A 60,948-nucleotide genomic window follows, 5' to 3' on the forward strand; every position below is an offset into this window, starting at 1 on the left:
AAGTTCCCACTGAGAGTCCAAGACAGTCGAGATTGTTGAATTCAGAGTCCACAGTGCGCAGAAATTATCGATAGAAAAAAGCGATTGTAACAAAAAGTGGTCAGGGCATGAACAAGCAATAGGGAAGAAAATACTAAGTTCCCACTGAGAGTCCAACCCGGATTGTTGAATTCAGAGTCCACAGTGCGAAGACATGATCGATAGAAAAAAGCGATTGTAACAAAAAGTGGTTAGGGCATGAACAAGCAATGGGGAGAAAAATAGAAAGTTCCCACTGAGAGTCCAACGCGGATTGTTGAATTCAGAGTCCACAGTGCGAAGACATGATCGATAGAAAAAAGCGATTGTAACAAAAAGTCATCAGGGCATGAACAACCAATATGGATGAAAATACAAAGTTCCCACTGATTGTAGCGAAAAGCGGCAATAAGGACCAAAATAGAAAATTTCCACTGAGGGTCTAACAGGAACTGTTGGATTCAGAGCCCACAGTGCGAAGAAATGATCGACAGGAAAAAAAAGCGATTGTAGTGAAAAGCGGCAATAGGGACCAAAATAGAAAATTTCCACTGAGAGTCCAACCCGGATTGTTGGATTCAGAGTCCACAGTGCGAAGAAATGATCGACATAAAAAAAGCGATTGTAGCGAAAAGCAGCAATAGGGACCAAAATAGAAAGTTTCCAATGAGAGTCCAACCCGGATTGTTGGATTCAGAGTCCACAGTGCGAAAAAATGGTCGACAGAAAAAAAGCGATTGTAGCGAAAAGCAACAATAGGGACCAAAATAGAAAGTTCCCACTGAGAGTCCAAGACAGTCCAGATTGTTGAATTTAGAGTCCACAGTGCGAAGAAATTATCGATAGAAAAAAGCGATTGTAACAAAAAGTGGTCAGGGCATGAACAAGCAATAGGGATGAAAATACAAAGTTCCCACTGAGAGTCCAACCCGGATTGTTGAATTCAGAGTCCACAGTGCGAAGACATGATCGATAGAAAAAAGCGATTGTAACAAAAAGTGGTCAGGGCATGAACAAGCAATGGGGAGAAAAATAGAAAGTTCCCACTGAGAGTCCAACGCGGATTGTTGTATTCATAGTCCACAGTGCGAAGAAATGATCGATAGAAAAAAGAGATTGTAACAAAAAGTGGTCAGGGCATGAACAACCAATAGGGATGAAAATACAAAGTTCCCACTGATTGTAGCGAAAAGCGGCAATAAGGACCAAAATAGAAAATTTCCACTGAGGGTCTAACCGGAACTGTTGGATTCAGAGTCCACAGTGCGAAGAAATGATCGACAGAAAAAAAAGCGATTGTAGTGAAAAGCAGCAATAGGGACCAAAATACAAAGTTTCCACTGAGAGTCCAGCCCGGATTGTTGGATTCAGAGTCCACAGTGCGAAGAAAAGATCGACAGAAAAAAAGCGATGTTGCGAAAAGCAGCAATAGGGACCAAAATAGAAAGTTTCAAATGAGAGTCCAACCCGGATTGTTGGTTTCAGAGTCCACAGTGCGAAGAAATGATCGACAGAAAAAAAGCGATTGTAGCGAAAAGCAGCAATAGGGACCAAAATAGAAAGTTTCCAGTGAGAGTCCAACCCGGATTGTTGGATTCAGAGTCCACAGTGCGAAGAAATGATCGACAGAAAAAAAGCGATTGTAGCGAAAAGCATCAATAGGGACCAAAATATAAAGTTCCCACTGAGAGTCCAAGACAGTCCAGATTGTTGAAGTCAGAGTCCACAGTGCGAAGACATGATCGATAGAAAAAAGCGATTGTAACAAAAGTGGTCAAGGCATGAACAACCAATAGTGATGAAAATACAAAGTTCCCATTGAGAGTCCAACCCGGATTATTGGATTCAGAGTCCACAGTGCGAAGAAATGATCGACAGAAAAAAGCGATTGTAACAAAAGTGGTCAGGGCATGAACAACCAATAGGGATGAAAATAGAAAGTTTCCACTGAGAGTCCAAGACAGTCCAGATTGTGAATTCAGAGTCCACAGTACGAAGAAATTATCCATAGAAAAAAGCGATTGTAACAAAAAGTGGTCAGGGCATGAACAAGCAATGGGGAGAAAAATAGAAAGTTCCCACTGAGAGTCCAACGCGGATTGTTGAATTCAGAGTCCACAGTGCGAAGACATGATCGATAGAAAAAAGCGATTGTAACAAAAAGTGGTCAGGGCATCAACAAGCAATGCGGAGAAAAATAGAAAGTTACCACTGAGAGTCCAACCCGGATTGTTGGATTCAGAGTCCACAGTCCGAAGAAATGATCGATAGAAAAAAGCGATTGTAACAAAAAGTGGTCAGGGCATGAACAAGCAATAGGGATGAAAATACAAAGTTCCCACTGAGAGTCCAAGACAGTCCAGATTGTTGAATTCAGAGTCCACAGTCCGAAGAAATGATCGATAGAAAAAAGCAATTGTAACAAAAAGTGGTCAGGGCATGAACAAGCAATAGGGATGAAAATACAAAGTTCCCACTGAGAGTCCAACCCGGATTGTTGAATTCAGAGTCCACAGTGCGAAGACATGATCAATAGAAAAAAGCGATTGTAACAAAAAGTGGTCAGGGCATGAACAAGCAATGGGGAGAAAAATAGAAAGTTCCCACTGAGAGTCCAACGCGGATTGTTGGATTCAGAGTCCACAGTGCGAAGAAATGATCGATAGAAAAAAGCGATTGTAACAAAAGTGGTCAAGGCATGAACAACCAATAGGGATGAAAATAGATAGTTCCCACTGAGAGTCCAAGACAGTCCAGATTGTTGGATTCAGAGTCCACAGAGCGAAGAAATGATCGACAGAAAAAAGCGATTGTAACAAAAAGTGGTCAGGGCATGAACAACCAATAGGGATGAAAATAGAAAGTTCCCACTGAGAGTCCAAGACAGTCCAGATTGTTGAATTCAGAGTCCACAGTGCGAAGAAATTATCGATAGAAAAAAGCGATTGTAACAAAAAGTGGTCAGGGCATGAACAACCAATAGGGATGAAAATAAAAAGTTCCAACTGATTGTAGCGAAAAGCGGCAATAAGGACCAAAATAGAAAGTTTCCACTGAGGGTCTAACCGGAACTGTTGGATTCAGAGTCCACAGTGCGAAGAAATGATCGACAGAAAAAAAAGCGATTGTAGTGAAAAGCGGCAATAGGGACCAAAATAGAAAATTTCCACTGAGAGTCCAACCCGGATTGTTGGATTCAGAGTCCACAGTGCGAAGAAATGATCGACAGAAAAAAAGCGATTGTAGCGAAAAACAGCAATAGGGAACAAAATAGAAAGTTTCCAATGAGAGTCCAACCCGGATTGTTGGTTTCAGAGTCCACAGTGGAAGAAATGATCGACAGAAAAAAAGCGATTGTAGCGATAAGCAGCAATAGGGACCAAAATAGAAAGTTTCCAATGAGAGTCCAACCCGGATTGTTGGATTCAGAGTCCACAGTGCGAAGAAATGGTCGACAGAAAAAAAGCGATTGTAGCGAAAAGCAACAATAGGGACCAAAATAGAAAGTTCCCACTGAGAGTCCAAGACAGTCCAGATTGTTGAATTCAGAGTCCACAGTACAAAGAAATTATCGATAGAAAAAAGCGATTGTAACAAAAAGTGGTCAGGGCATGAACAAGCAATAGGGATGAAAATACAAAGTTCCCACTGAGAGTCCAACCCGGATTGTTGAATTCAGAGTCCACAGTGCGAAGACATGATCGATAGAAAAAAGCGATTGTAACAAAAAGTGGTCAGGGCATGAACAAGCAATGGGGAGAAAAATAGAAAGTTCCCACTGAGAGTCCAACGCGCATTGTTGGATTCAGAGTCCACAGTGCGAAGAAATGATCGATAGAAAAAAGCGATTGTAACAAAAGTGGTCAAGGCATGAACAACCAATAGGGATGAAAATAGAAAGTTCCCACTGAGAGTCCAAGACAGTCCAGATTGTTGAATTCAGAGTCCACAGTGCGAAGAAATTATCGATAGAAAAAAGCGATTGTAACAAAAAGTGGTCAGGGCATGAACAACCAATAGGGATTAAAATACAAAGTTCCCATTGAGAGTCCAACCCGGATTGTTGGATTCAGAGTCCACAGTGCGAAGAAATGATCGACAGAAAAAAGCGATTGCAACAAAAAGTGGTCAGGGCATGAACAACCAATAGGGATGAAAATAGAAAGTTTCCACTGAGAGCCCAGGACAGTCCAGATTGTTGAATTCAGAGTCCACAGTGCGAAGAAATTATCGATAGAAAAAAGCGATTGTAACAAAAAGTGGTCAGGGCATGAACGACCAATATGGATGAAAATACAAAGTTCCCACTGAGAGTCCAACCCGGATTGTTGGATTCAGAGTCCACAGTGCGAAGAAATGATCGACAGAAAAAAGCGATTGTAACAAAAGTGGTCAGGGCATGAACAAGCAATAGGGATGAAAATAGAAAGTTCCCACTGAGGGTCCAAGACAGTCCAGATTGTTGGATTCAGAGTCCACAGTGCGAAGAAATGATCGACAGAAAAAAGCGATTGTAACAAAAAGTGGTCAGGGCATGAACAACCAATAGGGATGAAAATAGAAAGTTCCCACTGAGAGTCCAACCCAGATTGTTGGATTCAGAGTCCACAGTGCGAAGAAATGATCGACAGAAAAAAGCGATTGTAACAAAAGTGGTCAGGGCATGAACAACCAATAGGGATGAAAATAGAAAGTTCCCACTGAGAGTCCAAGAGAGTCCAGATTGTTGAATTCAGAGTCCACAGTGCGAAGAAATTATCGATAGAAAAAGCGATTGTAACAAAAAGTGGTCAGGGCATGAACAACCAATAGGGATGAAAATAGAAAGTTCCCACTGAGGGTCCAAGACAGTGCAGATTGTTGGATTCAGAGTCCACAGTGCGAAGAAATGATCGACAGAAAAAAGCGATTGTAACAAAAAGTGGTCAGGGCATGAACAACCAATAGGGATGAAAATACAAAGTTCCCACTGAGACTCCAACCCGGATTGTTGAATTCAGAGTCCACAGTGCGAAGAAATTATCGATAGAAAAAAGCGATTGTAACAAAAAGTGGTCAGGGCATGAACGACCAATAGGGATGAAAATACAAAGTTCCCACTGAGAGTCCCACCCGGATTGTTGAATTCAGAGTCCACAGTGCGAAGACATGATCGATAGAAAAAAGCGATTGTAACAAAAGGTGGTCAGGGCATGAACAAGCAATAGGGATGAAAATAGAAAGTTCCCACTGAGAGTCCAAGACAATCCAGATTGTTGAATACAGAGTCCACACTGCGAAGAAATTATCGATAGAAAAAAGCGATTGTAACAAAAAGTCATCAGGGCATGAACAACCAATAGGGATGAAAATACAAAGTTCCCACTGATTGTAGCGAAAAGCGGCAATAAGGACCAAAATAGAAAATTTCCACTGAGGCTCTAACCGGAACTGTTGGATTCAGAGCCCACAGTGCGAAGAAATGATCGACAGAAAAAAAAAAGCGATTGTAGTGAAAAGCGGCAATAGGGACCAAAATAGAAAATTTCCACTGAGAGTCCAACCCGGATTGTTGGATTCAGAGTCCACAGTGCGAAGAAATGATCGACATAAAAAAAGCGATTGTAGCGAAAAGCAGCAATAGGGACCAAAATAGAAAGTTTCCAATGAGAGTCCAACCCGGATTGTTGGATTCAGAGTCCACAGTGCGAAAAAATGGTCGACAGAAAAAAAGCGATTGTAGCGAAAAGCAACAATAGGGACCAAAATAGAAAGTTCCCACTGAGAGTCCAAGACAGTCCAGATTGTTGAATTCAGAGTCCACAGTGCGAAGAAATGATCGACAGAAAAAAAGCGATTGTAGCGAAAAGCAGAAATAGGGACCAAAATAGAAAGTTTCCAATGAGAGTCCAACCCGGATTGTTGGTTTCAGAGTCCACAGTGCGAAGAAATGATCGACAGAAAAAAAGCGATTGTAGCGAAAAGCAGCAATAGGGACCAAAATAGAAAGTTTCCAATGAGAGTCCAACCCGGATTGTTGGTTTCAGACTCCACAGTGCGAAGAAATGATCGACAGAAAAAAAGCGATTGTAACGAAAAGCAGCAATAGGGACCAAAATAGGAAGTTTCCAATGAGAGTCCAACGCGGATTGTTGGATTCAGAGTCCACAGTGCGAAGAAATGATCGATAGAAAAAAGCGATTGTAACAAAAGTGTCAGGGCATGAACAAGCAATAGGGATGAAAATAGAAAGTTCCCACTGAGGGTCCAAGACAGTCGAGATTGTTGAATTCAGAGTCCACAGTGCGAAGAAATTATCGATAGAAAAAAGCGATTGTAACAAAAAGTGGTCAGGGCATGAACAACCAATAGGGATTAAAATACAAAGTTGCCATTGCGAGTCCAACCCGGATTGTTGGTTTCAGAGTCCACAGTGCGAAGAAATGATCGACAGAAAAAAAGCGATTGTAGCGAAAAGCAGCAATAGGGACCACAATAGAAAGTTTCCAATGAGAGTCCAACCCGGATTGTTGGTTTCAGACTCCACAGTGCGAAGAAATGATCGACAGAAAAAAAGCGATTGTAACGAAAAGCAGCAATAGGGACCAAAATAGGAAGTTTCCAATGAGAGTCCAACGCGGATTGTTGGATTCAGAGTCCACAGTGCGAAGAAATGATCGATAGAAAAAAGCGATTGTAACAAAAGTGGTCAAGGCATGAACAACCAATAGGGATGAAAATAGAAAGTTCCCACTGAGAGTCCAAGACAGTCCAGATTGTTGAATTCAGAGTCCACAGTGCGAAGAAATTATCGATAGAAAAAAGCGATTGTAACAAAAAGTGGTCAGGGCATGAACGACCAATAGGGATGAAAATACAAAGTTCCCACTGAGAGTCCAACCCGGATTGTTGGATTCAGAGTCCACAGTGCGAAGAAATGATCGACAGAAAAAAGCGATTGTAACAAAAGTGTCAGGGCATGAACAAGCAATAGGGATGAAAATAGAAAGTTCCCACTGAGGGTCCAAGACAGTCGAGATTGTTGAATTCAGAGTCCACAGTGCGAAGAAATTATCGATAGAAAAAAGCGATTGTAACAAAAAGTGGTCAGGGCATGAACAACCAATAGGGATTAAAATACAAAGTTGCCATTGCGAGTCCAACCCGGATTGTTGGATTCAGAGTCCACAGTGCGAAGAAATGATCGACAGAAAAAAGCGATTGCAACAAAAAGTGGTCAGGGCATGAACAACCAATAGGGATGAAAATAGAAAGTTCCCACTGAGAGTCCAAGACAGTCCAGACTGTTGAATTCAGAGTCCACAGTGCGAAGAAATTATCGACAGAAAAAAAGCGATTGTAGCGAAAAGCAGCAATAGGGACCAAAATAGAAAGTTCCCACTGAGAGTCCAACCCGGATTGTTGGATTCAGAGTCCACAGTGCGAAGAAATGATCGACAGAAAAAAGCGATTGTAACAAAAGTGGTCAGGGCATGAACAACCAATAGGGATGAAAATACAAAGTTCCCACTGAGAGTCCAACCCGGATTGTTGAATTCAGAGTCCACAGTGCGAAGACATGATCAATAGAAAAAAGCGATTGTAACAAAAAGTGGTCAGGGCATGAACAAGCAATGGGGAGAAAAATAGAAAGTTCCCACTGAGAGTCCAACGCGGATTGTTGGATTCAGAGTCCACAGTGCGAAGAAATGATCGATAGAAAAAAGCGATTGTAACAAAAGTGGTCAAGGCATGAACAACCAATAGGGATGAAAATAGATAGTTCCCACTGAGAGTCCAAGACAGTCCAGATTGTTGGATTCAGAGTCCACAGAGCGAAGAAATGATCGACAGAAAAAAGCGATTGTAACAAAAAGTGGTCAGGGCATGAACAACCAATAGGGATGAAAATAGAAAGTTCCCACTGAGAGTCCAAGACAGTCCAGATTGTTGAATTCAGAGTCCACAGTGCGAAGAAATTATCGATAGAAAAAAGCGTTTGTAACAAAAAGTGGTCAGGGCATGAACAACCAATAGGGATGAAAATACAAAGTTCCAACTGATTGTAGCGAAAAGCGGCAATAAGGACCAAAATAGAAAGTTTCCACTGAGGGTCTAACCGGAACTGTTGGATTCAGAGTCCACAGTGCGAAGAAATGATCGACAGAAAAAAAAGCGATTGTAGTGAAAAGCGGCAATAGGGGCCAAAATAGAAAATTTCCACTGAGAGTCCAACCCGGATTGTTGGATTCAGAGTCCACAGTGCGAAGAAATGATCGACAGAAAAAAAGCGATTGTAGCGAAAAGCAGCAATAGGGAACAAAATAGAAAGTTTCCAATGAGAGTCCAACCCGGATTGTTGGTTTCAGAGTCCACAGTGGAAGAAATGATCGACAGAAAAAAAGCGATTGTAGCGATAAGCAGCAATAGGGACCAAAATAGAAAGTTTCCAATGAGAGTCCAACCCGGATTGTTGGATTCAGAGTCCACAGTGCGAAGAAATGGTCGACAGAAAAAAAGCGATTGTAGCGAAAAGCAACAATAGGGATCAAAATAGAAAGTTCCCACTGAGAGTCCAAGACAGTCCAGATTGTTGAATTCAGAGTCCACAGTACGAAGAAATTATCGATAGAAAAAAGCGATTGTAACAAAAAGTGGTCAGGGCATGAACAAGCAATAGGGATGAAAATACAAAGTTCCCACTGAGAGTCCAACCCGGATTGTTGAATTCAGAGTCCACAGTGCGAAGACGTGATCGATAGAAAAAAGCGATTGTAACAAAAAGTGGTCAGGGCATGAACAAGCAATGGGGAGAAAAATAGAAAGTTCCCACTGAGAGTCCAACGCGGATTGTTGGATTCAGAGTCCACAGTGCGAAGAAATGATCGATAGAAAAAAGCGATTGTAACAAAAGTGGTCAAGGCATGAACAACCAATAGGGATGAAAATAGAAAGTTCCCACTGAGAGTCCAAGACAGTCCAGATTGTTGAATTCAGAGTCCACAGTGCGAAGAAATTATCGATAGAAAAAAGCGATTGTAACAAAAAGTGGTCAGGGCATGAACAACCAATAGGGATTAAAATACAAAGTTCCCATTGAGAGTCCAACCCGGATTGTTGGGTTCAGAGTCCACAGTGCGAAGAAATGATCGACAGAAAAAAGCGATTGCAAAAAAAAGTGGTCAGGGCATGAACAACCAATAGGGATGAAAATAGAAAGTTTCCACTGAGAGCCCAAGACAGTCCAGATTGTTGAATTCAGAGTCCACAGTGCGAAGAAATTATCGATAGAAAAAAGCGATTGTAACAAAAAGTGGTCAGGGCATGAACGACCAATATGGATGAAAATACAAAGTTCCCACTGAGAGTCCAACCCGGATTGTTGGATTCAGAGTCCACAGTGCGAAGAAATGATCGACAGAAAAAAGCGATTGTAACAAAAGTGGTCAGGGCATGAACAAGCAATAGGGATGAAAATAGAAAGTTCCCACTGAGGGTCCAAGACAGTCCAGATTGTTGAATTCAGAGTCCACAGTGCGAAGAAATTATGGATAGAAAAAGCGATTGTAACAAAAAGTGGTCAGGGCATGAACAACCAATAGGGATGAAAATAGAAAGTTCCCACTGAGGGTCCAAGACAGTGCAGATTGTTGGATTCAGAGTCCACAGTGCGAAGAAATGATCGACAGAAAAAAGCGATTGTAACAAAAAGTGGTCAGGGCATGAACAACCAATAGGGATGAAAATACAAAGTTCCCACTGAGACTCCATCCCGGATTGTTGAATTCAGAGTCCACAGTGCGAAGAAATTATCGATAGAAAAAAGCGATTGTAACAAAAAGTGGTCAGGGCATGAACGACCAATAGGGATGAAAATACAAAGTTCCCACTGAGAGTCCAACCCGGATCGTTGAATTCAGAGTCCACAGTGCGAAGACATGATCGATAGAAAAAAGCGATTGTAACAAAAGGTGGTCAGGGCATGAACAAGCAATAGGGATGAAAATAGAAAGTTCCCACTGAGAGTCCAAGACAGTCCAGATTGTTGAATACAGAGTCCACACTGCGAAGAAATTATCGATAGAAAAAAGCGATTGTAACAAAAAGTCATCAGGGCATGAACAACCAATAGGGATGAAAATACAAAGTTCCCACTGATTGAAGCGAAAAGCGGCAATAAGGACCAAAATAGAAAATTTCCACTGAGGGTCTAACCGGAACTGTTGGATTCAGAGCCCACAGTGCGAAGAAATGATCGACAGAAAAAAAAAAGCGATTGTAGTGAAAAGCGGCAATAGGGACCAAAATAGAAAATTTCCACTGAGAGTCCAACCCGGATTGTTGGATTCAGAGTCCACAGTGCGAAGAAATGATCGACATAAAAAAAGCGATTGTAGCGAAAAGCAGCAATAGGGACCAAAATAGAAAGTTTCCAATGAGACTCCAACCCGGATTGTTGAATTCAGAGTCCACAGTGCGAAGAAATTATCGATAGAAAAAAGCGATTGTAACAAAAAGTGGTCAGGGCATGAACGACCAATAGGGATGAAAATACAAAGTTCCCACTGAGAGTCCAACCCGGATCGTTGAATTCAGAGTCCACAGTGCGAAGACATGATCGATAGAAAAAAGCGATTGTAACAAAAGGTGGTCAGGGCATGAACAAGCAATAGGGATGAAAATAGAAAGTTCCCACTGAGAGTCCAAGACAGTCCAGATTGTTGAATACAGAGTCCACACTGCGAAGAAATTATCGATAGAAAAAAGCGATTGTAACAAAAAGTCATCAGGGCATGAACAACCAATAGGGATGAAAATACAAAGTTCCCACTGATTGCAGCGAAAAGCGGCAATAAGGACCAAAATAGAAAATTTCCACTGAGGGTCTAACCGGAACTGTTGGATTCAGAGCCCACAGTGCGAAGAAATGATCGACAGAAAAAAAGCGATTGTAGCGATAAGCAGCAATAGGGACCAAAATAGAAAGTTTCCAATGAGAGTCCAACCCGGATTGTTGGATTCAGAGTCCACAGTGCGAAGAAATGATCGACATAAAAAAAGCGATTGTAGCGAAAAGCAGCAATAGGGACCAAAATAGAAAGTTTCCAATGAGAGTCCAACCCGGATTGTTGGATTCAGAGTCCACAGTGCGAAAAAATGGTCGACAGAAAAAAAGCGATTGTAGCGAAAAGCAACAATAGGGACCAAAATAGAAAGTTCCCACTGAGAGTCCAAGACAGTCCAGATTGTTGAATTCAGAGTCCACAGTGCGAAGAAATGATCGACAGAAAAAAAGCGATTGTAGCGAAAAGCAGCAATAGGGACCAAAATAGAAAGTTTCCAATGAGAGTCCAACCCGGATTGTTGGTTTCAGAGTCCACAGTGCGAAGAAATGATCGATAGAAAAAAGCGATTGTAACAAAAGTGGTCAAGGCATGAACAACCAATAGGGATGAAAATAGAAAGTTCCCACTGAGGGTCCAAGACAGTCGAGATTGTTGAATTCAGAGTCCACAGTGCGAAGAAATTATCGATAGAAAAAAGCGATTGTAACAAAAAGTGGTCAGGGCATGAACAACCAATAGGGATTAAAATACAAAGTTCCCATTGAGAGTCCAACCCGGATTGTTGGATTCAGAGTCCACAGTGCGAAGAAATGATCGACAGAAAAAAGCGATTGCAACAAAAAGTGGTCAGGGCATGAACAACCAATAGGGATGAAAATAGAAAGTTCCCACTGAGAGTCCAAGACAGTCCAGACTGTTGAATTCAGAGTCCACAGTGCGAAGAAATTATCGACAGAAAAAAAGCGATTGTAGCGAAAAGCAGCAATAGGGACCAAAATAGAAAGTTCCCACTGAGAGTCCAACCCGGATTGTTGGATTCAGAGTCCACAGTGCGAAGAAATGATCGACAGAAAAAAGCGATTGTAACAAAAGTGGTCAGGGCATGAACAACCAATAGGGATGAAAATAGAAAGTTCCCACTGAGGGTCCAAGACAGTGCAGATTGTTGGATTCAGAGTCCACAGTGCGAAGAAATGATCGACAGAAAAAAGCGATTGTAACAAAAAGTGGTCAGGGCATGAACAACCAATAGGGATGAAAATAGAAAGTTCCCACTGATTGTAGCGAAAAGCGGCAATAAGGACCAAAATAGAAAGTTTCCACTGAGGGTCTAACCGGAACTGTTGGATTCAGAGTCCACAGTGCGAAGAAATGATCGACAGAAAAAAAAGCGATTGTAGTGAAAAGCGGCAATAGGGACCAAAATAGAAAATTTCCACTGAGAGTCCAACCCGGATTGTTGGATTCAGAGTCCACAGTGCGAAGAAATGATCGACAGAAAAAAAGCGACTGTAGCGAAAAGCAGCAATAGGGACCAAAATAGAAAGTTTCCAATGAGAGTCCAACCCGGATTGTTGGTTTCAGAGTCCACAGTGCGAAGAAATGATCGACAGAAAAAAAGCGATTGTAGCGAAAAGCAGCAATAGGGACCAAAATAGAAAGTTTCCAATGAGAGTCCAACCCGGATTGTTGGTTTCAGACTCCACAGTGCGAAGAAATGATCGACAGAAAAAAAGCGATTGTAACGAAAAGCAGCAATAGGGACCAAAATAGGAAGTTTCCAATGAGAGTCCAACGCGGATTGTTGGATTCAGAGTCCACAGTGCGAAGAAATGATCGACAGAAAAAAAGCGATAGTAGCGAAAAGCAGCAATAGGGACCAACCAACCACCATCGGACTACCCTCTTCCGCTGCCTCGAAGTTTCCACTGAGGGTCTACAAGTTTTGAGCCTATGTGTGTTTTGTGGGTTTTGCTGTTCGACTGTTTGCGTGTTGCGTGTTTGCGCGTTCTGTGACATCTCAGTGTTTGTGTACTTGCTTTCTGTCGGAATCACCACCACCACCGCCGCCACCACTAATCAACAGCATCATGACCCGAATTGTTGGATTCACCACAGTGCGAAGAAACGATCGATAGAAAAACATGCGATTGTAGCGAAACGTGGCAACCCAAGCAGCACAATGTACTGAAAGTCGAGTGCAATAGGGGTGGACGGGTAGGTGGAAGACCTTGAACGAACTGGTGAAACTAAAGAACATTGATAAGACACATACCGTCCACCCCTATTGCACTCGACTTTCGGTACATTGTGCTGCTTGGGAAGGGTATGAACAGGCAATAGGAACCAAAATAGAAAGTTCTCACTGTCCAACCCGGATTGTTCTATTCAGCGTCCACAGTGCGAAGAAATGATCGATATAGAGAGGGAAAAAATGGATTGTAACCAAAAGTGGTCAGGGTATGAACAGGCAATAGGGACCAAAATACAAAGTCCCTCTCATGTTCTCTCTAATTTTTTCCTTTCCTTTATTTCTTTTGTTTATTCTCAGTTCCTTTCTTCATCTTTCTATTTGTTTATTTTTCAGTTTTTCTTTTTCTTCCTTTTTCTTTATTTGTCAGTGTCTTTTTCGGAATAGCAAGCTTGCAATAGCCTGGCTGACATTTCCGTTTTCTTTTTTTTCACCCTATTAAACATATCTTCCCCCCCCCCCCCTTATCAAGAGTCCAACTCGGTTTGTTCGATTCAGTCTACACACAGATATGATCGATAGAAGGAAAACAAAGCAATTGTAACTAAAAGTGGTCAGGGTAAAGCGAGAGTCCATGTCGGATTGTTGGATTCAGGGTCCTGAGTGTGAAGAAATTGTCGAGAAAAAAATGACGGTTACCAGAAGTACTTATAGAGTATCATCTAGCATTATAGGAATAACTACAGACAGACCACGCCACGATTCTTTCGTAGCGAGGACTCTAATGCTAAGTCATTAAAGATAGAATGTCCAGCGCTGTGCTCCGCTATCGTGGTGCCCTTGCCCGTCGTTTATCGTGCTGAAATTCGCGCCATCTTTTTGTGATGTGTGGCAATCAAGGCGCTCACGTGTTACTCTTAACGCTACGCTTCTGCAACTGCAGAAGTAGCATCGATGTCACGAGTGGCTGGCCGTTGATTTCTCACTTGACGTCAACACCGAAATGTCATCGAACATGTCGTGCTTACGGCTCGTGAAGTTTGCCGCTTTTATTGCTGTTGGATTGTTGGTATCCTTAATTGTGTTGATTCGTGTCGGTGTAAGCTCGCTTTTCGAAGAGAGGAAAAAGCGAAAAGAGCGCAAAAGTCCTCCATCGTGTATGACAGATCTGGATCTTGAAGTCATGCATGACTTCGTCACTTTGGACGTAAGTGGCCTCTTACTTATATTTAGAATTGCGGATTGCACAGTGCATTATGCCTGTCTTTTACTTGAGCCTCATGTAAACCGAGAAAGGATTTCAGTATTGACGTTCACGCGAAAGTTCACCTAAAATAAACTTCCGGTGGCTAGGTGGTATGGCTAGTGGCTATGAGATGATTTTCCACGCTGAGACTGGGAGGTGACCCGGATTGGAATCCTGGCACAGGCTGTGTTGTCCGGAGTCCTTTTTTTTTTCTCTCGTTTTTCTTCAGACAAATGCCGGCACAGCTCCCTGTGTGAAGCTGGCCAGGGACGCATGGTCCCCCGGGGCAACACACCGCCGCACCAGCAGGCAAAGGTGGTGATGGTGATATGATTATGATGATGGAACTGACCACTAGGCGAATCTCTTGGCAACAACACGTCACCGACCAATCAACCGTCACGCTAGGAAGTGAAGCGAGTAACACAACATGGAATATCGCATGTATCGCATTTATTTATAAAACCGCTTCAGAAAGCAAAAATTACGGTAAAGGGCAAAGGAAATGCATGGTACACCTCCTCCTCCTCTTACTGTCCTTCTGCTTCTTCGTTTGCTTCTTCTTCTTTACACTCAGTAGTCGCCTCTCCAGCTTGCTGCTCGACACCTAGCGGTCCCCAGCAGAAGCACTCCATGAATGATGTAACAGCAGACGACAGGTATATTTCGCGCTGACCCGTAACTGCCGCAACTTGTGTGCAATGGAGTTTCCCGGCTTACAGAACTCAAACAGCAACAGCACTGCTCAGCTCCGCAGTGCCAAACTACTTCGGAGAAGAATATTCAATGTTGAGAAGGGGAAGAGGAAAAAGATACTCTCACAGGAGCGGCGTGAACGAAAACAACTAAGACAGCAGGAAACCACACGCGAGTTACGGTATTTGTACAATTTTTGAAGCGTGTCCCGTGGAAGAAGGCAGGAAGTAGGGCGATTTATTCATCGGCAATCATTCATCATAGGTAGTTGATTAAGAGTTGGAGAGGCATAACGTGGGACAATAGCATATAGCAATGGAATATAGCATGGTGCTCAGTTGGCCCTTAAGGTATGGACAATAAATAAACTTTTGTAGCGTGGTGGATGCGGCACCAAAAGCAACAGTGTAGGGGAGTTCACGTGTGAAATCTCAATGCACAAAAAACAAAGAGCGTCACAGAGTGTCAAAGAGGTCCGTCGAGACGAGGAATTGCACAAGGGCGCGTATGGCAGGTATGAGCTGATTTCCGGGCCAGCACCCAAGAACCTTTTCGGTGGAGTATGGCCGATTATCCATGCGGGCCAGAGATGACACAGGGGTACAACGGTACAAGGGTACAAGTGTTCAACCAAGTATTTCCCTGTAGGTGACCTTTGATTGGGCATGTGAAATAAAAAGCTTTTACCAAAATCGCTGTACGCGCAAAGCTCTAATTGTGTCTCGAAATTTTTTTATTATTATTCAATGCGTATCATAGTTGTCTCTCTGAGTCGCAATGTTGTTGCTCCTAGTGGTGATGTTGGCACAGGCCACTTGGACGTTCACGCTTGGACGGGCCTGCTTAAGTTCCCTTTGCGTTCTGATGGTTTATCACTCCACGAAGAAGAGTATTCATAAAATAGTACATTTCGCAATATAACACTGCAACTGCTCATTCTGTCCTTTTGTACGATTCCGTAACTCTGCTGGAGTAAACGGAATTCTTCTTCGGCACCTCACGGAGCATTGCAGAATAACGGTAAACATCATTGGCAGTCGCCTGCACTGATATCAAAATATACAAACACTAAGTTTAGCGCACCTTATCGCAGCTTCCATGATAACAGCGCACGGTAATTGTTATGCCTCTGCTTTCTTATCGTTATAGGCCATAGTGCACTTTGGGACTCGTTGGAAAACTGGACTCATTCACTAAAGACACAGTGGGAGGCAAAAGCATTGTTATTTTCCTTATTGTTATTATTCTCCGACGACGCTATGAATCCAGTACTAAACGCAGTACTATATAAAGAGGTAACCAACCGTGCCAGTCATGATATGTACTTCATCGGATGCCTGCCTTTCTACGGGAATCCATCCGTCGTTCTGTAGACACTGGACTTCTTTGTACCGGTCCTCGGTCGGTGGCACAGATCACGTGACCGGAACCCTGCCGTATCTTACAGTCGGAGACAAGTTCTCGAAAAGAGAGTGAAGAGAGTGCTCGTTCTATCCAGCAAGACAAAGTGTCTTGCCGGGGCGCTCTAGAGCAATCGCAGGACCACATGTCGAAGCTACCCATAGTTTCTGTGTTTTTCGTTCGCAGTTTGTGATGCTTGCAATTATTCGACATTCTACTTTACTACCAGTGCAATCTAGAGCCGGACTCGGACAAGGTCACCTTCCTTAGGTACTATAGCCGTAGGCATTGACTCAATGGGCCAGGCATTTCAGATGGGAAACTGTACGGTGTCTGCCGAAATATAGACGACTTTTGCCGTCTTTCACTTTGCACTCGTTTAGAACCATCAAGGGCGAGTTACATGGCAGTTGTTATTTCCAGGACGTCACACTGCACTACGTGTCCGCTGGAGATCCGAAAAGCCAGTTGATGATATTCTTGCATGGGTTCCCTGACTTCTGGTTCACCTGGCAGAAACAAATTCCGGAATTCAAGAAGGATTACTGGTAACGCTTCCGAACGCATGGAAATGCATGCAAAGCTTTTTTTATGTACAACCACCATGAACTGTGGCCGATAAGTCCAACCTCTCCGTATTATTTTTAGTCCGTCCAACTCCAACTCCAAGTTCATTATTAATATCATTACAGGGTTGTAGCCCCAGACATGAGGGGCTGTGGAGAGTCATCAAAACCTGAATCTGTCGCAGCGTACAAGCTGCCATTGCTGGTGCACGACATTAGATGTCTCATTGAAAAACTAGGTATGAATCACTAAAGAAATGTCTATTATCTCTGTAGAACACAACGGGAAGCCACACGTAGCTCTACACTCTAAAAGTAACCTCACCGCATAGCACGCTGTGCTATGCGGTCAACCATTGTCACGGGTTATCGCTTCTGATTCGAAGAGAGAGGGGGGCGTACGCCTTTTTTGTGACACTTATCATATTCCCAAATTGACACAAAAAGGCGTACGCCTCCCCTTCTCTTCGAATCAGCAGCGATAAGTTATGGTTTTCCTCAGACGCTTTCAGACATATATCGGCACAGTTCCCTAAGAAGTCGGCCCAGGATGCACATTCCCCCAGGGCATCCGTCGTGACGTTGCCCACCTCTGTGAGGCCCACAACAGCGAGCCCTTTCACGAGCACCAACACCACCACCTATGTTTTTAGAGTGTAGGCTTGGCCTTGGGTATTCGGCAGGTGTTGGCGTACCACTTCCACGTCCCTCATGGTGTGCCTTCAGCTCAAGATCGCGGGTTCGATCCCGGCCGAGGGCGGTAGCAACGTGAGCGAGGTAAACATTGTTTCCAGCACCGTGTGTCGGAGATTTCCGGCGCACGTCAGAACAACCTCAGGTGGTCCAAATTATCCGCAGTCCTACTCCACGGCACGTGCAACATGTCGCCACACTGGGCAGACAAACGTTACGTGTAACATCACAGCACCATTATTATTAGAAGCGCTTTGACATTACACCCATCTCGGAACATGTCGCAGGAGACGAGCGCAAATATTCGCAATTCACCGCCGACCTCATTCGGGTATCCATGAGTGTGTCATGCCTCTCAGGCGCGAAATTCCAACCCGTAGCTCATACCCAACGGCGTTGTGCCCACCATGGACCCAGAGACAACCAGCTGTAACTGTGGAAATACCACACTCTAAGAAAAAACGGTAGAACTTCCTACCCAAGCTGGTAGAACGACAGTACTTCTACCATTTCGGACCAATCCACGTGCGCCTTCTCCCTTTTTCTTGCTCCGATCTCTCACGTTTGCTCTAAGAAAAAAGGGTAGAACTTCCTAACCAAACAGGTGGAACGACAGTTTCTGCTCTGTAGTTTGTTTCTACTCTGCAGTTATACCCAAAAGGTAAAATTGGTTTTAGTAGAAATGTGGTTGCAATACAGCTCTACAGCGATGGGTAGAAAAATCTACCTTTTTTTCCAGGAGTGCAGGCTTAACATCCAAGAAGACTACTTGGTCCTCAAATCGTGAGACAACTTACCCTATAATCTATAGAAAACTACAGTGAAGTCAAACAGATCTTTACGGTCGCGCCAACCACCCCGAATGGGTGAACCTGCGCTTTCTATAGCCTACATTCCCGAGCTGCGGTATTCAACACTCCGTTCGTTTGTCCCACCCAATATCGGCACCGCAGCAGAATTATATGGAATTCTGTATTTATTTATTTATACCCTCAGGGCCAAGCACTGCATAGGGGAGTGGTTATATGAGATTAGCAAATACACAGTTGAAAATGGGTTGGATTAATACATATCGCTGAAGACGGAAGATGGTTCCAGTCCAAACTTGTTCGGGGTACAAAAGAGTTAGATAATAAATCTGTCTTGCAGAGCGGTATTCCCACCTTATGTTGATGATCAATACGCGATGAGATAAACGAGGGTGCAGTGAGCAAATGTTCTTTTAGTATTGGATTGTCACCTTGTTCGATGCTTTTTTTTGTGGAAGAGTTCTTCGCATATGCGAGAACCTGAGGCGAGTCGAGGGTCCGGATCAGGCACAGCTTCCTGTAAACGATTAAATTGCTGAACTACCTTCTTGTAAGTCAATGATGGTTTTTCAGCTGCCGGACATCTGTTTCCGAGTCCACGCGGCACTAGTACGCTCCTGGTTGGTCCTAGCCAGTACAGGACCAGCGGCCGAGCAGGGGAGTCAACTCGATCCAGAATGTGCAGTACTCCTTTCATGGCAAAGATAGAGGAATACACCTCAATGCACAGAAAGCTCCAGCCACCTTCTGACTTAGGCCATCGCAAGATGTCCCGTGGCAACCGGTGTTTTCTTCCCTTCCAGAAAAAAAACGAAATACAAGAGAGTTGATTTTAGCTGTGATTCTGGCTGGGGGATACATGATGCGGGCAGTGTACCACAACTTGCTACAGAACACCGACTTGATCAAGAACACCCGTTCCTGGAAAGAGAAATTGAACTGCTGGGCCACTTCAATTTGTCCAGCAAGTTTTTCCAATATCACGATCCAGTTTCGTTCACTTGCTCCGGCTTGTGTGAAAAGCACGCCCAGGGTGTTTATTTCTGGGGTGTATGATATGTCTGGAGGAAGTGGCTCTCTGAAACCCGCCACCGTAAGCGCCTTTGACTTTTGTAAATTCAGCTGGGCTCCTGAGAGTTTCCCATAGTGCCGAAAGATCTCGAACGTGTGTGTTACACTGTTGCTGTCCCTTAGAAATAAAACGATGTCATCCGCATAGACTGATATTTTAACTTCTCCAGTCCCAGGAAGAGGAAACCCATTGATGCGTGCTGATAGCGCAACATTACGGACAAATGGCTCGAGACTGATTATAAAAAGCATGGGGGACAGCGGACATCCTTGCCTGACCCCTCTTGTGACTCTAAAAGGGGCTGATACTTCTCCATTGACGACGATTTCTGAAGATATATCGCTGTACAGGGTTTTCACCCACTCAGTGAACTTGGGAGGAAAACCAAAACACTGCAGCAAAACCAAAACACTGCAGCACCCACAGAAGGTAGTCATGCTCCACTCTCTCAAAAGCCTTCTTTTGGTCCAGGGACAGCAAAACACCTGCTTGGCCCCGCGAGTTCATATAGATATCAAGATGTTTCTACCTTGCACTCCACATGTCTGGTAAGGGCTTATGACAAACGGAAGACCTCCTGGCAAGCACTGTGCTCAGAATTTTGCTGTCCACGTTCAGGAGCGTAATTGGCCTCCACGCGCCAGGGTCTGATGGATCACTGTTTCGTTCTTTTGGTAACAAAATCACTCGGCCACGTTTGAAAGAAGCTGGCATGGCACCAGGTGTTAGAATTTCATTCAACAGGGCTACCAGATCCTTTCCTATAACCGGCCAGAAAGACTTGCAGAACTCTGTGGGAAACCCATCTTGCCCTTGAGCCGATCCTGTTTTCATGACTTGGATGGTTTCGTATACTTCATAGGCGGTGACTGGTACTGTAAGCAGGGTGTGGTACTCTGTCGGCACTTGAGGAAGATATGCACAAAAACCCTCTGCACTAGGCGGGGGCCATTGTCCTTGCCGTTCAGTCCTGAACAGATCTTCAAAAAAAACCGTGAACCGAGCTAGGATCTCTTCCTAGTCTAATATATCCGAGGGTGCGGTTGGCGTTGTTAGTGACATATTCAATGTGGGATTTCCAAGAAAGGTCAGTCGTTAGTAACACTCCTAAATATTTGTTAAGTGGTTACGGACTGGATATGGTTAATGCTGTAGCAATGGCTGACATCTTGCTGCCACCTAGACACGTGCATATGTTTTTTTATTTTATTTATGGAGGTTAAGCTCCATGCCCCATTGAGTACACCAGGCAAATATTTGTGCTAGATCAGACTGTAGGTTATTTTTGTCAGAATTGTTAGTGATTTCGCTGTAGATGACGCAGATGCGAATAGACGGACGGATGAGGGGACACAGTTAGGCAGGTCATTGGTGTATATTAAAAAAAGAAGTGGTCCAAGAAGAGAGCCTTATAGAGCCATATATATATTATAGAGCCATATGTCCATAAGTATGTCGCCACTATGTCATAGACTCCATCTCCTCAATGATTCTAAAAGTGTCCTGACCGCACTTTGTACAGCGAAGGAAACCAGCAGCCTTTCACTTGTGGTAGAGGATATATCATCGCCCCGCGCACGAAAGCTCTTGGCAAAGGGCACGACATCCGGCTACAGTGGATACCATACCACTTGGGCATTTGCGGCAATGAAGTAGCTGGCCGTCTGGCACTGCACACTCACCAGTTCGCGCCCACACAGAAAGTCTATTTCACCAGACCCGACGCGAAACGTGTTCTTGGTCTTCTGCGAACCCGACTGATAAAACGTGACTGCTTGAACGTGAGGGAACCGACGTCACTGCTCCACAGGGTAGGTGCCCACCTCACATATCGAATACCGTCAAGGACGCCCAGACCACTGGAATCCTTACTGCACAGATTCCGGCTGAACATTCCCCACGGCCGAGCGTTTCTACACCATATAGGGATAGCTCCCTCGCCAGACGGCATTCAATGTGGAGTGCCAGAGAACACTGAACACATACTGCGTAGCTGCGAGCGATTCGCAGCAAGTCGTGAAGTTCTGGACAGACGCGACAACAAGACCTCAAGAAAGTACTCGGTGACTGGCCAGCAGCATATCGACATGTTTTCCACTCTGTGATCTCCTTCCTAGGGAGTTTTGTGGAAGAAACATCGTTTCAGAGTCCTTGATAACGAGACCTCGCCACACTATACGCGTGCTGGAGTAGCCTGCACGATGTAGAGTTTTTTATTATTATTATTATTATTATTATTATTATTATTTATGCTTGTTACGCTACATCGCCTTGCGGCATAGAGTATAGCGGGGGTACAAAAACAAACAAATGAACATGAACATAACAGCAATCACAGCAATATCACACGCGTCAAAGCTGAGAAAACGAAACTAAAACTGATACACTTCACTGCCGAACACAGTTTTCATTAACCCAATCAGTACTCTTTCCATTATTAAAAGTAAAAGTATGTCTTTTGTATGTGTATGAACGAGGAGAGAAGTTTAGTCTATGAGCTTTCCTGTACACTGTAATTCCAGTCGTATATAGTTATAGCCTCAACTTCCTGTGGTGGTCTAATCTTGGTGAGATAAATGTAGGAGGGCTCAGATACAAATCCTTAGAAATACCAGTCCTGTCATTTATGATATCACCCAAAACTTTAAGTCGCAGTTGCCTTCTTCTCAGTGATAAAGGTATCCCACCCCAACTTTGCATTTAATTCAGTCACACTATTTCGGGCACACTATTTCGGGCATACAGTTGAATACCATTCTTGCAGCTATGTTTTGGACCCTTTCAAGTTTTTGAATCAATGTAACTTCGTGAGGATCCCATACTGTACAGGCGTATTCTAAAATCGGCCTGATCATTGTAGTATAAGAATCGCTTTTAGCCTTGAAATTAGCCCGCCTGGTAATGCGTCACGCGGGAAAGAAGCGGCAACACCTTCAGACCACTTAATGCCAGGTAGATTAAAACCTCCACACAGTAATAAGTAGTCACTGCTAATTGACACAAGAACATCATTTAGAGTCTGCATAACGGTGCAATCACAGTTAGGTGGTCTGTAGAAGGACCCAACTGCTAACGTCTTCTTGTTATTTAACTCAATCTGACACCACACAGTTTCAATTTAGTTTTCAATAGTGATAATTTTGCGACTTTTGACCCGCTCATCTATAAGCACAAATACTCCTCCCCCATGCCCATGCCTGTCCTTACGATATACAGAAAACCCAGCTGGAAAAACCTCACTATCCTTAATGTTTTCGTGGAGCCACGGCTCCGTACCAACAATTATTGATGGCTGAATCGAAGAAATAAGACCAATAAATTCAGAATACCTTGTTCCCATTCAAAACGAACCATTCCGAACCATTCCGAACAATTCAAAAGTAGTAAAAAATGGGATAGGATTGACCTGTGTTAGGAAGGCCCTCCAGAAATCTTGTGTGCATACCATGTCTGAAAGCGTAGTGCTACAGTTGAACCGCCTTGAAGAAGCTGGGTTAACTCGGCAGGTACTGCTGATGATCCTTCGCAGGTTGCTTACAGAGGTTAATGGTCTAAAGAGTTCCCATATAAGAATGGAAGGAAGACCGGGTGTGATTCCATATATTCATAAAACGTCGCATCATTTAAAAAAATTGGCAGGAAGGTTTGGTGTACCTGTAGTTTTTAAGTCTTTTTCTAAGCTATCTTCACTCGTTAGGTTAACGAATCAAGAACAGGTATCACTAGAGTGCGAGAAGAAGCATAGGTGTCCTCTTGTGGAATGTAAAAGGTCTATTGTGTATGAAATCCCACTTTCGTGTGATAAGGTTTATGTGGGCCAATCTGGCCGGTGCCTAAATGAACGCCTAATGGAGCATAAGAATTGTGTAAATAAGACGGGTGGGGGTACCTTGCATGAACACGTCAGGGTCTGCGGTTGCGTTCCGGAGTTTCCGAGAACAAAGATTAGAGGACGATTTAACTCCAAAAATGAAAGAGAAATTTTCGAGGCCTTTTTGATAATGAAGTATGGGTCTGATAAATGTGTCAGTGAGCCGTCAATATCGCTAACTAGGGAGGAGTTTGGGTTCTTGGAATGCAGACTGAAGGCTGGAAGTGAGTAGTTAGATCTGATTGTTCCTCGTGTTTATATGGCCCCACGTGTCTTCCGTTTTGCCCCCTTTTCCCGTCCTTACCATTGGTTATAAATGTGCTTGTGTTGTTCAGTAAAAACTTGTTGATAGTGGAGCCTCTGTTTGTGTGTCTTCTTGTGTCGTTGTCCTTGTTTAGACTGCTCCTTGTTCTCCGAGTACCTTGTTCCTCAGACTTCGACAATTTACAACCAGGACAGACAGAGGCACGTTAGGCTTAAAAACATTTTTCCTGGGTAACTGTCAATGTTGCTCTACAACTTCCCTCTCACGTACGCTGTACATATATACCTGATTATTTACAAACAGTCTGTTGTAGCGCAACTTAAACGGCTTGTTAAGTGTCTTTCCATACTCTACTAGTTTTGCTCGCTGATATCGTATATTAGATGAAAAGTCCTCCTTTATCGTGTAAGGTGTCTCAGCCAATTTCTTGCTGGCAAACAAGATTTCCTGTTTTTTCTTAAAGAAGAGAATTTCGCGATTATGGGTCGTATCTTGCCCGGTTGATATTTACCGATTCTGTGTGCTCTTTCTATCGCTAACGTGTCCAAAGAGATATCAAGTTTAAAAACACAAAGTTCAATTATCGGGCTTTCAGACTGTTCCCAAGTTTCGCTGCCCCTATCTTCCAGACCAAAAAAAAGATTACACCGTCTTGGCCTGTTTTCAAGGTCGTCATTGCGTTGCCTTAGTTCGTCCACGAAGCTTTCAAAGTGTTCTACTGTTTTTTTTTTTTTTTTTTTTTTTTTTCAGGTTATCCAATTCACTAGTAACAGGTTTAATGTGTGAAAAATCACTCTCAATCTTGGTCAAACGATCATTTACGTTTTCTTGCCACATGCGGATCGCGTCAAATTCATTCAGCATTTTAGCCTGGCCTTCTTCCAAGCGCTTAAACATTTCGGCTATTGACGGTCCCTCCGCACTCTCAGAAGGCTTAATATATCTAGGACCGGGATTTGTTTCAACATCCCCTCCCAAAAGAATCAATCCACGCAAAATTAGCGCAAGACACACTTCTGACACACCTACTAACTTATCCAGAATGACAGGAGGGCACGACACAGCAATTAGATACAAGTTGCTCGACCTACAACACTTAACACGGTCAAATGAACCAACCTGTAATACGAACGGAGATGAATATGCCATCACAGCCGTGCCGTGCCCAGTTGAAACGCTGTCTTGCAGTCGCTTATATGTTGTTGGTCTATCCCATTGTTAACAGAGGACGTCGTGCTTCTCAGATGAAAACTTGTTGACTGTTCGTGACGCAGGAAGCATACGGCGCGCTGGTAGTTCCGATGGATAAGGCAGACACGCCGAGCAGATCAAGAGACATCTTATCTGTAATACGAACAGAGATGAATATGCCATCACAGCCATGCCGTCCGTGAGCCGTGAGTTGGGCAAACATCTCCATATTTTTCTTTTTTTACAGCAAACAAACAAAATGGAAAGAAGACAACGAAGCAGATATATGGGCTGGGAAGAGAACGATAAACTAGACTAGAAAATTTCGTAGCAGAATGCTGACAGCCCCTTGACGAATTGCAATGCGATGACCATTGCAACCATCAGGCGATACTGAAAACAGGGATACTATATCACTCGGACTGAAACGATATAAGCCATCATGAAAGTGGAATGTCCTTGTTGTCTCTGGATACGTGTTAGATAAGTGCATATATCTTCCGCCCCTGTCAGTGTAGGGGCTGTGGCCTCTTATTAATAGTCAAATCTGCTGCGATTAATATCTAATGTCGCAGTATCTAACATCGACGTGCTTAGTCTGCTGTCACTGGTGTCCGAATATACTCTATTTCGTGCCGAAAAGCCCTGTGGATTCCGCAAAAGGTATCCTGCTGTGCCTGACTGGGCCCTGCCCAAGGAAATAAACCCAAGGAATCTAAGGGAAGAAAACCCTGGGAATCGCGAGTGTTACTATTAGGCAGGATGTGGCACTCGTGTCAATTCTGGTCTCAGAAGCCGCAGCAATGAATTGAATGACAAATTGAATTACTGCCTTCTGCGAAGGACGTCCAGCGCGTGTTCGATTGCTGATGCTCCGCGAACGTGCTTAAAGGTTTATGAACCATGGGTGTTCCCAGGATTTTTTTCAATTGGGGGGGGGGGGAGTGCTTCCAGGGGGCAAAGCGTGCAACCCCCTCATCTCTTTTCCTGGAGACGGACGCAGCTGGCCGTGCGGGTGTTCTGGTGAACCTCTGAGAAGAATCATGACGACCTCGATATAGAAAAGTGCGGTCACAAGTCACCTTGAAGCTACAGAGGGGGCCCGGTCCCTCTACCCCCCCCCCCCCCCACCTCTCGGTACACCCATGCTGTGAACGGATCATGCGAGGTTTTGACAAAAAAACTTTTATCATGTTCGTGTGCGTTCATTGCGCGGATCGTGAGATATTTTATATAAAACGATGACGAGCGAGCGCGATAGCTGTGCCTTCATCGTAACCGGCATTTTGTGGAGTGACCTGCACTTCACGTTCGAGGAACTTCCAATGCGTGGTGCAACTTCTACAGGCTTGGACATTCCGGCGCCCGACCGACTTATTAGGCAATTTTAGCAGATCGTAACACGATAGGTTATTGTGTCTATTGGAACCAATCGCAGTCGTGTGTGACTCAGAATCGTATCCACTGATTGGTTCCGGTTGGTACGGGTTTGACGGGAGCCACGTTATCAACGGTTTGCTACTCCCTGTTGTATTAGGTGGATAAATGGTTCACATAAATCACGCTAAAAAGTTTCGCGCTTTTTAATGTTTTTTTATTTATTATTTTATTAACGATCGCCACGAAAACGTCAAGTGAGCGAAATGAATCCACAGACGTGGTAAGGTGGATGTCAAGTGCTGTATCAGCTCACACGCTTCGTTGAGCGAGCCCATTTTCTGTACACGAGAGAACTGATGTTCTGAGGCTGGAACACATAGAAAGGACAAATACATACAAAGCCTCAAGTGCCTAAGAAATTAATGATGAAAGATGGAAGTCACTGAAAATGTTAGCCAGCTGTAGTACTCGAACCCACATCTTCTGGATTACCGGTCCAGGGCTCTACCAATTGAGCTAAGCTGACACACCAAGTAGTGAGCGTCTGGCACTGCACACTCACTAGCTTGTGCCCACACAGAAAGTCTATTTCACCAGACCCGACGCGAAACGTGTTCTTGGTCTTCTGCAAACCCGACTGATAAAACGTGACTGCTTGAACGTGAGGAAACCGACGTCACTGTTCCACAGGATAGATCCCCACCTCACATATCGAATACCGTCAAGGGCGCCCAGACCACTGGAATCCTTACTGCACAGATTCCGGCTGGACATTCCCCACGGCCGCGCGTTTCTATACACCATATCGGCATGGTTCCCTCGCCAGACGGCATTCAGTGTGGAGCGCCAGAGGACACTAAACACACATACTGCGTAGCTGCGAGCGATTCGCAGCAAGTCGTGAAGTTCTGGACAGACACGACAACAAGACCTCAAGAAAGTACTTGGTGACTGGCCCGCAGCATATCGATATGTTTTCCACTCTGTGATCTCCATCCTAGGGACTTTTGTGGAAGAAACATCGTTTCAGAGCCCTTGGTATCGAGACCTCGCCTGAAACACCTCAATTGGTAGAGCCCTGAACCAGTAACCCAGAAGATGTGGGTTCGAGTCCTACAGCTGGCTAACCTTTTCAGTGACTTCCATCTTTCAACATTTTCTGTGAGGCGTCCTTTTTCTGTTTACCACAGCATAAATCACGGTGGAGTGTCCGCATGATTTTGTGAACGGCTGCAGGGACAGAAACTTTTCGGCTGGATGTTTTGTACTTCTGCATAATGAGATAGACGGCATGCTCTCCTATAGGAAAAGGTCGTCAAGCAGTCGTGGTGGGCCACGACTGGGGTGGCATCGTGGCCTGGTCGCTGGCAGCATTTTACCCTGCTCTCGTTCATCATCTCATCATCATAAACGCTCCACATCCACAAGCCATGTCTGAACTGCTCTGCTCTAGCTTGGACCAGATGAAACGGTCATGGTAATTGAAGAATTGAATACTATTTTGTTACGTAAATCGCAGAGGGTGAACGAACGGTTACGACAACACAACTAAGCCTCACCAATGCCCAAGCAATGGTCTGAAGATGCAGCTGACTAGAGCGCGATGTCTGCGTAGTGTAATTGGTAACACACCTGACCGGCAATCACAGAGGTGTGGGTTCGAGACTATTTTGTTGTCCCGGTATAGGTTGCTGACTGGCATCGATTAGACGAAGAACAGAGTGACCGTAGGCATCGTATTTAGCAGCTGTGTACAGTGTAATTCCGACAAGCGCTGTTGAAAACGTACAAACATTATGGCTACTTGTCTTCCGCTAGGTACATCGTCGCTTTCCAGTTCCCTATGATGGCTAGATGGCTACTTCAGCGAAACGACTTTCAGTTCATGGATGTGGGTCTCAAAGGATATGGTTCCGAAGAGCTGGAAGCCCTCAAGTACACGTTCTCGCAACCAGGTAGAAAAACGAGATATTAGGCTTCAATGTCGCGAGAGAGAGGCGCTGCACAAGAAGTGTAAATATAAAACCGTGCCCTTTTTGTTAGCTTGCAAATTAATTGCACTCAATCGCGAAGAACAAGAAGGAAGCCCGACAAGAAAAGGCTGAGACGACGAACCGGTAGGACGCATATAGGCAACAAATAACGTCTTGAGAAGCACTACTATATATTTTCGTTACGGATCTGAGTCAGAAGCTTGCTCGCATTTTAGCCACAGCTTAGGGAACCCTCAGTATGTAACCAGGGGCGGATCTAGGGGGAGGGGGGATCGGGATGTCCTGATCCCCTCTTCAATTTCTGTCTCCACATATTTTTGATTGACCCTAGATCTCCTATCTAGCATGCTGTCCATGGCTGGATCCCCTCCTCGGAAAAATTCTGGGTCCGCCCCTGTATGTAACCAACCACGTATTACTGCTATTTCCTTGTTTATTTGGTACATGACTTGTCGGCATGTTACAAGTCACACATCCAATAGCCGAGTGCACCTGTACTTAGGCACTCATTCGTAACCATAACGGCAAGAACAGTCCTTAAACGTTTTCTGAATAAATATAATAGACAATTTTAGCAAACCGAATTGATAACGTTATCGTGCCTATCGGAGCCAATCGCAGTCGTGTGTGACCCAGAATTCTATCTGATTGGTTCCGGTTGCTACGGTTCGTCGCAAGCAACGTTATCAACAGTTTCCTAAAACTCTCTAATAAGTAATAAAAATATTAAATTTAATTATATTTATATTATTATATTTTATATATTTATATAATATTATTATATTTATATAATATTAATATATTTATTATATTTATATTATAAAATATTAAAATAAAGATATCCATCGGACGTACGAATCCGATAGGACATTATTCGTACATCCAGAGGATATTCGGTGTTGTTGGGGCAGGTAAGCAACGCGCATAATAATAATAACAGTTCGTAGCTTTATGTCACAAGACAACTGCGCAACGCGTATAAAAATATATACTTTTATAGGGAGCTTTTCGTATGAAAGTGATGTACGTATCTTTTCTTATTTATTATTTTTATTCATCTTCTTCTTACAGGCGTGCTGCAGAGCGCAATGAACTACTACCGCGCCAACTTTTTCAATCTGGGCAGCACCAGGCCTGGCAGTATCCAAGTTCCTACACTCATCATCTGGGGCGAAAATGATACGGCCCTGTCTTCACGTCTAGCACGTATGAGCATGCGGTGGACGTCTGGACGCTTGGAACTGCTTCCAGATGTCGGACATTGGGCACATCGCGAGTGCCCTGAGAATACCAACCAGCATATTCGTTCTTTTCTTGAGGGTCGTGAGCCTTGGGAGTTTGTCGCTCTGTAACATTAAACTTCGTTTTTCTACAACAACAACAGCATTTTATTTTGATGATTATCAGTGGGATGTTTCATCGCAAGAGGCAATACTCCAACACATTGCAAGCGGTGGTTTGGTGAAAATATCCCGATGAGGCTCACAGTATGGACCGAAGTCCTACATTGTCCATATTCGTTTTCTGGCATCTCCAGCGGTGTTGTGATGGTAACGACCATTGGCAAGTCAAAAACGAGGGTTGAAGACAAAAGTATTGCGATGACAGCTTACACGGAAAGCATTGCACTAGAATCCAAGGGTAGAACTTACATTCACGTGAACTTCGTATGTCTTATATCATATTTCGTCATGCGTGGTCCAAGCTAGAAGCTGCAGCGCCTTTCTGGAGTGTCAGAACTCAGAAGTCGTATCAAGTACGCTAAAGCTTCGGTGACTGATGTCTGTCTTTATGTCGGCGTCGGCGCAGCAATATCTCAAATGATTGTCTGGGTATGCCATACCGAGTAGCCGAAACAGCTGACCCGCCAGCTGTTCTGTCATGAACTGCAAGGTTCCAAACATATACATATCATGTACATAACGTCAGAGTGATATAATACATTTTTAGCTCAAGACATACTTAGCGCTGTTGAAGAGACATTTTTAAAGATAACAACGCTCTCTATACGTGACGTACAGATGGAGGGAGGACAACAGGAAGGGGTAGAAGACATGGGGGTTAGTATACGTCCTGGGCCGACTTGAGAGAAAACTGTGCCGACATCCACCTGGAAAGTGTGCCGGAAAACCCAGGGAAAACCTCAGACAGCACAGCCGATGGAAGTATGAGAACTCACCACCTCCTATACAGTCTTCAGCATTATCTTAGGGGTACATGACTACATGGCTACACACTTTTCGGGCGAAAGGTCCATCCCAAGCTGCGTGAAGTACGTATTGGCATTATTTACAGCCAGCTGCAAGCGGCGCTGAATGGCTGGACGTCATTTACCTGCTGTACACAGGGCGACGTCATCTGCATCACACGGAAAACGACACTTTGCGATTAATTATCAATTGTAGGCCGGCCATTACCACATTAAAAAGTGTTGAGTTCAGAATGCTTCCTTGGGGGACGCCTTGATGAACAGGATGGTTACGACTTTGACCTTGGGATGTACTGACAGCGACAGTTCGGTTCGTAAGGAAGTCTTGGAGCCAGATGAAGAGTCAACCGGATACCCCAAAAAGATCAAGGCGTGCAGCACACAAATGTGCGAGACGGTATTATGCGCGCGCTTGATGTCCAAGAAAACCAATACGACGAGGCGCCGATAAGCACGAGCATGTTGGACTGTAGAGACTAGGTCGAGAACCGGATCCATGGAGCATCTATGGGATGGTACCGAGAAACTTGAGCCTGTACGTTTCCATGACTTCGTTGGTGTGGTACTCGACTCGGACCTGCGCTGGGCTCTCCACATTAAGCACATAGAAGCCTTGGAAAGCATTTCGATGAAATAAAAACAGTAATCCAGTTGCTGGAAAATAAGCTGTCGTTTTTTGCACTAACCGAAACATGGCTGCAAAGGGAGCGTGAAGCCTATTTTAATATTGCAAATTACGAGGCTGAGTTCAGTCATAGAGACGGCAGGCAACATGGTGGTGTTGCCCTTTATATTCGCTCTGGGATACCCTACACAGCGAGGACCGACATTTCATTTTGCTGCCAGCTTGTAGAATCTTTGTTTATAGAGGTACCCAATTGTCCTCCTGCCATTTGCACCTTCGCTCACCGTCCTTTAATCATAGGCGTAGTGTATAGATCACCGGACTCGATTTTAATGGAATTTTTGGACGCACTGGATACGACGCTGCATTTCTTGTGCCAACATAGATTTAACGTGATTCTAGTTGGAGATTTTAATATCGATCTCTTACAAAGTAATTCAGCTGTGTTAGATTACAACGATATCTTGGCTTGTTCCGGGTTCAAGCAACTTATCACTTCAGTAACTCGCTTTGGAAGACCTGAACATGGAACTCTCATCGACCATGTACTGACAAATATCCCCGCTGATAACCTGATATATGGTGTTGCAGGATGTGATATAACGGACCATGAAATGATTTATGTAGGCGCGAAGGAGTCTGTACAGGTTGGCCCTGATTGCGTCCGACGCACCCACATTAATTACGAATCCCTAGAACGTCGTCTAAGTCAGATGTCCTGGTATTTCTCTTTGCACACAGACGTGACCGCGAAACTAAATTACTTCCAGTACTTCCAGCTCTTCCAGTACTGCGCCTAGTAAGCGTAACACGATTCGACAACCATGGGTTACGAAGGCAATACTAAGAAGCATAAAACAAATAACTTGTACATCAAGCTACGGCGTTCACCGTCAAATTCTAATTTACGACTGAGATACAATAAATACAATAATACCCTTAGGAATGTTCTACGAGTAACAAAAGTGAACTACTACTCCAAAATTATCGCTGACGCTAATGATAGCCCCAAAGCCATGTGGAACGGGATTAATCGCATCCTGTCGAAAAGGAATGTCAAGGCTGATACTGCTATCTCACTCTTAAGCAATGACGAACTTCTAACCAGTCCCGTTGCCGTGGCAGAGGAGTTTAACGATTACTTCTGCAGCATTGCGAAAAGCGTGCCTCAGCTGACCGAGTTTACGCAAACGTTTCCGTTACCTCCTGTAAACAAACATAGCCTTTTCCTAGGACCATCTACACCTTGTGAAGTACTTTCCATTATTAAGACACTGAAATCGTCAAATTCATGTGGCCACGATGGCATATCGGTAGCTCTTTTGAAAAGATTTGGTCATTTGCTCGCTGCACCATTGGCGACTCTTGCAAACGATATCTTTTCCCAGGGGTCTTTTCCGGATTTGTTAAAGATTGCTAAGGCTATTCCAGTTTACAAAAAAAAGGCAGCAGGACAATGGCTGGTAATTATCGTCCTATATCCATACTTCCGTCTATTAGTAAGGTGTTCGAAAAATTAGTGCTCCTGAAGCTTGAATTCTTTTTCGAAAAACATAAATTACTACATTCATTCCAGTTCAGTTTTCGCCCGGGAAAATCCACAACCTTAGCGTTGGTAAGTGCCACCGAAAAGATTAAGCGTAATATCGAAGCAAAACTAGTTACCATGGGCATCTTTATCGACTTGACAAAAGCTTTTGATTTAATAGATCATCAGATCCTGCTTAAAAAACTTGAGAGGTACGGTATACGTGGCTTAGCTTTGAACTTATTGACCAGTTATTTGGAAAAACCGGAAACAATACGTATCACTCAGCAACTCTAATTCTTGCATTAGAGCACTGGCAACAGGCGTTCCTCAAGGCTCCCCATCATCCCCATATCATCGTCATCATGTATTTCTCTCTCTCTCTCTCCTCAAGGCTCTATTTTGGGACCTTTCCTATTTCTTATCTATGTTAATGACCTCCATGATTACCTACATGAAGACTGTTTCCTTTACGCAGACGACACTAACATTTTTATTGACGCATCTAACACTATGAGCTTGTTTGCAAAGGCAAATAACGTTTTACGTCGGTTCTCCATCTGGCTTTCTGCCAACAAACTGGTTCCAAATATTGACAAGACTTCATACGTAATATTTCGCCCCCGACAAAAATATTTGGACCTAGACCAGGAAAAACTATACTTCGCAGGCCGCCCTCTCAGCAGAGTGTCTTCAGTCAAATTTCTCGGCGTTATTTTACATGAAAACCTAGCATGAGATGATCATGTTGAGTTTGTCCGACTCAAAATCACCTCCGCTTTGTTCGCACTTTCTAAGTTAAGACAATTTCTTTCTATCCAGGCGCTTCTAATGGTTTACCATGCTCTAGTCCACTCCAATATTTCGTATACGCTCTGGAGGTCTATGGGCCGACCTATCCCTCCACCCTTCTTCCTATTTTACACTACCAAAGGAGGGCCCTGAGGATAATGTTGTTAATACCCCCTTGCGAATCAATAGCGTTTGCCTTTCAGTGTTTGTCAGTACAAGATATTTATTCTCCTGGTAAGCATAAAATCGCACTTTTCATGTACAAGTTGATCCATGGGGCTATCACGGACCACTTGATCTCTCTCAATCGTGTTCATACATTGTACAACCTACGTCATCAGCCTGACATGCTTCAACTTCCTTCTTCACGTACAAATTATGGAATACTTTCGATGTCTTTGCTTGGTTCCAAGGTATAGAATTCCCTACCGTTGCATATCAGAACCATGTCTTCCTTTTTTCAATTGAAGAGATATTCCCGTCTATATCTATCACAAAGGTAGTGGGACACGAAAGCTGTATGATTTAGTAATGATCTCCTCCTTTCTTTCTTGGCATAAGACACCCTTGATATGACTTATGCAATTGTTTTATCTATATCGGTAATGCTCTTTGCTTACTACAGGTTGCACCATAATGTTTCACTTTCCTTGTCAATGTATTTTTGTCAATTGTTTGTCAATGTCTTTTTTTTTCTTTCTTTCTTTCCCACAAGGCTTGTTATATTCATGTACGTCTGTGTATCTACTGCTGGGACTGTTATACAGGGCACGCCCTCACAGACCCATTTGTAACTCACTGAAACTCAGAAAGAGTAAATAAAACCTGAAACCAGAAACCAAAGTGCAGCGATGGCTCCCTGAAATTTAACATATTTCTGGCTCAGGATGGGGCTGTGATCAGCGCTCACTGCTCGCAGTTCACGCGGCGTTGGTGAGGGCGACCGTGCTTTACAGCCTTCCCATCCTGCACAGGATCTTAACAACATCATTAAATACCCTTCGGACCCTTTTTGCTCGAAGCCTTCGTCGCTTTGGAGTACCAAGAATGGCTGAAACACGGCAAGTCCTGGCTGAAGCTGGTGAACTCTGGGTTGAGGTTCTACGTGAACGTGAAACGGCTCGTCACTTCCTGCGTTTGCGTGCTTACATTCTCCGTCACCCGTTCCTCAGGAAAATTCGATACCGCCCTGAAGCCGACTTCTATCGAGTAGCGCAGAGGACACGTCAGAGTCTCATAGGCTTCGTAGCTAAGGACGTAACACCACCGGAAACTTCCTGTTCTACCGGTACCACCGACCTTCGTAAGCCTTCCGACCCTTCTGGAAAGAAGAGATCAGGTTCCCCTCCCGCCAAGTCCTTCTAGCCCATTTTTATGCGCTGGTAGACGAGAAGTTTTCTACGTCTACAGCAGCATACACAGATTGCGGATCCAGGAACGGCCAGTGTGCCTCGCCATTCGTGATCCCATCCGAAGGCGTAGTGAAAGGACGACGCCTTTCTCATCCAACCTCATCAACAGCTGCGGAACTCTATGCCATCCTTTTCTTTCTGCAGCACATCGTTGATTTTATCCCGCGGGAATGGGCAGCCTTCACTGACTCAAAATCTACATTGCAAACTATTGAAAATACGAGGGTCATCCGCACCCCTATAGTCACGGATGTGTTAATGGCTTACCACCCCGGGTACGAAGCAGGCTACAGGTTGGTTCTCCAGCCCATTGTGGTGTCGTGTGGGGAATCAGCAGGCCGACAGCGTCGCAGGAGCAGCTCTCTCGTATCGGAAACGGACCAGTATTGCACTGCTGAGAGGAGACCGTCGTTCCATTCAGCGACCCCTCGTGACACCCCTGGCTTCCCGCCAATGGACAACAGACATTCTCCCCCTACCTATGCTGAGCAGAGTTGATCAAACGCCCGCTTTCCGCATGCCATGAAACACCTCTCGTCAAGATGCTGCATTAACTCATCGGACGCGACTCAATATGTGGCTTTTACAGCTCAGTGGCGTTACCGCTCTTCATTGCCCAGAGTACAAACGTTGCCGAATCGCACTCTCCGGGTCTCTTAGTCAGCAGGACTATCGCCCCTTTTCCCTGTCAAAATTGTTTGGTCCCTTGCCGAATCTAGCCCACCAATGCTCTGCGCTCAAAGCTCTTTCGACCTTTCTGAAATCAATCCTTGAAGGGGCTCATCTCATTTCCCACATCACCATCCAGCAATGGGGTAGAGTATCACCTCTGGCGATGAAAGTTGTTCTTGGCTACACATGCCGGCAGTGAATCAACAAATTAATTTCCTGAAATATATGTTAAGTTTATTTTCATCACAGGCTAATAAACCTCATGCCTATCATGTCATTCTAAAGTAGCGCCACGTGGAACTCACACAGACAAGCATCTCTCACGTGATGGTCCAGGACGCTTATTAAGGCGGGGTGCCGAATGCCTTCGAGAGGTAGATGGATTGCCACCAACAGGTAGTCTAGCTACCGATTCAAATCTACTATTCGAGGTACGAGATATCGATAGAGATGGCTGAAATTGCTCGATTGATTCTGCAGACCTGGCACGCGTTGTCGTTCGAGACGCATGTGAGGACTCCAGAGACCAGAGCCTCCTCGGTGACGTTCTACAGAAATGCTCCGGTAATGTCTCTTGAAAATATCTCCTGCAGTCGAGTCTTTCTAGGTCCTTCATGGTGTTGAGTAGCGGTTGAGAATGGCTTCGCGGTAATGGCAGCAGCGCCAATACCGCAAATGACATTAAAACTGTGAGCAGTGCCATCGTCATGTGCGGCGATATGATGTCCTGCGATGCGGTCAGCGCTATAGCGGTTGCACCTCCCACTCCACCGAAGGAATACGCCGTGCAGACGCCAAGGCTGCGCAGTATAGTCGGGAACAGTTCAGCCGTGTAAATGTGATTCGCCGTCAACGCAATATATGTGGCTCCTCTGGCTACCACCACAACCGCGTTGGTGAGATTTAGCAGTCTCGAAGAGTAGCGCGCGACCAACACAGCGCCACAACAGACCAAGAACCCGAAGGTCGCAACCAGCGTGATCTTCAAGCCTCCTCTGTTTATGGCCAAATAAGCTATGGCGATGAGTGGGCTTGGAACAGCTGCGCTGGCGATACTTGCCCACCACTTCTCTTGTACAACGGTCGTCATTTTGAGTGCGTAAAACGAAAACGCTGTACCGAACCAGGTGAAGAAAAGTAAACTGCATCGCACCCGCAGCAGCGGGGAGGTGAACAGGTAGATGGGCGTCACTCGCAGGGAATCCTCCTTCTTGAGTATTTCCATCTTCAACTTCGAGTAACGTGTCCGAACCATCTCGTGCCGAATATTGTTCATTTTCGCTGCCCAAAGAATCGCTCTTTCGGCGCTGCGGAAATTGCACGTTGCGAGAAGCCACCGTGGAGATTCGCTGATCATGTAGAACGCGGTGACCAGGAGCACCGTGAGAGCCATGAAAACAGCCTGGTGGGCGCGCCAGGGAATGGTGAACTCCTGTAGCACAACGAGGACGATGCTTGCTATGCCGACTCCTAGTGATGCTGAAGTAATGCAATAAAGCATACGATGCTCAGCAGATGTGATTTCGAGCAGTAGGACGAAAATGGTGACGAATATTGTGCTGGAGCATCCTGCCACGACACAGCGAGCGCATACAAAAAGTGTGAAGTTGGAAGTGAAACAGGTTCCCAGACCAGCGATCTGAATGACAGCGATGGCGATACAAGCAACCGGACGACGTCCAATTTGATCGGCAGCCATACCCGTAAAGGGCACTGCAATCGCCGCTCCAATCAGGTACGTCACTGCCGCGTACCACAGCAGCCACTCCCTGCTGCATACCAGGTCCCACGTGCTGATGATTGTGCGGTAAGAGCTTTCGTATTCCCAGGCGGAACATGGCATGGATGTCTTGTTAGGGCCAAACGGATGGTCGTAGACGTTGCAACGGCTGTAGCTCCCATCGGATTCCAATGGAAGGGCAACGTTCTTCCACTCCGTTACGGTAATTTGTTGGAATGCGGCGGGTCGTTTGCACCAGAAGTCGACTCCGCGAGCGATCACCGTGAAGGCTAGGCCATGGCACTCAAGGACCACCAAGGACAGCACGCAGCAAAAGAGTGTCATGCGCTGATATGAGCCATGCCCGTAGATGGTAGATTGACTTCCTTCGAGCTCTTCGGGTTCTTCGAAGTGTAGACTGGAAACGGTGCTCGCACTACGCTCAAGGGAAGGGCTTTGCGGGCCAGATGGACTGCCCATGGACCCTTCGAATATCACTGGCTCCTGTGGAAGCGGTTGGGACGACGACTTCGATGGACGTGCGATGGCTGGTTTGTTCTCAATGTTTGTTTCTGACGTCTTAGACTCTATGATGGTTCTAACGTTACCTTGTAATGGCTGGGAGTGCGAAGACAGAGATGACTCTGAGCTATCAGACTCCCTTGTACTGCAGCTGAACGACCGTGATGGCCGGGCAAGTCGCCCTTGTGTTCCAGGATGGACGTAATGTCGATCTGTTTCAGACTCAAGCGATCCAACGGACTTCGGACGCTTCAAAGACATCGCAAACATCCGTGTTCTTCGTCGCGTTTTCCGATCAACTGTGCACGAGAAGCTATAGCACTCACGTGCGTGTAGCCACATTTGGCATTGGTCGACGGCCTCTTCGTATCTAGCACTGGCCACAGAGTAGCCTCAGACGCTTTAAGAAAAATGTCGGTACAGTTCCCTGTGAAGCCGGCCAAGGACGCACTGCCCCCCCCCCCCTGCGATAGTCGTAACATTGCCCGCATAAGCGTGGCCGACTACGGGAAGCAGTTACATCACCAACAACAACAGACCCCCCCCCCCCCCAATCCCCTGCGAGACGTTACTGAGCTCCGGCATAAATTGCCACAGCTCTTACATTTTCTCGGGTATCCGATAAAACAGTCACAGGCAAAGACCGTTTTGTCTCCTATTACTACGTATGCGTTTGCGTCCTATGCGTTGTGTATGCGTATGCGTCCTATTGCTACGTAATTGCTATAGCACTTCTTAGAGACTGCATGTGACATGTAATGCCGGACTGCCGGAGAGTGCTAGAGCCCAGACCCCAAAACTTATCCGAATTTATGAGCCATGCGGCTGCTTGAACCGTCACACAACTTAGCAGTACATATCAGTGCAGTGTAATCTGGAAGAATTTCAACAAGGTATATGGCAGATCTTTTTCCTGGTCGAGAAAAAAAAAGACAGCCGTCCGCAACATATCGCAAGTTTAGTTCCTTACTCTTTTTATACGTCCGACAGTAGTAGTGTTAAACAACTTCCTATCTCCTGTTCAACTAGTGATCTATAGGTGATCATTTCCTTGTTGGTTGCTTATAAATGTGTGTTTTCCAAAACCGATTAAGCGACTTGGTCAGCCCATTGGTCGGGTGACACACAGTTCTTCTCCAGTGTCGTCGGGGCGTTGAGGAATCCCTGGCTCATCAGGCCACGTGACAAGGGGAAACAACCATAAAGAAAAATATCAGACAGTATTTTGAAGTTGAAATTGCAAATATTCTACGGCGCAATGGAGAAACGGGTCAAAGGCCGGCAAAGATGAGCAGTATGGAGACCTTACCGCAGTCAGTGGTTTATTCAGAGTCGCAAGTACGGGGGTTGTTGCCAAAAGTTGGAGGTGCGTCAATTACAAAACAAAAGCAACTTTATTTACATGATGATGAATGGGGAGTAGCATCGCCAAGGGCGCCTGCTGGCGGTAATGTCGTGAAGTCCCCTCTTTTGCAACCTGTTGAAAAGTTCAGTAGTGGTCCCTAGAGTCACTAAATAGGGAACCGAACAGCGACACTCAGCCACGCCGGCGAGCGAGACCGCCATTTTGGGTCCGGCGCGGCTGCATCGACTAGCAACGGGACGCCAATCTCCGCCTTCTCCACCACAGAACAGCGCGCAGTCGAGCCATCTCGCAACCGAGGAACCCGGTTTTGGATGGAGGGGACTCAACATGGACGGCGCGTTCTTAGAAGGGGGAACCACGTGACACGATCGGCCCCATCGCGGACACCGAACGGCGGCTCCGGCGCGGAAAAGGAGTGCGATACTGCACCGCTATTTAGCAGTGTTGTACGTATCGCCGTTACAAGTAACGCCGTTACAGTAATCGATACTTTTTTAGTATTGGAGTGCGTATCGCGATACTTTTTTAAGTCGGTATCGGAAAAGTATTTCCGTTACAAATTTGTGGTAGCGCGATCTCTGTATCGTTACCGATACCAATACTTTTTAGTGCCCCACCCTTTCTTCACCGCCCATATTTCTCACTCTTATTCATTGTCAATGGTCCGCCTAGCCCCCGACAAGAAGCGTGTAGACAGGCATACGTGCTCTATAACCGGAATTATGGAATTATACCAAACACATGTTCACTGTTTTTCTTTGAAACTGGAGGAAATAACCAGGCTCATTTCAACAAAAGAGTTGAAACGGGTCCGATCGGAGTGTTCCGTGTATGCCCGGCATGATGCGCACTGCTGCATTTTTCAATAGCGATTCACAGAATTGTAGCCCACAACAGTTTTCGCGAATGTTCCACCGACAACATTTAGGTCAACGAACAGAGGTTGCGCACTGGATTCCACTGCTCAGCTGCCGTGTCGCACTGAGTCACGCTCACGTATACTGTGGCATTGTTAACTCCGGATAGAATTCCTTGGTCACTGGACTCCACAGTATGTGTGGGCCTGACACTAACGTAATTGTCACACTTGCCTCTGTCAGCTGCCGGAGAGAGTACAGCCTGCAAGGATGGCAGAAGATGGCTTCGAGAACCAGCTATTGATAAAAGTCAAGCATGACGTGTCCGAGCTACATATGAAATATGCTGTCTTTTTACTGCGAAACTGTTCACGTAAGCATATTTTTATGTTGCATCATCTTCGTATTTCAAACGAAAGTATCGCGCAAAGTATTGCGTTACTTTTTTTTTAGAAACGGTTACTTTTTTTTAGAAACGGTAGCGGTACTCCGTTACTTTAAAAAAGAAGTATCGATATCGGTATTTCGATACTTTTTACTCAAGTAACGAGTATCGGTATCGCGATTAGAGCACTGCACGGGCCCGGGCCCCCGACCCGGCCCGGGCCCGACCCGGCCCGCGGGCCGGGCTGGGCTTGTTATTGGCTGTGTGCTCCGGGCCGGGCCGAGCCCGGGCCGACAAAATACGCCAGCACCGCGGGCCGGGCCGGGCCCGGGCCGTTAAAATACGCCACCACCGCGGGACGGGCCGGGCCCGGGCCGACAAATATGTTCCCGAGAGTCAGGCCCGGCCGGGCCACGCAGCTAATTCCACACATTGGAGATGCATTAGTTCATGATGTGATGTGATGTGATGTGAATAAAGAAAAAAATGGGGATGTAAGTTTCGACGAAGTCAAACTGTCTACCCCAGTACACTTAATACAGAAAGTTCAATCATGCGCTTGCGTCATTCCTGTGCATCTTTTGCAAAGACAAGCAAAGGGTACTGCATTATGCATATGATTCGACCCTCTAGAACATTCTCCAAGCCACTTTACATTGCTCCTCACTCCTCACATATTTCACAATCACTTTGGCAAAGCTTGGTGAGAGGGATAGGGACTGGGAGAAGCAGTTTGTCGACAGCATGCTCTATCTCCGCAAAATCTTGACAGTGTAACGATAACGCCCCGTGCGTTCTGGATTTAATTTGGTCTCGTGCGGTTACGGTGTTAAACCGCCATCACTTGTATGTTTGTCTTCTCTCCTTATAAATTTACTTATAAATTTGTTTGATAATCGCCAGAAACGCGTACGTCGCGGCTGGAAATACTAGGCCGGGATCTACTCGCCGGGTCACCGGGCCGGGCCGGGCCGGGCTCTATTTGCTTAGACGCCGGGCCGGGCCGGGCTCTAGTCACTGGGTCACCGGGCCGGGCCGGGCCGGGCCGCATAAAAATATGAAGGTCCGGGCCCGGGTCGGGCCGGGCCATTTTTCGATGCGCCCGGGCCGGGTCGGGCCCGGAAAAGTCGGCCCGTGCAGTGCTCTAATCGCGATACCATATTTCGGTAACGGGTACAACACTGCTATTTAGTGACTCTAGTGATCCCAAGACGAGCGATGCTCTTCTCGAGATTTCGCAAGAGCAAATGCGCAGAGATTGTAATATAATACCTTATGCAGCATTTCTGTGATGTAGCCATATCATCGTCATCACGTATTTCTCTCTCTCTCTCTCTCTCTCTCTCTCTCTGTGATGTAGATGTAAGCGTGAGAAGATGTAGAAACACAGAAAGAAAACACGGATGGACAGAGGGCAGCGTTTACTATAGCAACAAAAACACAAATGATACTGATGCCCGGTCTAGACTGCCTTTGTGGCGAAGGAGTTGGCAATCTATAGACAGGACGTCAGTATCATTTGTGTTCCCCTGTCCGTCCATGTTTTGTTTGCGTTTATCACAAACAACAACAACTTTATTTTCGGCCTTGGAGAGTGGGGAGTTTCATCGCAACAGGCGATACTCTACCCCAGTGCTTGGTGGAATGCGGGGAATAAAATAACGAGCCCCTTTACAATAACGATCGAAGTCCGATGGTGTCCAGAAATGTCAGAAGAGCTTTGAGCGCAGAGCGTTGCTGGGCTGGATTGGGCCAGGGACCAAGCAATTTCGGTAGGGAGAAAGGGCGAGAGTCCAGCTGACGAAGAGACTCGGAGAGTGTCATTCGGGAAGGTTCGTAGTGAGGGCAATGAAGAAGAATGTGCTCCAGATCCTCAAGAGCACCACAGTGGCAACAGGTGGGAGAATCAATTTGTCTCAAGCGGTAACGCCACTGAGCTGTAAAGGCCACATCGAGGCGCATGCGGTGGATTAATGCAGCATCCTTACGAGGTGTGTTTCGTGGCATGCGGAAAGCGAGCATGGGATCAACTCTGTTCAACATAGAGGGGGGAAGAATGTCGGTTGTCCGTTGGCGGGAAGCCAGGGGTGTCACTAGACGTCGCAGAATTGAACGGCGGTCTCCTCTGAGCAGACCAATACGGGTCCGGTTCCGAGACGAGAGTGCTGCTTCTGCGGCGCTGTCGGCCTGCTCGTTCCCCACGACACCACAATGGGCTGGAACCCACTGGAGAACTAGCCTGTGGCCTGCGGCGTAGATAGTGTGGTAAGCCATTAACACGTCGGTGACTAGGGGTGCGGATGGGCCTCGTATGCCGGAAGTTTCAATTGCTTGAAGTGCAGATTTGGAGTCTGTAAAGACTGCCCATTCCCGGGGTGGAAAATCAGCGATGTGTTGTAGAAAGAAAAGGATGGCATAGAGTTCCGCAGCTGTGGAGGAGGTTGGATGTGAAAGGCGTCTTCCGTGCACGACGCCTTCGGATGGAATGACGAAGGCTGAGGCGGACTTGTTGTTTCGGGATGCGCCATCAGTATATGCTGCCGTAAACGTAGAAAACTTCTCGTCTACCAGAGCATGAAAATGGGCTCGGAGGACTTGAGGGGGGACCTGATCTCTTCTTTGCAGAAGGTTTGGGAGGCGTACAAACGTGGGCGGTACCGGGAGAGACCAGGGGGCTTCCGGCGGTATAGTGTCCTTAGTTATGAAGCCAGTGAGAGTCTGGCGTGTCCTCTGCGCTACTCGATAGAAGTCGCTTCCAGGGCGGTATCGAATTTTCCTGAGTAGCGGGTGGCGGGGAATGTGAGCACGCAAACGGAGGTAGTGCCGAGCCGTTTCCCGTTCACGGAGAACTTCAAGCGGGAGCTCACCAGCTTCAGCCAGTACTTGTCGTGTTTCAGCCATTCTGGGAACTCCGAGGCATCGACGAAGGCTTCGAGCAAACAGGGACCGAAGCGTATTTAATGAAGTTGTTGATATCCTGTGCGTTTATCACCGTGTAGATGTAAGCACCGGAAATCGGGGTTTTATTGTCTAGTCTCGATTGCTGCCGAAAAAACCCGATTTTTCAGAACGGAATAGATGCTGATAAACACCCCTAAATTGCAGGAAAAAAAATAATTCGACTGACCGAGAATTCGAGAAATTTTATATAGTACATATTATGCTGTAGGGCCGGGATATTTAGGCAATTGCCTCCTAAATGCGACATTTTAGGGGTTGTCTGCCTTTTTATCGACTCTATTGAATTGTGACCTTTTTAAACATTTTTAGACGCCGTAACAACCTTTTATACGTATATATATATATATATACATACTCGTGGAACGATGCGACAGCACCAGAGGACACGTGTTTCGCCGTGTTTGCGGCTCGTCAGCTCTGGGTAGCTGCGCATCGTTCGGAATTGGCAAACCAGGGGTCGCTCAGCGAGCGATATACACCTGGGAGGGTGACTGAGCACTCCTCAATGCCACAGTGCAAGCCAGTGAATTATAATGAAGGGGGGGAAGCCATTAAAGAAACAAGTAAATGACACTAGACGTATTTGAAATTAAAAATTACATATTAAGATGGCTTCTATGGCTGCTCGCAGAGAAACAGATACTCGTGGAACGATGCGACACCACCAGAGGACACGTGTTAACAGGGTTTTATTACCCAGCGTACACCTGGGCCGAGCATACCCGATAGACACATACAAGTAGTAGAAGTAAACCCAAACACACATACAGCCGTAACTACGCGACAGGTACGTCAGTCCGCGTGCCAGGTAACCGCTTGCACAAACATTCAGAACAATGCAAGTAAGGGTAACATAACAATCATGGCATTCGGAAGGGCAGTTGGACAACTAAATGCTGGCTAATCGCAAAATACCGAGCGCTCCATTTTTTTGGGAAATCCTGTAAGCCCAACTCGAACAACTGCAACTCTAAATGATTGCACAGGATTTTCCGCAGGCGAATGATCTTGGGATACATCATGCGGTATGGTCTGTGCTGGGAAAGTGCTATGCAACGGCTCATCCACGCAACGAACAACGCTGTGGCCCACACCAACGTCTGGAAGCGACTCCTCCAGCGCGCCTGCACCCTGCAGGTAAGAGTCCTTCTGACAAGAGTCAGGAAGCTCTTCAGTTGTGCACAATGCTCAACAGCGTGACGGTTGGTTTCAGCAGCACCGCAATTTGGACAGCCCTTACGCCTGCTGAAACCCCACCTTGACAGCCTATCAAGGGTGGGTAAGGGTATATTTATGCTGCAGCATCGCTGCTCGCTGTTCGCTGCAGCTTCAAGCACATCGCTGCTCGCATAACCGCTAGGGTGCGTTTACTCTGCTGATTGCTCAAGATGCTGCTCGCTTTCACTATATCAGTCGCCTAGCAGCGTTCACTGTGGAAGGATGGAAACGAGGAAAAGTGGGAAGGAGGAAACCGACTTCATCACAACCAATCGCAGGTCGGATTTCAAGACGCCAGTCATCAATGATACCAGGAAGACAAACATGTTTACATTCCTAGGTGCAGCGAGCAGAGCGGCAAGCAGCGGCGAGGATAAGCGAGCAGCCAGGCTGCAGGGTAAATGCACCAACAGAAAGCTCTGTGTTTGACCTGTCATCGCCAGAAGTCAGGTAGTCCCCGGGCATGTTCAAACATGTTTGGCAGCATTGTTGTGGCGATGATCATGGCGTGCATCTTTGGCAAGCAGCGACGCTGCAGCATGAACGCGCCCACAGAGATACATGTGTTTGTTTCGTCATCGCCAAACAGCGATGTGCCATGTGCCAGCAGCGATGCTGCAGCATAAATGTACCCTAACACCCCATGCGCAGCTCGCCACAGAAATCCTGCACATCATCGGGGAATTGTCGAGATGTTATCTGGACCCATGTAATCGGGAGGTGGTGAACATGCGGCAACGCATTTGTTCGAGAAGTAAGAAGCATTTCGCTGATTCTAGAGACAGGCAACTGCCTAACATTGAGTTGGGGGCACTCCCGTACAAAGCATCTATGGATTCGGACAACCTCGGCGTAAAACCTTGGCGGGACTTCACAGCTGGGGCTATTATTTCCCAGGCCTCGCGGTACAAGCTCTCGACGACATGGACCCATAAAGTAAAGGACGAGGGGTCTGGCAGGACACCCAGCCTCATCCAAGACATCTAAAATATGGCGCAATGATAGCAACTGACTAAAAATAGAAAGACAAGGCAAGCCCCAACCACCCTGAAACCGTGACAATCGTAGCACATCTCATGACACAAGCTCAGTGCTGCCCTCCCAAAAATATGAAAAGCACTTGGAGTCAAACCGCACAATGAACTGTACTGGCGGGTGAGCTACCCGCGCCAGGTACCATAGCTTAGCGCAAAAAACACATTTGATAAGAAACACTCTTTCTCGCGCTGACAAAGAAACTGGCGAGCCACAGAGACCTGTTCATCGAGACGCTCAGAGAGACATGACCAGTTAAGCGGGGAAATCCCATCTTTGTCAAAAATGACACCTAATACTGATAGCGAGCTCATGCTGCGCAATCCATAAGGGATTGTTCCCACACTGGGACTGATGGGAAGAACCTTGCACTTGTCAATATTTATACGAGCACCTGAGCAACGCGAGTATTGTTCGAATATTCTAGCTGTGTTTTGTGCAGCAAGCAAGTTGTGTGCGACGCGGCCTGTCGCTGCCCATAAACTAAGCCAAACTATGTGGCTGACGGGGCCACAGTTCCTTAAACAGTCTGACGACACAACTGCCGCAAATACACCAGAGTACAAGCTCGTGGAGCCAAAGGTCGATCCCGAGATACGTGCCGAAGTAGCTACCTACACGAGGTGCCTGCAGGCAGAGTCTGACATCGGAACCCAACGTTTTCAGCGCTTTTCTAGATGGATCGCGCTGGTACGGGCTATCGCCAACTTGAAGCATATCGCACGCTCCTTCCGCACCCAGCATGATCTCCAACCGGAAACGTGTCGTCATTGGCATATTTGTTCCGGGCCACGAACAGTGGCGAGCGTGAACGATGCCAGAAATGTCATTCTATTGAGTGTTCAACGCGAAGCCTACACCGAGGAGATGAAGTGCCTCCAGAAGAAGCAAAACGTCCGCCAGGGGAGCCCTCTTTACAAGCTGGACCCGTTTCTCGACGAGTACCGACTCGTCAGAGTTGGAGGCCGCCTGAGAAACGCCGACTTAGACAGAAATGAGGTACACCCTGTCGTCCTGCCCGGTCGTCTTCACGTCACTGCTCTGCTCATTCGTCATCACCATGAAAAGGTGCCGCACCAGGGAAGACACTTCACTGAAGGCGCCATCCGAACGATCCGTCTCTGGATTGTAGGTGCAAAGAGATCGATAGGAGCAGTCATCCACAAATGCGTCCAGTGTCGAAAACTACGCGGAAGACTGGAAGAGCAGAAGATGGCTGATCTACCAAAAGAGCGGGTGAGCACTGAACCACCTTTCACCTATGTTGGACTTGACGTGTTTGGACCGTGGACAGTGGCGTCCTGTCGCACCAGAGGCGGCCTTGCCCAGAGCAAGAGGTGGGCCGTCTTGTTCACGTGCATGAGCATCCGCGCGGTGCACATCGAGGTGATCGAAACTATGGACACCTCAAGCTTCATCAACGCGCTTCGAAGATTCTTCGCTGTAAGAGGACCGGCCAAGCACCTGCGCTCCGATAGGGGGACGAACTTTATTGGTGCATGTCATCAGCTCCATGTCCCTACACCAGACACCGACCCAAGTGCCATCCGGAACTACTTGAGCGAACAACGCTGCCCTTGGGTGTTCAACCCTCCCCACGCATCACATATGGGTGGAGCATGGGAACGTATGATCGGGTCGGCTGGCCGCATACTGGACTCCATGCTCCTGGACCATGGATCTACCAAGATAACACATGAAGTGCTCACCCCATTTCTTGCAGAGGTGACGGCAATTATTAACGCACGACCCTTGGTTCCAATCTCGAACGACCCGCAATGTTGCATGCTCACACCATCTATGCTACTCACGCAGAAGAACTGCACCATGACTGAGCCACCAGGCGACTTCTCGAACATGTACGTTCGGCAGTGGAGGAGGGTCCAGGCGCTGGCCAACACCTTTTGGGATCGGGGGAGGCGCGATTACCTTTCCACGCTGCAGAGTCGGCGCAAGTGGCAAACGCAGCGTCGCAACATTAGCGCCGGCGACCTCGTGCTCCTTAAAGGGACTATGAAACGATTTTTTTCTTCGTTTCGTTCGAAAGAAGACATTTTTCTGAGTATAGAACCGAAATTGTACTTTCGTCGCGCGAGCGGATTTCTCGGGAGCGAATTTAAACGGAGCGGCGAAGGGAGGACAGCTGGCGCCGCGCCGTGACGAGCTGCCGAGCGGAGACACAACGGGTAACTTGACGCGACTTGACGCGACCACGGCCGGCTCAGCAACACGTCATCGTGACGTGTTGCCGAGCCGAGGAATCCCGCCAGGAGCATGCGCCGTAGGATCCCGCGTATGCGTTCATCGGGAGTGGAAATCTCCATGAAAGCAGCTTTCGCGCGATCGGCAGATTTCGGCAGTGGCGGCAGCCACAGCGCGAGCTCGCGGCATTACTTGCCATTGTGCAACACCGGTGACGTAACGGGGAACCGAAGAGCGGTCCGTACAGTTACACCATCGGCAGGGAAATATGCGCAAGAGAGGAGGAACGCGGAAGAGACATTTCCAGCGCGCGCTCCTCGCAGAGTGGAGCGATTTCGTCCGGAAAAATTTGTGGCATATTAGTTTCTCTGCGGGAAGAACAGTTTTCATCGAAAAAAAGTATGGGGGTTCGGGAAGTCCCTTTAAGGAAAAGGGAGCAAGACGGATTATCTGGCCGACAGGTTTGGTGTGCGGGACGATTCCCAGCAAGGACGGAAATGTCCGCAGGGTAGGAGTGAAGATCGCCAGTGGAGGAACCACCAAAACGGCTCTTCGGCCGATTTCGGAAATAGTTCTCCTCGTTCCGAACGAAGATAAGCAGTAGAAGTGGTATCCCTTTGGATACCAGGCGGGGAGTGTTCTGCCCATACTGGACTGTGTTTTCCTCCGATTTCCATTTTATTCTCGTAGACGAGACATCGCAATGGCCCGATGTCTGGGTTCCTCGGGGCCTCTTTGGGTGCAACGGGCGGGTGACCTTTTGCCTATAAACACGGGACCTGAAAGACGAAACCTGCGGGGGAAACTTGTTCTCGGTCTCTGAACTCTCACTATTCTCGCCTTCCGTTCTCACTTTGCTTTCGGTTTCCAACCTGTGCACATCTTATGTAATCTCAGTCCGTGTAATAAAGCATCGCTTTTTATCTCTCTCTCTCTCTTTTTAACCAATGGAGGAGGTTTAACTGGCTGACGAGTCTCTTTATTCGCTACCTACGGAGTACTGTGATGAGGTCAGCATACTGCCCGTGGCGAAAAACTCGTTGATGACGTTTACCAGCTTGGAGCCTAATGTGCCAAAGAAACGCCTGTAAAATTCAACGGGTAATCCATCGCACCCTGGGGCGGTGGACGATTTCATAGCCTTTATTACATTCCGTAATTCTTCGATCGTCACGGGCCGCGTCAAGCCTTCCTTATAAGTTCCCTCGGAACCCGAGAAAGGTCAGGCAAGAAGGTTTCCAAAGCGACCTGAAACTCCCTGGAAGAGCCATCTATTTCTGTTGAAAAGAGTTGCTCAAAATAACCAACAAATACGTTTTCTATATCAGCCCTCGACTGCGACAACGTTCCGTCAGGTATTCGGACATGGGAAACCTGCGGCGCAGACGCCTGGCGAATTTCGCCATTACGAATGAACCTCAAAACCTATGGGGACCCAATCGGTTGGTGTCGACTTCTGGCCACGCTCGCAGTCCGAGATGACACTCTGAGGATCCGAAAGCATCGTTCCCTCAAAAGTTCCAGGTAATCTTGCATTATTAAGGTAGCGGCACCGCCCCTTTTCACCATCTGCATCTTTTTCCAGATGGTGCTTAACGCCGCCGCAAGCCAAAGCTTCTTACACTTCCCGGCCGCGACAAGAGTTTCACGCCACTTGATTTTTAAGTCGTCCCAATTAGCATCTACTACCAAAGAATCACGGATTTCCTCCTCAATTGTCTGGACAATGCTGTCATCATGGAGCACACTAATGTCAAGACGCTAGGTGAAAGCTCTCCCCATCTGCCTATTCGGAAGGCCTAACGTAACCAACGCAGGAAGATGGTCTGACACACCAATCAGATTGGACGGAAAATTCGTTGCCTCACAACATTCAATCCTGCACTGAGTTCCAGCAGGGAAGTAGAAACGATCCAACCTGGTGAGGGACTGCCCATGAGACCAAGTGTGTTGGAAAATATTACAATGGAGCTGGCCCAAGTGTCCCTCAATGAATATTGGTTTAAAATGTGCTTGAGCTCCCGCGCGGTGTACGTGCTCCGGCCAGGACCTCTAACATCCCTGCTGGAATCAACTGCACAGTTGAAATCCCCCAGAAGAAAAATCCGGTGTGCATTCAACATGAACACATCAAGGTCTCGGAAGAATGGATTGCAGGCATATGCTTTAGCAGGGGCGTCCACGTTAATAATGCGAACTCTGTTACCGTACACCGTGGTATCAAAGCAGATCACCCTGCCGCTTGTGTCACAACGCACACGAGGTGTGCGTGGTGGCACTGCGTGAGTCCTCCGAGGTCCGTCAGAAGGTCACGTGGCACGTAGCACGTGGACGGGAGGCATCACGTGCTACGTGACCTTGTGACGCCATCCGCTCAAACGGTACCTGCCTGCGTACTGCTGATGAGGCCCAAGAAGGCCGAAACAGCTATCCAGTACTGGCATGGCGACGTTTGACTTAGAAACATATGCTATACGTGCAGCCAAAGAGCTCCTGCTAATTTTTTTCCCTTATGTGTATATAGACCTGTGGAAGTGGGGCTTTCAGGTTCGTACTGGGTGTTGCATTTTGCTTTTCGTTTCTGCGTGCTTGCGCCTTTTGTTCCTTTTTCTTCCTTTCTTTTTTTTTTTTTTTTTTTGCGTTTGGTTTTCTTCAGTACCTTCACGGGCAGAAACTCGAGCTAGATCTTAAGCGGATCCACGTGAAAAACAAAATGCTCCATTTTAATTTTCAAGTGGGTCCACATGGGATTCCAGCTAAAATTTCTGCCTGGGTTGGTTTGCTAGAAGGGGTTCATGAACATTTTGTCAAAAGATTTGGCCTCTTCTTCTACAACATTTTTCCTTTTTTTTTTCTTTTTTTTTTCTTCTACGACTTCTTCTGGGACATCTTCTTTGGCCTTCTAGGACGGAAAACTAAAAGTATTATTCAATATAGCGTGGTTCCAGGCCACATCAGCATTCGTGTACCAGACGTCAAAGCTTGTATGGTACCCTAGCCTTTAAAAGAGCAAGTTTTCCTTGACGGAGCATTCTGAAACACCCACAAAGCCAAAGAGCGTACCAGATTAACGTGCCTATTTTGGTATTTTTGAGGGCCTAAATGCCTGCCTATTTCCATCATTTTTTTTTCCCCTAAATTTTCGGGCCCTACACTCTTAAAAATGAACTTCAACACATAGCACGCTCCTAGCCAACCATAATATCGAATGATATCGTTATCTGCCCTGATTTGTTGAAAACGGGAGGCGCACGCCTTTTTTGTGACAATTATGAACAGCATATAAGTATCACAGAAAAGGCGTACGCATCCCGTTTTCAACAAATCAGGGCAGCTAACGATATCATTCGATATTATGGTTGGCTAGGAGCGTGCTATGCGGTGAAGTTCATTTTTAAGAGTGTACTTATGCTTCTTATAGGTAGACATATCATTTCAACGATGCTGAGAATAACAAACCAATCTTACAAAAATCAAGTGTAGCCCATCCGACAAGTTGGTAGTCAACTATGTAAGTGCACTTGCTTGTGTTACGTGTTGTGATGCAGTCGTCCGAGCTGTTACTGCGCTGAATAAGAGGAAATCTGCTGGATTCCAGCTCAATAGTGGACGTTGCAACACTAGATTTTGCGAAATCGAATAGGAATTGAGAAGGCTGTATCCTTTCTCCAGGTGTTTTCATGAATTTAGCTGCGTAATGACAATGCACCGCACAGTAAAAATATTGTGCACAGTGGCTCCTCAACACAGACTGCTTGATGTGCGACACAGGGTTTCGAGACACAGTCAATGTCGCTTCCTTTCATTTCAATTGATTCATTCCATTCCATTGTCACCTCCTTGTTCCTTTAAAGAAGTCTCCCGTTGACATCTTGGCCAGAGGGCTATGCAACAAAGGTACTGCACAATCATCATCTGCAGTGCCAGAAAGCTTACCATGTTATCTAGAGTGCACGGAACTGGCTAGAAATGTGGCCTGCCAGGGAACTGCCTGTCAAGCCGGTATAATCTGTCATTTCGTTACAACCAGACCTTCTAATACGACTAGTGCGATGTTGCAGCTCCTTTGTTTCGGCTTATCAAGAGCAATAACTAAGGCCCCGGGTTTTCCGTGATTCTGTGAAATATCGCGGAATCCTTCGTTTGGCACGGAATTTCACGGAATCCCTTATTTTTAAGGGTGTGCGGATATTCGAGTTCTCGAATTCGAATCAAATATCAATCACTCGGAGTATTTCATTCGCGAATCGAATGCCCAATATGCGGATTTCCGAATATCCGACTATTCGCCGAATACGAAAGACACTTCCCGAAAGTGGGCTTCACCTGAAGCTTCCCTGCATGAGGCGAAGCCTGCTTTACGAAATTGCCCATGCTGCAGGACGAGCACAGACAGATTGTAGCCAAAGTTTATTGTGCATACTTCGCCTGAGGAATGGGCGGCGCCCCTCCCGTTTGCAGTTTAGCGGTGGCAGTAGGGGACTTTGATTTGATCTCTGGGAGTTTGCATTTAAAGAATCTTAAATAATGCCTACAGCCAAGAAACAAAAAGGGTGTCCTGTAACTTCCACAGGGCATGTATTGTAAGCTCCTTCCTATAATCTTCCTATAAAATATAAAGTTCCTATAAAAACTGTAGATGCCGAAAGATCTTTCAGCAAGTATAAAATGGTTGCCGGCGACAGACGGCATTCTTTGTCAGAGGAGAACACAGGATATCATGTATCTAATGCTGAGCCATAACTGTGCTTTCAATCTGTAATTTTATAAAATATTGTTTGTTCCCACATTATCCAAGAAAATAAAGAGTTTCCCATTTCAAGTAAGTGTTGACTGCTTGCTGCGGAAAATTGCGAAATTTACAAGTCAGTGCCGCAGAATTGTGAATTTGCCGCAGCAGAAAACCAGGGGCCTTAGCAATAACTCTATGTCAGCTACATCAGCGGCCTCTGTTTCATCCATGTTGTTAGTTTCACAGGCCGCAAATTTTCAGAGGCGTGCTGACTGTGGTCCAAAAAAAGCCTGGCAAAAAAGATAAGCCGACTTAAATCAAATCAGTCTTTTCCTATTTTTCCAGAAGAATTGCCATTTTTTTACAACCTTCAAAAATGATGTTAATAAAGTTCCAAGTCTACAAAGACTGACACGAACAGCCTCTGTGTCCGTCACGTCCTCCGCGTGTGTTCGTTTATTATGAGGTGTCTCTGTCTTGGGTATGTTTCAAATCTTGCACGATTTGAAATCTGGGGCCTCACCCCAAAAAAATTACCGCTTACCCCCAAAAAATTACCGATGCTGCCCCCATTTCCAGATGTTAGGTCCACAGAATACACTTCCGTCCACCTCTCTGCTGTGTCATTTCAGTGTTCGTGGTCAGGAACATTATTTTACAATAATAGAAGTGTTCTGTAATAGGTATTACCTTTTTATTAGAACATATGCGAGCAGTACATTCAATAATTGCCGCAGAGTCTGCAGCTACACAAAGGATAACAAAAGGCTCGACATGCACTAACAAAGTGAATGCATGTGCTACGACATGTTTAATCCGGGAACATAAAAGCATAAAATATTAAGAAAACTACAACCTTCTATGAGGTCTACAATTTGATCTGGGCTAAAGAAAAATGGCATATCTTCGTGGAATTATACTTGCACACACAAAAAAAAAAATGAAGAATAAAAACAGATGACTTGTAAACTGCTGTTTCAATGTATCCCAATTTGATCTTTGCATGAGAAAACACAGTGAGTATAGTAGGAAATAAAGATAGTAATATAACATGGTACACTGCATCTTGGGAGGTTATTCCATCATTATGACTCAAAATACAAGATACCGAAGATACAAATACCCAAGATTACCGAAGTACAGGGTTTGTAATGAAGATAAAATAAGAGTGCTTAAAAGCTAAATTATATGTCCGAAGATATATTATCCACAATATGCTGCATATAAAAATTGCCATTTGTTCCAGTTCTTTCTAGATAAATTGTGAAAATAAAGAAAACACTGCCCTCTTAACATTTCCAAAGGCCTGTAACGACTGCTAAGCATCATGTCTGTGCGGGTTGGCTTAGTTTCATAGCAGTAGAAACATTGTTACAATATTTATTTAGCTGCGTTTTCTCAATTTTGATGTGCATCACTGTTGTTACACTTATAGTAAATATGCCCTCCAGAATTAATTTCAAAGCATCACCGAAGCAGCTTGAGAAATGGCAGAATAGGGTACGGTGGCAATGTACAGGAAAGAGCACGACTGAACAGTGCACAAGCAAGGCAAGGGCCACAGAATGACATGGACAAGTGCACACTTCCAACTACAAATTTATTCTAGGAAATAGTAGATGTATACATCAGTCATGTGCACGCACATGTGTATATTTACTATTTCCTAGAAAGAATCTTTAGCTGGAAGTCAGCACTTGTCAGTGTCATTCTGTGGTCCTTGTCTTGCTTGTGAACTGTTCAGCCATGATACCACACCAACTAAGCCACTCTTCCACCTTGTTGAGGATAAAGCAGCTTTTCATTTCTCATACTTTACTGAAACAAATCTGGAATCTGAACATTCATTCTGCGATTTTTAAGCACCCCATGCGTCCTTGATGAAAGTTACCGCATTTGCCGTTCCTACAGTGTTTTCCTATGGAACAGAAGAAATACTCTTTCTTTTGGGTAGCCCATATTAGTAGCAGTTATAGAAAAACACAACTAAAGCTCTGCCACTCAAGTGCATAAAAAGGATAATATTTGCTGGTTGCAATTTGCACCATGGGCCATAGAACAGTTGTACAGTTGTAGCATATTTCACCATCATCATCTTGTTCGCAGGGCGAATAACAGCATATTTGTTCAATGCCTTACTTCATTTTGGGTTGTCCCCCTCTGACAGAATCATTTCAAACTCAGCTTGTCCCTATTCTGTTTTCAGTGTAGTTGCTGCCTTGGCAGTTTGTTCTGCTTGCTGCAAAGTAATACAAAACGGATCTCAAATACACAATACTCAAAAAAGTCAGAAAACTGGATATTGAGGAAAGTCTGGATCCTTTCAATGCCATTTTATATAGACAATAATTGAAATTAATCGTAAGGTACAACAGCAGGCACGTATGACCACCCTGGTCTAAGCAAATGTTTATGTGCTGTATACGTGCTACAAACTGAAAAGTAAACAGTCGAGGTGCAGCACATTTGCTTCATTTTTGTTGCCCTAGTGATGTGTGTGGTAATCAGGCATGTGGGAATACTCATGCAATGCCCAAGACATGTCATACTCAATTTACAGAAACAAAAGTGCAACTGCACCAGTGTTATGCTTGAGGATGTCAACGTGTGTGACGTGTCTACCAGGGGCGGTCCCAGCGAAGTACTTGGGGGGGGGGGGTCTGAACACAGGCTCAACCTTTTCTTGCACGAAATCCTATCACTGGTGTGATAGGATTTCGTGTGAGAATAGGTTGAGGAAGAGACGAAAACTGGACCAGGCTATGCTTTTGGGGGGGGGGGGGGTGACCGCCCCCAACGCCCCCTCCTCGAGACCGCCACTGGTCTACAGATGTGTAAGCTAAGCCTCTTATTTGAGGAAGGTTTATGAAGGTTAGAAAGGTTTCATCTTTTTTTTTTTCATAAAAAGTGTGCATATAAAAAAATGGAATTATGAATGACTGGATTAACTGACACGTAGAGAAAAAGCGCCAAGCGGACACACACACAAAAAAAATCATACAGGAGACATTAGAGTTCCTGCAAACGAAGCTACTCCCTGTGCACGTGCACTAGAGCACTGCACAGGCCGCATTCTTAGGCCCAGGCCTGGCCCAAACCCGGCTTTGCTTTAATTTACCCGCCTGTGTCCGACCCAAATGGCTGCATACCTAGCACGAAGGATCCTAAGTTTCTCGGCCCAAGCCCGGCTCGAGTCCAAGAAATTTATAGGCTGCCCGGCCCGGCCCAGTGTATCAGGCTGTAAAATTTTACCGTGGCTAACTAACAGAGGGGTAACACAGGCTTGAGCACAACCTAGGCCAGGCAATGAACAAGCCCAAGTCTGGCCTGGGCTTGGTCAAATGGTAAAACCAGCAATGGTGAAACCAGCCCAGCCCAGGCCTGCAAAAGGAAAGCTTTACCAGCCGGGCCAAGCTCGGGTTTTCGGGTAAGCCCGAGCAGTGCTCTAAGCTCTAATGTGCACGACTCTGTTTTATCCCAAACTCGAAACTTCATGTGAGGTTCATCGAGAACAATTTCAAAATCCCAGAACTGAGAAAATGTCCCAGGATGCCTAACACCAGGTGTAACCCTACAGGTAAACTGGTCTAGTGCCTGAAAACATGTCTCATGTGCTTTTATTTACAGTGCAAATGCTTTGTGACCAAAACGTTATTTTATACGAGGGGTGTTCAAGTCAAACCGGGACTTTTCATTTTTCGCAAAAGTAAAATGAACTTACAGGCGAGAAATTAGTTTTATTTTTCAACGTAATCTCCAGCTGCACTAATGCACTTGTCCCAGCGTTTCACGAGGGCTTGGATGCCAGCAGCGTAGAAATTATTACCGGCGCGTAACAGCTATGATCGGACCGCATTCTTGGCCTCGTCGTCGCAGCTGAAGTGGCGGCCCCCAATGAACCCCTTCAGTGGCCCGAGATGGAAATTGCTGGGGGCGAGGTCTGGACTGTAAGGGGGATGTGGCAGCAACTCCCAGCCAAGTTCCCGTAAGGTGCGTGTCGTGAGATGCACGGTATGCGGGCGTGCATTGTCCTGTAGGAGGAGGACTCGTTTGGTGATGAGGCCCGGCCGCTTTTGCTTCAGCGCCTTATGCACATTCCTGAGAACCTGGCAGTAATATGCACTACTGATGGTGGTACCACTGGGCAGAAAATCAACATGAACAACGCCAGCCTTGTCCCAGAAAACCGTGGCCATGACCTTACCCGCAGACGGGGTGCTTCGGAATTGCTTGGGATCTGGCGAGCCCGGATGCTTCCACTGTTTTGACGAGTGTTTAGACTCAGGAGTGAAATGGTGTACCCACGTTTCATCGCACGTGATGATCCGATCAAGGAATGGCTGTCCTTCAGTGTCGAAACGGTACCTTAGCTCTTGGGAGATTTCCAGTCTTCTCTGCCGGTCAAACACTGAGAGCTGCCTCGAGACTCAACGGGCACTAACTTTCCGAAACTGGAGGTGTTCGTGAATGATAGTGTTCAACGTTCACACAGAAACGTCCGTCTTCCGAGCCAGTTCGAGACATGTTATCCGTCGGTCCTTGAGGATCAGGAGCTCCACAAGTTGGATGTTCTCAGGAAATGACACTGGGCTCTGAGCCGCCCCGGCCGGGATCGTCCTGCACTGATGTATGGCCGTCTCGGAACTATTTGCACCACTCAAACGCTTTGCTGCAGCTAAGTGTATCGTGGCCCTACTGAGCCTGAAGTCTTCTGTGAATTTCAGATGACTTTACGCCTTCATTCACGAGAAACTTCATGACAATTCGTTGTTCGATGTGCGCGCTCACCTCGTTGTCGGACATCTTGTCCAGCACGTGTCTTCTGTTTTGCACAAACATTGGACCACCACGTGGCTAACGTGGAGGCCTGTCGCTTGTGAAAATGACGAAAAAGATGTAGCGCAAGCCATTTGTACAATCAGGAGACAGAAAGTCCCGGTTTGACTTGAACACCCCTCGAACAAACAAAAAGTTTATGAAAGCTTTCTCTGTGAGGACTTTCATGAACTTTCCATGCCTCATAAGTGGAGAGATGAATAACAGAAAAGCATTTTAAGGGTTTTTGGATAGTTTTTCCAGTGTCGGCAGATTCGCGCAGCCACCTTTATGGAGAATTGTCAGGAACGAGGAAAGGAGATCCCCCACTAAAGGTGATTTATTTCAGCTGTTACATACCTCACATTTAAACGATGTGACGGAGGTTTGCTTTTGCCATGGAACGTCGTAGACAACGGCAACGCACATGGATTGAGGCTATAAGGGCAAATATATAATTTTAACAGACCTCTTCGTGTGCTTCAGAAACCAAAACACATAACTTCGTGATTATGACAGATTGACTAAACTTGAATGTTACAAACCTGGCCTTCCTGGGCAACACATTCCTGTACACTGTACTGAACTTCTCCAATTTTACAAGTAGATGGGGCGATCGCCATTTTCAATTTGTAGTTCATTCCAGCAACCACCTGAAAACAGAAAACATGTTTTGAAAGCATGAGACTATGCACAAAGTCACATAGATTCCGTCATGATGCATTGATGAAAAGACACGCTTGTTACTTGTAGAGACCTCGAACTAGTACACTAAAACGTTTCACGCCCAACCTGGAACAGTACATCAAAACCTGCACATCTGTAAAGCATGCAAGCATGTAAAGCGTTGCGAGTATATTTTGTCTGCATACACCCTGCACTTATGCGTAGATGTGGACAACTCTAATGGGCTTCAAAATACCAAGGAATTATTCATTGGGCGCCCAAGCAACATGCTATTCTTCTAGAAATTCTTCGACCAAGCATTTCTTTCATTTTCAACTGCACGTTGCTCGTGCATTTACCTGAGTTTCTACTTCCACGAGTTCCACGACCGTGTTGTAGTATTGGAGTCCTTCTGTTTGAGAAGAAGTTGCGAAATGTGCTAGTTCCAGGAATCTCGCGTCTGCTTTGGGATCTTGTTTGGTCCATCCGCCAGGCATGGAACTTCCTTGTGAACCGTGGAAAATGGCGAATAAAAGAACTGAAGCGACTCCAAAATATGCCATCTTTATATTCAACGGTTCGCCCCGCTTTGTTCACTGCCCTACAACCAGAGGAAAACACATCCAAGGCCTCCAATTTGATCACGCGCGTGTTGTTACTGACCGGTTATCAAAACCGGAATCGCCAGAACCCATTACGCCATTACCATCATGACCTACTACTATACTAGTATAGAGTAGGTCGTGATTACCATTACCCACAAGCCACCAACACAACTTGGATTGAATTGGATTGGATAAGGATGAACAAGCTGAGTACAAAATGGTGATAGCGATTTCTGCATTTTGCATTTTGTGTTGCGTTGCGTTCTCAGTAGCTCAAAGCAAAGATGATTGGTGAAGAAAAAAGACAAGAAAATATGAACCACCACAAAAAAAGGTTAGGAGCAATAAGTAATACGAACGAAAGCATGCTTTACAAGTACGTAGTCTATGTAGTGGCGCTCCTGTTACGTGATTGACATATTCGTTCCGTTTTCGTTTTCACCGTGTTTATCAAATATCAAATGCAAAGCTCAGCAGAATATGAGCAAGCATCCCGCACATGTCGAGAAAAGTCTGAGCACTTTCTCGAATAGCCTGAAATACTCATCCTGGCGCCAGTTGGGATGCAAGACATTCAAGTTCGGTGAGGGTGGGCTGCGCGTGCACGAGGCGAGGCCAGGCGCGCTGGAAGTCGAGCAATGTGATTCGACGATTCGACAGTCTACTTACTATACAGGCGACAACGGCAAGCCCTTTCAACATCACCACCACCACCACCACCACCACAGGGTGTCTCACGTAACGTGTCAAAAAATTATATTTAAAAATCTACATGTCGGAAAATTATGGGGTCAACAGTATTCGCCTTCAGAGAGTTTTTGCCATCGTGTGAGAACACTTTTATGAATTTTTCGTCATGGAAATTTAATTTTCCGAATTTAAGTCCGGAAATTGCCTAGTCAACCTAACATTTTTTCGACAGATTCGGGAAGCACGTGTCGAGTTTAGCCCACCACGGAAAAATTCATTTCGTGGTACAAAAGTAAGGAGCGGAAAAAAATTCGGAAAATATCCCATTTCGGGCGGCTCAAATTGCCGCTCGCCTTTCGCATCCCGTCAGAGCGCCAATAATAAAAAACAGTCGCCCCGCCCCTTCGCTATCGGCCCTTCATATCATGCAGGTTGGCGAGCCGTATGACTAAAGCAAACGATAAAAAAAGCGAAGAGTAGAACAGCCAAAGAAGATAAACGAAATCACCAAGTGAACCTGTCGCTGAAAACATAAGGGCGTTGAGAGAGGAATTAAAGGGGCGGGGCGACTGTTTTTTATGCGTCGCTTCCCGGAGCGCTCTGACGGGATGCGAAAGGTGAGCCGCAATTTGAGCAGCCCGAAATGGGATATTTTCCCAATTTTTTTCCGCTCCTTACTTTTGTACCAGGAAATGGATTTTTCCGTGGTGGGCTAAACCCGACCCGTGCTTCCCGAATCTGCCGAAAAAATGTTAGGTTGACTAGGCAATTTCTGGACTTTGATTCAGAAAATTAAATTTCCCATGGCGAAAAATTCATAAAAGTGTGCTCACACGATGGCAAAAACTCTCTGAAGGCGAATACCGTTGACCCCATAATTTTCCGACGTGTAGATTTTTAAATATAATTTTTTGACACGTTACGTGAGACCATAGGTGGGCACTTTCCTGCGATCTTACTCATCCTCACCTCACGAAGCACACACTTCATTGGCCTCACTAATCATCACCAAATTTTCCTCACCAGTAACTAAACCTCAGTCGCCCTCGCCCTCACATTCCATTTTAAATTTTGCCCTCACAAACCTCACCTCAGAGCATCGGGACCTCGAGAGGCCTCACCATCCTCATCCTCGCATGCCTTCACCTCATGAGGCTATTCACAACCCTTATGACCTCACGTATCTTCACCTCATGAGGGTCCTCATGTCCTCACGGCGCCTCACGTACTTTCGCCTAATGAGGACCCACATGGCCTCACGAGTCCTCATCCTCACGTGCCCTCACCTCATGAGGGCCCTCATGGCCTCACGACCCCTCATCCTCACGAGCCCTCGCTTCATGAATACCCTCATAGCCTGACGTGTCTTCAAGTCACTAGGAGGCATATGAGCCTCAAAAGAACTTTCCGTCATGTTCACATGACACGTCGGCGTTGAACTACTGTGTCGGTAGTTGGTACTAATGATACTGCGCTAATTATAGGCTTTCGTGCTGTGCTTGGATAAATTTGGTAACAGTTGTTACTGTCACAGTGAGGCTTAACGTTAGTGTTTGGCATCAGCAAAGAGGAGCCCGAACCCATCACCTCATCCGTGAGATCCCTCACGAGAGGCCTCACGGCCTCATCCCTGTGGTCCCTCACGAAAGGCCTCACAGCCTCATCCGTAAGGTTCCTCACAAAGGGCCTCACGGCCTCATCCGTGAGGCTCCTCACG

At 45.9% G+C, this 60,948-nt stretch overlaps 4 protein-coding genes and 2 long non-coding RNA genes across 6 annotated transcripts; 2 read left to right on the top strand and 4 right to left on the bottom strand.

Annotated features, from left to right (window-relative positions):
- The first annotated feature begins 13,948 nt into the window (after nucleotides 1–13,948).
- LOC135396780 (epoxide hydrolase 4-like) lies at nucleotides 13,949–29,600 on the top strand. The gene is made up of 6 exons (XM_064627941.1): nucleotides 13,949–14,242; nucleotides 16,802–16,926; nucleotides 17,071–17,183; nucleotides 27,531–27,702; nucleotides 28,044–28,180; nucleotides 29,291–29,600. The coding sequence occupies exons 1-6, from the start codon at nucleotides 14,039–14,041 to the stop codon at nucleotides 29,569–29,571; spliced, it is 1,032 nt and encodes a 343-aa protein (XP_064484011.1). The 5' UTR covers nucleotides 13,949–14,038; the 3' UTR covers nucleotides 29,572–29,600.
- Nucleotides 15,693–25,020, bottom strand: LOC135396781 (uncharacterized). The gene is made up of 2 exons (XR_010423526.1): nucleotides 24,774–25,020; nucleotides 15,693–16,887 (listed from the first exon to the last, which is right to left on the bottom strand). It is a non-coding gene; the product is annotated as an uncharacterized LOC135396781 (long non-coding RNA).
- LOC135396782 (uncharacterized) lies at nucleotides 29,290–38,005 on the bottom strand. Its single transcript, XR_010423527.1, has 3 exons — nucleotides 37,786–38,005; nucleotides 29,872–30,105; nucleotides 29,290–29,565 (listed from the first exon to the last, which is right to left on the bottom strand). It is a non-coding gene; the product is annotated as an uncharacterized LOC135396782 (long non-coding RNA).
- LOC135396779 (solute carrier family 22 member 7-like) lies at nucleotides 35,594–37,774 on the bottom strand. Its single transcript, XM_064627940.1, has one exon. The coding sequence runs from the start codon at nucleotides 37,655–37,657 to the stop codon at nucleotides 35,759–35,761; it is 1,899 nt and encodes a 632-aa protein (XP_064484010.1). The 5' UTR covers nucleotides 37,658–37,774; the 3' UTR covers nucleotides 35,594–35,758.
- Nucleotides 38,006–46,016: 8,011 nt separating the features above from the next.
- On the top strand, nucleotides 46,017–48,546 carry LOC135398658 (uncharacterized). Its single transcript, XM_064630043.1, has 2 exons — nucleotides 46,017–47,380; nucleotides 48,414–48,546. The coding sequence occupies exons 1-2, from the start codon at nucleotides 46,017–46,019 to the stop codon at nucleotides 48,544–48,546; spliced, it is 1,497 nt and encodes a 498-aa protein (XP_064486113.1).
- A 4,581-nt stretch (nucleotides 48,547–53,127) lies between these two features.
- On the bottom strand, nucleotides 53,128–58,693 carry LOC135396783 (cystatin-2-like). The gene is made up of 5 exons (XM_064627943.1): nucleotides 58,600–58,693; nucleotides 58,296–58,537; nucleotides 57,816–57,923; nucleotides 57,631–57,708; nucleotides 53,128–54,694 (listed from the first exon to the last, which is right to left on the bottom strand). Exons 2-5 carry the CDS (start codon nucleotides 58,497–58,499, stop codon nucleotides 54,647–54,649), a joined length of 438 nt encoding a protein of 145 aa, XP_064484013.1. The 5' UTR covers nucleotides 58,500–58,537; nucleotides 58,600–58,693; the 3' UTR covers nucleotides 53,128–54,646.
- Between the last annotated feature and the right edge of the window lie 2,255 nt (nucleotides 58,694–60,948).

This window comes from Ornithodoros turicata, chromosome 6, assembly GCF_037126465.1.
Source record: "Ornithodoros turicata isolate Travis chromosome 6, ASM3712646v1, whole genome shotgun sequence".
Lineage (NCBI taxonomy): Eukaryota > Metazoa > Arthropoda > Arachnida > Ixodida > Argasidae > Ornithodoros > Ornithodoros turicata.

Excerpts from the sequence above, each read along its gene's own strand:
- LOC135396780 (XM_064627941.1), top strand. The coding sequence starts at position 14,039 with ATGTCATCGAACATGTCGTGCTTACGGCTCGTGAAGTTTGCCGCTTTT. Across the intron at positions 27,703-28,043 it reads GACCAGATGAAACGGTCATG|GTACATCGTCGCTTTCCAGT; the intron begins GTAATTGAAGAA and ends GTCTTCCGCTAG. Across the intron at positions 28,181-29,290 it reads GTACACGTTCTCGCAACCAG|GCGTGCTGCAGAGCGCAATG; the intron begins GTAGAAAAACGA and ends TTCTTCTTACAG.
- LOC135396779 (XM_064627940.1), bottom strand. The coding sequence starts at position 37,657 with ATGGGCAGTCCATCTGGCCCGCAAAGCCCTTCCCTTGAGCGTAGTGCG.
- LOC135398658 (XM_064630043.1), top strand. The coding sequence starts at position 46,017 with ATGTGGCTGACGGGGCCACAGTTCCTTAAACAGTCTGACGACACAACT. Across the intron at positions 47,381-48,413 it reads CCAGGCGACTTCTCGAACAT|ACGAGACATCGCAATGGCCC; the intron begins GTACGTTCGGCA and ends TTATTCTCGTAG.
- LOC135396783 (XM_064627943.1), bottom strand. The coding sequence starts at position 58,499 with ATGGCATATTTTGGAGTCGCTTCAGTTCTTTTATTCGCCATTTTCCAC. Across the intron at positions 57,709-57,815 it reads GTGTTGCCCAGGAAGGCCAG|CCTCAATCCATGTGCGTTGC; the intron begins GTTTGTAACATT and ends TTGCCCTTATAG. Across the intron at positions 54,695-57,630 it reads TCACATCGTTTAAATGTGAG|CAAGCAGAACAAACTGCCAA; the intron begins GTATGTAACAGC and ends ATTACTTTGCAG.